At 38.6% G+C, this 72,089-nt stretch overlaps 1 protein-coding gene across 4 annotated transcripts; it reads left to right on the forward strand.

The window, feature by feature from the left end:
- The first annotated feature begins 7,856 nt into the window (after positions 1-7,856).
- PAPSS1 (3'-phosphoadenosine 5'-phosphosulfate synthase 1) lies at positions 7,857-59,806 on the forward strand. Of its 4 annotated transcripts, XR_014228684.1 has the most exons (13): positions 7,857-8,048; positions 14,926-15,040; positions 18,409-18,644; positions 19,995-20,133; positions 22,230-22,348; positions 30,090-30,203; positions 32,155-32,266; positions 35,348-35,553; positions 37,889-38,024; positions 39,472-39,740; positions 43,534-43,763; positions 55,590-58,305; positions 58,798-59,806. XR_014228684.1 is itself a non-coding variant. In XM_082316552.1 (12 exons), exons 1-12 carry the CDS (start codon positions 7,989-7,991, stop codon positions 55,726-55,728), a joined length of 1,875 nt encoding a protein of 624 aa, XP_082172678.1. In that variant the 5' UTR covers positions 7,857-7,988; the 3' UTR covers positions 55,729-59,806. The 4 variants fall into 4 exon arrangements, 2 of the variants coding, with proteins under 2 accessions (XP_082172678.1, XP_082172679.1); XR_014228685.1 differs by lacking the exons at positions 55,590-58,305; positions 58,798-59,806 and adding an exon at positions 39,845-40,005 and having other exon boundaries at positions 43,534-43,563; XM_082316552.1 differs by having other exon boundaries at positions 55,590-59,806.
- Positions 59,807-72,089: the final 12,283 nt, after the last annotated feature.

The raw sequence follows: 72,089 nt of genomic DNA on the forward strand, positions 1-72,089 counted from the left end.
TTTTTCCATCTTTTAAAGTTGTTGTGGGCAACATTCTATTTATGAATTATCTTGGAACTTGCTATTTCCATTTAGAAAAAAATAGAGCTTGAAATTCTGTGTATTTGCCAAAACTGCTAAAGACAACTAAAATAAGTTTTCTTAAAATTTCTTTAGAAGAAGTAATTCCTGGGGTAAATACCAGTTACATTCTCAAAACGTGCCATGGTTTCATTAGAATAGAATAGAGTAGAGTAGAGTATTTCAGTTGGAAGGGACCTACAACAACCATCTAGTCCAACTGCCTGACCACTTCAGAGCTGACCAAAAGTTAAAGCACGCTGTTGAGGGCATTGTCCAAATGCCTGTTAAACACTGACAGGCTTGGGGCATCGACCCTCTTTCTAGGAAGCCTGTTCCAGTGTTTGACCTCTCGGTAAAGAAATGCTTCCTAATGTCCAGTCTAAACCTCCCCTGGTGCAGCTTTGAACCATTCCCACACGTCCTATCACTGGGCACCAGGGAGAAGAGCTCAGCACCTCCCTCTCCACTTCCCCTCCTCAGGAAGCTGTAGAGAGCAATGAGGTCACCCCTCAGCCTCCTTTTCTCCTAACTAGACAAGCCCAAGGTCCTCAGCCACTCCTCACAGTACATGCCTTCCAGCCCTTTCACCAGCTTTGCTGTCTTCCTCTGGATGCATTAAACGGCCTTCACATCCTTGTTAAATTGTGGGGCCCAGAACCGCACACAGGACTCCAGGTGAGGCTGCAGCAATGCTGAACACAGCGCGATAATCACCTCTTTTGACCGGCTGGTTGCGTTGTGTGTGATGCACCCCAGGACGGGGTTTGCCCTCTTGGCTGCCAGGGCACGCTGCTGACTCACGTTGAGCCTGCTGCCAGCCAGCTCCCCCAGATCCCTTTCTGCAGGGCTGCTCTCCAGCCACTCCTCTCCCAGTTTCTACTTGTGCCTGGCGTTACTCTGTCCTAGGTGCAGAATCCGGCATTTGGTCTTGTTAAATTTCGTCCCATTAATCATAGCGAACAGATAGTCAGACTGCTACAGTTGTTTCCAACAGGTGGGTGTGCTTGTGATACAGCCCCCTACTTAGCTGTCCAAAAATCTTTTTGAGATGAGATAGATATTGTTCTCCTAAACGTGTTATTCTTAGGAGGTGGATTTGCATGTTGAGAGCAATAAATTATTGAGAAGCACTCTAATGGCTCACTTTCCATTTGCAACAAATCAAATGACTGAAGAAGAAATTGTATTACAAATATTTCTGAGAAAGGGCTTTCCTCATTAAAGAAAATTTGTTTGTGTTCTAATGACAAAAACTATTATTAAGCTAAATGATGTATGTAGTGAGTAGCAAACAAAGTGGTAGAATACTTGTAGCTGGTGAGAAAGCAACTCAATAGCACAGTGACATTAGAAATTGCTTTGGAAATCTTTATGTACAATATATTTACTTTAGTTGAAAACCATCTACTCTCTTGGAAGGAACTTCCCTTTCAACAGTTGTGATTTGGCAAAAACAGTCCTAGGGCCGTTATGTCCTGGGATTGTTGACAGTTGTGAAAGTCCTCTGTATGTCCTCATCCCTAAGAAAAGAAAGTGTTAGTTCACATTCACTTTCTTTCTCAGCTTGTCTCTCCTACTAGGATCATAGCTAAGAAGAGCTGGTCCTTCTTTGGCTTTAGGGTAAGAACTGTTGCATATCTCTTCTTCATCTTTTGCTTACCTGACAGGAGCTGTAACTGCTCATCCTTCTCCCAGTTTTCTTCTGTGTCTTCCCGCCTGATAACCTTCCTAATCCCAGAGACCCCACCAGGTTTAGCTTATTTACAAGATTGCCACAAGATTTCTTTTTCCACGTAGTGTCACATCCAGAGATGTAGAAAAAGAGGAAAAAAAGTAGCTTTCTTCAAATGTTGAACAAAGACTTGAATAGGAATAGAAAAATCACCTTTAGAGTTATCCTGTCTCTAGTTCTACTTCACTAGACATCCCTCTGTCTAGAGTTTCTCAGTCTTGCTCCTGATGTTTAAATAAACAATACACCTGTCCTTGTATCTATCAAAGACTGATACAACAAGGTGAAATTGTATAGTACCTGAATTTAAAATAAACAATGTTATATGGAAAATAGACATTTGTCATACAGATAAATATTTTTGAAGCTTTGAACATTGGAATTAGGACCAGATTTTTTAAGGGCGTTAATTACGTGAAGACACAGAGAAGCACGCAGCAAAGTATTCAGGTTTCTAGGTGTATATCTAGTTCGCAGTCATATTAACTAGCACTCCTGAAAATCTCAGCAGTCACCTAGGTCTACCTACATCACTGTGTACCTATAGAGCACACGGATAGTCAGTTATCTTCAGAAATCATTACTTAGCTCTCTTGTAAAGTCTTTATGTTGTTAATGACAAAGAACAAAATAAAACAAAGAAACCCTAAACCAGAGAATTACCAAACTGAAAGGCAATAGCATGAATTATTTCTTATTCATTGAATGACCTCTAGTGGTCATCACAGCTTTTACAGCAGTTGAAATGCCAGCACTCGGAACATTCTAGAGGAAATGTGCATTTTTTGCAAAATATGGAGCACAAAGGTTAACTTTTTCAAAACTGTGCACGATGCACTTTTGCTCTACACCTGGAAGGCTTCCTTGTTTCACTGTTAAAATCATATTTTATTTCACTTTACAAGGTGAGCACCCTGTGAACTCTGCAGGAGTTTTAAGCCAGAATTCTAGTATCTGCACTGCCCCTTGCTGTCTCTCTTTGCTAGCCAGTACCTCCCTCAGTCTACCTCTCTTGAACTTTGTCAGAGACAGCCTTCCATTGGACAACACAGTGTTGTTGTGTATCCTGTTACCTTGTATGACATCTGTTCAGCCTCTCATAGCACCATTGTGTTACCTGGGACTGGCCACCAACCATCATCTCTCACTGCTGGCCAAACCAGACCGCTTCATTCTGAACACCGATGGCACATGGAGTGAGTTTATCTGTCTAAAGAGCAAACTCAGCAGGTGGAATACTGGCAACATAACTGGGAAGAGAGCTCTAATCCTCAGTATTGTGGGACATGAAAAGAAATCTGAGTTGAAATTCAGCAGCATGTCGGAAAACAAATGTTATTCTCATCACCCAGGGTTTTCATTAGCATTTCTGCTAATCTTTCTGGGGCTTCTTTGAACGGCTGGGCCAGATTGTTCTTCTGCTGGACATACATATCATCAGTCCAAATATTAAAGAATTTATTAAAAGTTTTTGCTAAAGACAGAGAATGGGTTCCCAGAAATACCTCATCTATTCCCATCTTTCTCAAATATGGGAGTTAAACAGAACTTCCTGCATTTATGTATTTTGTATGTAGAGGAGCATATCTTGTCTGCAAACACAAGTTGTGTGACAGGTGAAATATTCACACGTTAATTGCGTTAATCAAGTAGCTTTTGGCAGTCATCTTTTCCACTACATGAAACTGGTGACAGAAGAAAAACAGCACCTCCAATAGGTGGAATTGAATAAGGAATTTATGGTTAAGAGCCTTTAGAGATTGCTTCATGGTCTTACTTCCAGTGTCGAAAAACACTTGAGAAGAGCTTGAACAAAATGTTTAATCTGCTTATAAGGCATTCTGAAGTTCTCACTTACCAGAATGGTCTCAAAAGAAGAATGATTTATGTGAGAAATAAAGTTTGGAAACAATCCTGACAGAACAGTGATGAGCCTTTTCTATGTAGGCAGCATCATCTACATGGAAGATGATATCTTAATGCAGACAGCCTGCATGACTACCTGAGTTACACTGCTGTGGATATTTTTCAAGAAAAAAAAAAAAATAGATGCATCTGTACATGGCCATGACAAGAATGCTTACCAGAGGAGCAATTCCAGTATTAAAGGAATTTCTACCCTAACTTCTCATTTTATTGAAAGTGACTACAGTAGGTGGATTCTAGAGAATGCTTCATTAATACTGTTTTTCTTCCTAGAAATAAGAGAACGTGCATCTTAAAGATAATATTTATAGGTAAGGCATTTCTGGGTTTGTATATCAGTCATATACAAGTAGATGGTCAGTCTTTAACAGCAGAATACTTTGACTGTAGTCTGTAGTCAAGTCTAATTCAGACATTCTTTTTATGTTATAATTGATGTCTGGAAGCTACTCAAAATAATCTTGTCTATTTTTGAACACCCTAAGCTTGATTTCGCTCTGTTGTTTCAGTTGACATCTTGGGACAGATTGCCCGATGAAACACTATATTAAAAAGGAAATATCAGACGTCATAACTTTTCAATATTATGATTAAATAAATAATATTCCTTTAAAAAGTTGGGTTTTTTCCCCTGCAAATTTGTACATTTTTTTGGAATATAACCTAAGATAAATCTTCTCATCTTTTTCCCAATGTGGTAGGTAGCTTAGATTTTACTGGAGACTGAAACTGTATGGTACCATGTATCTCTCTGTTTGATAATGTTAAATAATGGACATTGGGACTCTTCATATGTCTGGGATTGACTGGTATTAGATAGTATAACAACTGGCTATGCAGAAGCTAGCTCAGTAGAGAATTATTTTCTATGGCATTATCCCTTTGCAGAACTGAAAGCATTTCCCTGTGAGTTGCACTGGTCAGCATTTCCATATGTAGCATTTGCTCTGGGCTGTCAGTCCTTCTTCAGTGGTATTATGTGGGTGTAGGCTGTTTTGCCTAAAACTGTGCTCAAAGTCTGTTTTTCTTAACCTTCAAATCAGAATCCAACACAGTGACTTTAACTGCAAGAACGTTAAATCCAAATTTATTATGGTCATTTAACAGAGTAGCTCTTTGACAGAAGTATTCAGCATCACAATCAACTCAAGGATACTAAATTCTGGTGGTTCTTCCAGAAGTAGAGTAGGTCTTCTTTTTGGGGGCTCAGACTAGCCAAAGATTTAGCTCATCATATAATTTCTGCCATCATTCTCTTACCAGACGTTAACATTTAGTAAGGGCACAGGCAACCAGCACATTAGCTCCATAGAGAAGGGTTCCAAGAGCACCTGCTGTCATGAGGACAGTTTTTGATCTCAGGTTGGAAGCAGATTAAGAAATAACAGCAATTCATCAGAGATTGCTTATTGATTTGAATTTCAGTAAGGGCTCCCACAGAAATTTGCTTTTCAAGTTCAGAAAACACCTGGCTGGGATATCTAAATCCATCATGAAAGATGTCAGGAAAGTGGAATTGGAACTTACCCCTTAATAGCCATGCAGAACTCACACATAACCTTACAAAGAATTCATAGCCTGTTCATTTTCCCCAAATCTTTGTATAAATTAACGTATCTTTGCTTCCTATGTTTAAGGAATGCTCTTCTCATCTCCCTTTTTAATAGCTTAATGAGGTTAAGATGCTAGAGGGGGAAAAATGCATGGGCAGTTCTGGGTGGACTTGTATGTCAAACTTATGTACACCAAAAATATATTTACATTTTCACTGAAACAGCATTGACAAGAGCTGATGAAATATGACTTACGTGTGTGACGTTATCCTCTGTAAAATATGTAAATGTTGGTTATTGCCTGATATACCTCATCTACACATATGGCTTTATGATATAGTTAATATTTTACTATACTATATACACATACGTACGTATACATTATTTTAGAATGTTAGTGTAGTTATAAAAGGTGATCTGTTTTAGGAATTGCTGTTGAAAAATGTCTCTTTATTACCTCTAAGATTATGTCATCTGTCTGGCCACCAGTGTCTATACTTGCAGTTACACTTCAGATTTCACTATTACATGGTCCATTCATCAGTTTTTTTTCAATATTTTGTGGAAGGAATCAAGCAGCTCCCTGCCTTCAGTCTGTTTGAGCAGTATTGTGCATACATCTTGATTAATACGACTGCATTTTCTTCTCTTGTGATTTTCCAAACCGTAAATGCTGTTGCCTAAAACTTCACCTCTGCTCAAAGCCTCGTTTTCTCAACTTTCAAATCAGAATCCAACACAGTTTCTTTGGAAACTAGGTGGGAAAAAAATCCCATGATAAGATGGAACTCCTTGCTGGCAAACAGCTGACCAACACAAAACCCCTGTGCAGACCATTTAAAAAAAATCCACTGTGTCTTGCTGTGTGTGAGGATTACAGGTGGGCCAAATGTACCTGTAAGAAGTCACTTGCATGGTTAAGTGGGCTGCCTGTGTGTTTTGATTTAATTTACAACTCTTGCAAACTACCATCTTCCCACTGTTGTCTCAGACTGCAAAATGAACAGTACAAATCTATATCAATACAGTTAGAATACAGCAACAGTAGAATTTTAAAAAGAATGTGATTGCAAGTAACGTTTAGAATTACTCCTAAGCCACGTAAAACAATGTTGTGCACAGCGCAGTTAAGGAAGCGTGCCCTAGACATAGCTGAACAGTCAACAGGGGGAAGCCCTCGACTCACTGTTCCACGGCAGTATGCTGGCTCTCTTTCCATGCTTGGGAGAGCCCTGTGTGAGAGATTTTCCTAATTAAAATCCAGGCCCTGCCTCTGTCGCTGTTTGTCATGGCCAGAATGTCCATAGAACAGTTACTTGCAGGGCAGCATGCTGTACAACCTTGTCATTCAGATCAAGCCTAAAGAAATAACTGCAATTGTTGTACCTCTTAGTTACGTTGTATTAATTCTATCTGACTTTCAAACTGCCTGAGAGCATTTCTAATTATTTTTCCTGATTTCAGAGAGGTCATCTACCTTGCATAAGAATTTTAAGCTTTTAATCTGAATTTCAAAACGTGCTTTAAAGTCAACACCTGAGTATCTCTGGAAGGATGTCTTTCCGATATAGCAGGAGTAAACATTCATCCACAAAGAGGGCCTTTTTATTTCCTGATTAAACTGTCAGAGAGCAAACGATGTACAGACAGATTGTAAACGGGCTAATATTTTTACAGTAAATGCAACTCATGTTAGTATAGCACCATTTCTGTCTTAAGATTAGCACTTAAGTGCTACAGCAATTCCTTTCTTGAACTAATATAAATGGACTAATATTTATACAGCAAATGTAACTCCTGTTAGTATGGCATCATCTCCACCTTAAGATTAGCACCCGAGTGCTAAAGCAGTTCCTTTCTGAAGTAAGAATCCAAGAACTTCTGGTTCTAAATTCACGGCAAGAGGCATTTCCTAGAACACAGCACAGGATTAGCTTTGTTGGGGAAATCCTTGTAAGGTGGGAGATTTAATGGGAATTAAACAGTCCTTTGCCTTCCAAGTCACTCGTGCCTACATCCCCTCCGGTGCCCCCTCTGCTGCTTCTCGGCGCGTCGTCGCCTCCGAGCGCAAGCTCTGCAGCAAAGCCCCGTCGTTCTTCAAAGGCAGGGGAAGGAGTGCTCTGCTTTGGCTGTGTCTTTAGCGTGCCCCTCTCACAGACAGCTGAGACAACCCCTTTCCCCGACTTCTCCTGGTGGCCTCAGGGCCGCAACAGCCTCGCCTCCGCCTCCACCGGGGAGCTGGTGCCAGCCGAGCGATCCTGGCGGCAGGGGCAGCATCGCTGCAGTCCCCTTCGTCTCCAAAGGCGCGGGGCTGACTGCGCCATCCAGGGCGTCACACGCAAGAGAGAACAGCTCCGTAACGCCGCCCAAGGGTAACGTCACAGCGCGGAGCGGCCGAAGCCCCGACCCGCGACCCGGCGGGCGGGCCAGCCGCGGCAGGGCCGGAAGCGGCGGAAGCGGCCGCCTCCCGCTGCCACCGCCCACCCTGGCGCGCGTCGCGTCACGGCGCGGCGCAGGCGCGCGGCTGGGCTCCGACGCGCCCCCGCCCCCCTCCCGCCGGGCCGCGGCTCCTCCCTGCACCACCTTTGGCTGCGCCGCGGGCGGGGACGCGCGCACAGAACGGCTCCCCGGCGGCAGCGCCTTCATCCGCATCCAGCATCGGTGGGGAAGGCGCCTTCTCCTCCTCCCTTCCTCCTCCCGCTGCCCCCGCGGCCATGGAGCTGCCCGAGAGCCAGTGCAAGAAAGTCAAGCTGAGCAACAGGGTGCCGAGCTGGGTGAGCGGGCGGGGAGCGCCGCGCCTGCGGGCAGAGGGGCGTGCGGCGGGGAGAGGAGGGGGAAGGAAGAAGCGGCCGAGCTCCGTGGTGATGTGGCAGTGGGCGGCAGCGGGAGCCGGGGCGGGGGGGGCTCCCTGCACCGCGCCCTGCCGCCCGCCCGCGGCGGGAAGGGATGCGGGGCGGAGGGCGCGGGCGGGCGGCGGTTGCTGCGCGCGGGGTGCTGCGAGCCGCCGCGAGCCGGGACCGTTACCGGAACGGCCGCGCGGGCTCCCTGAGGGGAGCGTCGCCATGCAGCCCGGCGGGGGCGGCCCCGCGGGGGCGGCTGCGCCCTGTCCCCGGTGGGTGCTGGTTTTCCGTCGCTGCCCTCGGGAAGGCGGAGGCTGCCTGCGGGGAAGGGCAGGAGGCCCGTCCGGAGAGGAGCGGGGGTCTGGGGGTTTCACCCCTGCCTCTTCCGTCGTGAGCCCTCAGCTTCCAGCGTTTTGGAAGAAGGAAGACTGAAGAATGCGATGTACAATGTGGCTATTCATAAGCCTAGGTTGGCCAAAGACTGAGGTTCTTTGTATGGCGGGTGTTCTGTGGAAAACTGTCGAGACAGGGCTTAAAAAAATCTAACCAAAGCTTTCATTCTTGTTCATAAAGATGGGGGAAGATTGGTTTACAGCGAAGATCAAAATGCAGCTATTTAGAAGATACAGTGCAGTCCTTTACAGAGAACATTTGATAGTTTTGATGATGCAAGACAAGTGGGAAAAAAAAAATAGTATGATTTCTTTCAAACAATGCTGAGCTGAAGCAGATGAGAGATAAGATCCAGAAAACATTTGTTACGAAAGTAACACTGTAAAACAGTCTTTGAAGTCTTGCTGTGAGTAGTACAGGCCACAACTTTCTTATTAAAATGACAAATCTATTAAAGAAGAAGAAAAGAGTCTCACACTTGCCTGAAAAACAGGGAAGTTGATATTGTACTAAAAAGCATTCAGTAGTTGTTGTGCCCATCCAAGCCCCTTCTGCTGTGTACAAGTTCAAACTTGTTTACTTAAGAGAGTAATTGGTAAGTTACATTCTTCCAATTTCTATGAGGAAAAGGCAAAATCAGATGTTATGAAGATAGTGAAGTAGATCATGTCTGGGTGGGGGTAACGAAGTGTATTCAAAAGTTACTCTGCATCATGTAATTTGTCAGAAGCAAAGCCAAGATGGATTTGTTGAAACCAGGGAATCCTATGTTAAAAAAAAGTTAACGGACGTTAACTGTTTGCTGAGTTCAGTTGAGGTTAGCAGCCCCTATATGTTACGTGGCAAGCAGAGGAAGTCTTCCGCTTCTCCCTTTTTCTTCAGAAGACCTGAGCTGAAATGCTCTTTATAACCCAATAAGCTTTACCAGGAAAAAAAATGCTGCTGAATCACACGCTCCACAGACAAATGTTCTGGAGCTTCTGACTCTGCATCTGTTCAGCTGAGAGCAAAGTCAAAGCGACCTATTATACCCCAATGGAATCGACAGCCCCTAGGAAGAGTAGGCAGAGCCTTGGCTTCCAGACTTTCTCTGGGCATCCAGCACTGTTCCAAACACACCTCTGTCTGTGGCAATCCCCTCGCCAAGCCCACCTCGGAGCACAGCAGACTCCAAGTTACAGAGCAGCACGCAACATAGCCACAAATACTGCCATTACACTAGCTTGGTAGGAAGACTTGTGGAACACTTTCTTCTCTGATGCCAGCCAACAACTCCACTCCAGCACTGGTGAATAAGCTGTCTCTGCTTTTGGTCGTGCTGTTAGTGCAGCAGGTAACAATATACTCCTTGTAGTACAGTTATCACTGAGTTGCTTGTATCCACAGTACTGTAGAAGTTTCTGTCTGCTTTCTGCTGCTGTGATTTTTGAAACTGACCCAGCATTAGGACATCTGGCAAAGATTAGCTAGTCTGTGTATGTGGCAGGAGACCATGCATTTGGCAGATTGGGTGGTGCTACATGCAACGGTGTTTAGATGCCTTATTGTATCAGTATCACTGTGGCAAACTGTGTTCTGGAGGGCAGTTGTGAGGATAAAAGTAAGAATTTTTGTTGTAAGCAGGAGACAATGTAATGCTGTAGGCTACAGCAGAATATGGATTGGTGAATTGTTAGGTTTTTAATAACCGTAAAACATCTTATTGTTCAGATATCATTTCTGGGCTTACCCTTCTTTCTCAAGCACAATTGTCCAAATCGAAGTACAAATTTTCAAACCAGAATTTGAGAAAGTAACTATTGGAAGGCATTCCTGGCAGATCTTTTGGTGAACAGCCCCTGAAACTTCATCTAAATATGCGAACAAACAGACTCTCAGGTGAAGTGCCATTGTTTTAGCATCTGTGGTAGTCGAATTTTTATGTTGGCACTATGTCTGTTCTCCTTGCTTGTGTTTGTATACAGACAAAGAAAACGGGCAACGTTCAGTCTGCTGGAGTTGCTGTTTGGCTATTGAGGAGAGCAGTTTGGAGGGAAAAAGAAACCTATCATTTGGTTATCAGTGCTGAAGAATAAATGTCATAAAAATGTGTTGTTATCGGGGTATTCCTGGCTTATAAGAAGCATATGGTGAGCAAGTTAGCAAATGGCCTAGAAAATATCTGAGGTGATTGGGAAATGGGAAAGGCATTAAAGATAAGACCACGTTTCAGAGGTGATGCTGGATGTGTTGCTGTTGTTAGCTTATGGGAGTTGTTAGCTTGGGGAATCAAGGCTGTCATCTTAGAGCAGAAGAATATGGAATTAGTCATAGCTTCTTGAGTATATATGGTTTGTATAAAACCGTGCCTGTTCTTTACACAGTTCTTTCCTGATGCTTCCACCCTCAAAGCTGTCTCAAGTTGGTGCTGTAGCTTGGGGAGTTTTGCCATTGACAGCTTTACTTCTTACCCCAGAGGCCTTGCTTTGTGAAAAGTTAAAATTCGATGTAAAGTGACTGTAGAAGCACAATGTTTCATTGTTGCTTGAAGTAATGAAGAATAAATTCAGTTTATGCCAGTGTAGTGATCTGTCTGTTAATTATGAAACAATTAAGCAATAATCTTTCCTTTCTGCTGTCTTTTGATCTTGGTGTTGCAAGCTGGGTTTGCTCTTCTTCATCTGGATGTCTGATCTGAGTTCTTACATCAAAGGTGTTTGGCACTGATAGCCAGCTTTGGCTTTGGCAGAAAAAATTATAGTTGCAACTGGGCAAAACATCAAGAATGAGATAAGAAAAAAAAAAAATGGGTCAAGTCTATCTCGGCAAGTCTTTACACAGACAAATTGATAGAGTTAGTATTTCCTTTTGGTCCCCATCTTCTTTCTTTCTTCTGTTCCCATGGTTCTTGGACGTCTGCATTCATTTCCCCGGTCAACTACCTGCAAAGCTAAAAGGTTACCTTTATGCCAAAAAAAAAAGGTAAGCTGCGGAGTCGTCCTTCCTTGCTCATCTTATTACGCACATCTGTGAAAGGCTTGTTACTTTATTACTCCGATTTTTTTATCTTCAGTACAAAGATATTAGCCTGTTATGGCACTTCAGTTTTCATGTGAGAAAAAAACTAGCATAGTGGGGGGAAGAAAGGAAGGATATGTCAGCCTTCTCAGCTGACATTACTGTTATAATGAAACAGTGGACTGAAGCATTATATCTATTTAACATGGTGAGTAGGAGGGAAAATATTAAAATGCAGTGTTTGTATAAGTAGCGCAGAAGCACTTAATGTATAACATGGGGTGGAAGAAATATTTTTGTGGGCAAGTCAGAGAGGAAATTTCTGATGGTTATAAAAAAAGCAGATAAATAAACCTTTGAGATTAATGCCCTTTTTTTCATTAGCCCCTTTACAAAAACCCAGTGTGTCCTTTCAGTAGCAACTATTATAGTGAATGTAATTAGGCTAAGAAGTTTAAAATAGCTTTTCTAAAGAGTACTTGCTCATCACATTGAGTTTTTCTGTTACTCATTTTCTTATGTTTCATTTCTTTTAACATCGATAATGTGGATCTCCAAGGTGAGCGAGGCTTTGATATAGCGTAAAAGAAAATGACTGTTCTTTATTTCTGCTATCATTTTGGATGGCCATTTAATTTCATCAGTTGATACTCATCAAATTTTATGTATAGGAATTTGAAGACTGGCTAAATTATTTAAGAGCACAACCAACGTGAGCCACTGATTTCTGCTCCTGAGTATTTTTCTGTGCCACATCAATATTTGCAGTAAGTGTATACATCAGGGATAGTAGTTAAAAACTTACGTTGTTGAGGATCCGATGTTCAGCTTTTGTTGCTCAGTGGTGGTAGTGAATCATCTAGTAGCAAAGTGGACATGATTAGGAAACATTACTAGGTTTTTTTTGCAGCAAGAGAGAATGACTTGCTTAATTATTAACTCTTTAGAGCACCTCTATAAAAAGCTGTTTTCTCTTGGAAGATAAGAAAGATCTTGCTACTACTTTGCCCAGGAGTAGTACTGAGCTGTCTTGTTTGTGTGCATGCGCGCATAAACAAAAGGTGGGGCTGGGTGTGTTTTTGAATGCATGCGGACTGTTTGGGCACTTTAACCTTTAGTCTTAGATGCCTGCTTCTAAAGCACAGGTGAATTATCGTCCCACCGCTGAGCTTGCTGGCTGTTCTGTTGCACTTGTGTGCCTTCTACCCTAGCAATCTGTTGGCCTTCTCGTTGCTGTGATTTGTCATCTCTGCTAATTTGTTACTTGATGCTTTTTTGTTTTTTCTTTTTTAAAGTGGTGTTTTTTTCATCATTTTAAGAATCCCTCTTGCCTGCTTCCTCAGGGTTTCATGTGTTTTGTAAGCCTAGTGCAATACCCTGATCAGTTTCATTGCTGCTTTGCTAGTTCTGGAAAACAAAGAAAACTAGTGCAACTTACTGAATACAGACTGGAAGAAGTCTCCTTGGATGAGACATTTGACCTCTAAAGTATTTGAGTCTGATAACAGACTCGTTGCCAGGAGCCAGAAGCAAAGCATGTGTGTTTTTATGTTTTAATGTAAAAGAGGCAGTGGCATGGGAGCTGTGCTTTGAGACTGTCTTCTGTTTATGCGGTGCCTGGTACAATACAGTACAACTGGAATTAATGAGAAAGGTTGTTGCTGTTTGAATTGCTATGTACGTTCATTATGCACAGTATGTCTTTCTTTTAACTGAAGGCTACGTACTAAAATTTTTTTGTCATTTTTAATTCCACAATTTATGCATTTGCTTGCTGAGATCTCCAATTTTATGTAGTGCATAATTGTTTCTACTATGAGAAGAGAGACTTTTTGATTTTTTTGACTCTCTGACTTCTGGTTTTAGTTAGCCGTATTGCACTGACTTTGTGTACAAAACAGCTTTGTTTTAGGAGATAAATTATTTGAAGATAACACGATCAGGACATATAACTTCATTTTGTATGCTTATAACCCATTTGCAGGTGGTGGTTTCTTATGGGTTGGTATTCAGTCTTCATCTAATTTTAGATGCTGGACTGTCACACTGAATTACTGAGTTGTTGTATTTGAAAACCTGAACATCTGTTCCTACCTTGAGTTTCTGTTTGTATTAACTATGAGCCCAGCTGTGTATAGAAGTGGGGACATACAATCACACATATTCGTAACTTCCAATTAAGTTACAGATAAACTTTTGAAGTGTTTTTCTACAGAAGCATGGTGTAGCAGCAGTTCTTGAAGCCATAAGTAGATACCATTTTTCTGTTAACCCTGCTTTGGGGTGTCTCTCTCTAAAACTATGAACAGCTCTCTGCTAGTACTCCATAGATGAATATCCTCTTTTCTTTCTTTTTTATTAAATGTCGTAAGTGCTTTCCTTTCCAGCTACCACTGATACAGTGATGAAAGAGAAGATAGTGCAAATATCTTGCAATGTGTTTGTAAGCAAGAGAATTCAAAGCAGCATTACATATACTACTACTCCCTCCTACCCCACTTTTTCTTTTTTTTTTTTTTTTTTTTTAAGCCTTCTCTTCTGTTTGATTGTTCATGGTCTGTCTGGTTCTCTAAGGTCTTGATCTTTTATGAACAAAGTTTATATAATTAGATGCCATCAAAGCTTAAGGGAATGCTGAGGCTCATCTTCCTGTGGGTTCCCTCACCTTAGATTGTGAGATGTGTTAGACAGTAGTGTTATCTTACTTAAGATATTTGTACAGCAGCTTATTATGATGAAAAAATCGTTTTAAGAAAGTCTGTAACCATCTTTGTTTTAATTAAAATTATATTACAAAAATCCTATCTTTTAAAGTAAATTCTTTCATAAGTTGCTTAGAAATAGTACTTTCCTTAAACACTCAGAATATATGATAACTGTCTCAATTCTGGAGACTGACGATATCCTAGGTAAAGGCAGAGTGGTTTGGAGGTGTGTCTGCTGAACTGAAAGCTGGACCAGGCATGCATAGTTTGCAAGGAAAAGGCCTCTTAAGAGTTAAAAATAAGCCAATGTTTGGCTGTTTTATGACAGAAACCTTTAGCTCAGAGAGAGAGTGAATCTATTTGATCTTCTTAGATTTAAATGACTTGAATAGAAGTCAAGTCTAGCAGCTCTAGCAGTTCATCTCTATTTTTATGATTGATTTTTCTTAAACAAGTTGTATTTGAAAGTAGTAGCTGACTAACCTGCCAGTCCCAAGTTTCACAGAAGAAGCACAAGGGATGTGGTTTGCTATGGGTGGCTTTTCTAATTTCCTTTGCGTTCTTTGATCTGTGCTGCAGCTAATGAATTGGGTATTGTTTTTACTGCCATTGGCCTGTCTCCAAGTCTTTCTTTATGCCTGTGAATTAAGTCTCAGTATGCTTTGCCAGCTCACCTTTTCAGAAGTTAAAGACCTAATCAACTTCTTCTTTTACAGGGAATGCAGAGGGCGACCAATGTTACCTACCAAGCTCATCATGTCAGCAGGAATAAGAGAGGCCAAGTGGTAGGAACAAGAAGTGGTTTTCGTGGATGCACAGTCTGGTTAACAGGTACAGTAACAGATTTCTGAGGATCCTTTTGGTTTTGTTACTCTCCTGGAAAGCTACTTAGCTGCAGCTCCTTTTTTTAATGCAAAGTTGAATGTTTGCAGAATCTAAGACCTTGATGCAATTTTATTACTATTTTTGGGTAGACTAGCAAGAAATTGCTCTGGGACAGATAGTAACTTGAGAATGTATTTTGTTCAGTGCTCTAGGAGTGTTGTTTATTTGGCACTGTCTTCTACTTAATTCTGGTTGAGTTTTGGAGTGTATGTTTTTTTGTGGTTGGTTTGTTTGTTTGGTTTGGTTTTGGGTTGTTTTTTTTTTTTTGCGTTATAACCAACTCTGGCTCTTCTTACTGTCCATTTTACCTATTAACAAATGAAACCTAAATATTTTTTTGAGAGTCCATGTTTCTGAATCTTTTCTGTGAAGGTGTCTTCTCTTTGGAATGGTCTTGTCTCCTTGGGTTGAAATAACATTTCAACATAAACTTATGCCTTTGGACAGCAATTGCGTGTTGAGGCAATGCATACCGGGAGTTACCTTTGAAATCAGCACCACATATTTTTCACTGAATTGTTTTGATTGTAAAAAGAGGGGGTAAGTAAATTCTGGAAGACAGCTTTGTTTCACAACTGTGAGGGGATTTTTTTGTTCTGTCTTTCAAAGTTCCTGGAAACTTCAACATATTTCCTTTGGAGTTTTTTTCAGTTGAAACTAAATTAAAAAATAAATATAACAAAATGTGTTATTTAATTAATTTGTAAACAATTTAGAGCACTGTTGTATTTCAATACAAAAGATCTTCACAGAGTATTAGAGAAACTTACTACACTAGGTAAAATTTGTTTCCCCTGATGTTAATGAACGTGTGTGAAAGGTAAAGCGGTAGTTGATAACAAATTGCTGGGAGCCATTCCAAACAGATTTGATAGAGTAGCTTGCTGTCATGTATTTCTTTGGTAAAAGAATGGAGCCCTTTCTCTCTCTATTCCTGTCATGTAGCTGCAGCCTGTCTCTCAATGCTTGAATGATCTGGTAGGCTGCCTTTCTGTTTCTCCTGGTAATTCATTAATATCCTTTTGAAAAAGGTCACGATAAAAATGTTTTCTCAGCTATCTACATGGCAACATTTTCCAGTCATCATTCTTTTTAAACAAATATAATCTTAATGCCCAATTTCACTTTTTTTCAGGAGGAAGAAGGGTGGTGGTAGAATACAGAAAAGTAGGAAGGCTGTAAGGGATTAAGAAGAGTGTGTTGGGGAAGCTAGGTTATTGAAGATATTTGAGCACTAATGTTAGGGAGTGAAATGGACTGTAGGTACTGAAGTAAGCAAAGTATTACTTTCATGTGTAAAATAAAATGCAATTTTGAGAGTGTAAGTTATTTTAAAGACTTGTCAGCCTAAAAGCTGTTTTTAATTATTATATAACCTTAATTTCTGCATTTCATTACACGTTGGAGACCAAATGATGTGTGAAAAGCTAGAGCATTTGAGTGTATAGCAAGCTAGGCGTGGGGACAAAAATTGCAAGTCAAAGACTGCATCAGTGAGAAGTAAATGATGAAGTTGCCGAGATCTTAATTTGGACTGCCATGCTTATTTTCTAGGGGGTGTACTTAATTGCTGCCAAAAGAAGACTGCTCTGTTTCCAGCCTTGCTTTCCTTCTCTTGCCTTGCACAAGCTGTAGTGCTTGCCGAGCCCGACCCTGAGCTGATTCAGCTTGCTAAAACATCAGTGAACTTAACACAGCCTCCACACACACACAAAAAAAAAAGGGGGGGGGGGAGGGAGGAGAGAAGAAAAAGGAAAAAAAAAATAGGGAGGGAGGGAAGATTAGCAAACTGAGTTGGCTAACGGGCACCAGAGGTGGTGGAATAATAGAGGTAGGTTGGTGTGAGTGGAGAAAGGGGAGGACAGCAGAGCAGGACCTCCACTTTTGGAAGCTGGTTCTGGCCTAAGTCATAACATTCAGCTTCATCATGTATAGCTGTTGTTCTTTTCAAAGTAGACAGGTACGCATTGACACAAGAAACTTGAGTTGTCCAAGAAAATACAGATAATTTTTATAGATGATGATAGATCATTATTCACAACTCTGCAATTTTTTGGGAGTTTTGAGTATGAGCCAAACCGTACTGAAATCTGTGAGATGGATGTGCGGGCTTTTCTGGAGAGAGAAGTGTTGGCTTAAGTTCTTACGTAGGACTTGTCCTGGAATGCATGTATTCTTATGTTTTCAGTAGACTGCTCTGCATCTTCTGGATATTAAATTGAGTTAAGGAGGAACCAATGCAATAACTCCTCTTCTTTAAATTACCCTAAACTATTGTAGGTGTCAGGGTTTCCTTTGCACTTTGTGTTTTCTTAGAACATGTTTGTTAGCGTGATTCTCATCCTTTGCTGTAAAGGTCTTAGAAGTAATACCAAACTGCTGTTTTGTGTGATTTTTTTGCTTCTTTCTCTGAAAAACCTTAGTCACCACTAATAAAGATTAAAACATTTTTCTTCACTAGTGCTATTTTTATTTTTTTTTAGACTACCATTACCCTTAATTTTTTTTCTTACTCAAAGGATTAATGTCGTCTTATGAAGATCAGAGTTTGTGTCCCATTTAGGAGTCAGTTGCTCTGTATAAGCTGAAGCATGTGCTCCAGATAAACTCCTGAAATCCGGTCTGGAAAATTATTTAAATACACTTCCAACTTAAAGCAAACAGACTTTTTAGTGCCAGCAAGACTTGTCAATTGTTTAAAGGTTTGTTGCCGAAGATTCTGAACTGGACCAAAGTTTGATATTAAAATTGTCTTTGCTTATTGCTAACACACTCCGGTTAGTGGAGCATGACTGCTGTGTGTGAGTCTTAAGTGAGTGAGTTTTGTTCTGTATGTGGTGTCTAATTCAATGTTGTTACTCTGCAAGGAGTAAGAACAGAGTGTGGTTTGGTCTGATCCCATTTCTTTTGTTGACTGAAATTCACTTCAGTGTGAGATCTTCCTCTTCTGATGTAAATGTAACATCTTAACTCTGTGTTGGGTTTCTGAATTTAGTTTGCTCAGGTAGTAGCAACTGCCAGCAGCAGCACCGGGGAATGTGCACCACCTGTATAAGCAGCAGCAGCAGCTCTCAAGGCCAAAGTCTTTTATCTGCTTCTAATTGCACACTTAACTTTGTGCCTTACTCTCCCTATACCTATTGTCTGTGTAAAAGGCACTTGGCTTATATTGCAGGTAAGCATCTCCAAAAGGCATTGCTACTGATGCCTGTCACTTTGGGTTTTTCATGCTAGCAGTGGTACATGTACTACAGTTTGTCCTAACTTGTTTCTATGCTTATGATATGTATTTATATTATTATTGAATATTCTAGGTCTATCTGGTGCTGGGAAGACTACAGTGAGCATGGCACTGGAGGAGTATTTAGTATGCCATGGCATTCCATGCTACACATTGGATGGTGACAATATTCGCCAAGGCCTTAATAAGAATCTGGGTTTCACACCAGAAGATAGAGAAGAAAACGTCCGTCGTATTGCTGAGGTTGCTAAACTGTTTGCAGATGCTGGTTTGGTGTGCATTACTAGTTTCATCTCTCCTTATACTCAGGTAAATGTGAAAACCCTCTAGATAAAGTATAGGGAAAATACAAAAAGCAAAATGTCACTCAGAATTTTAGTTATAGGAGTTCCTTGCTGAACTTAGCCAGAATCAAATGCTTGCTTGTTTTTTTATGACATTTGTGCTTTCTAGAGATGATTACTCAAATTTCAGAAACATTAATCTTATATAAAAAAGTTTACATTCCTCCTATAACTGGAACTGTCCTTCAGTCTATTAGGCAGAATTATTAATCTAATATTAGGAACAAACCCAAATGGACTCCAAGAAAGAGTCTTAAAATTAAAGATCTTGTTTGATCCGTGTAGATTCCAGTACTTTATAAATATGAAGACTAGGTATACACTTAAGTTAAATCGTTTTTAAAAGCAACTTTTCCTTCAGTGAATGAATGGTGTGAGCCATATTTTACCAAGTGGCTTAAGAGAAAAATGTTTAATTGCCCATGGTTCTTTTTACTTTATTTCATTCTGTGTATGCAACGTGACATTGGATAATACTGAAAATTAACCTAAATCCATGTTCACATTGTTTTGTGAAGACTTCTTTTGTCTGTGTATGAGAACATGGATGGGAGAGACAAAAAGGATGTATGAACACCAAGTATGTTGAAGAATGACACAGGGGCTGTAGCTCAGATGTTTCACAGCATGAGAAGGTGTTATTTCTTCAGTTATAGTGGTACAAACAGTTCTTCTGATAATAATTTGGGGAACTCAAGATCCTGCAGTAAAACAGAAGTCTTTAGATATGAGGGAAAATAACCATATTTAGTAAGAGATGGTTTTAGCGGATTTTTTGAAAGTTTTTTGTTCTCTAAATGAAATTCACCAATTGTTTCAATGCTTGGCAAGCCATACAAATAAAATAATATTTGGAGTCTACAAGTCTTGGAAGATTAATGAATGTAGAGAAATCTGGTGCTCTGGAGAGAAGGGTGGTCGTATCAGGAGCAGCAGGTAATATCTCGTCTGACTTCAGTGAGCTAGGCAAACGTAACTGTTGGGTATGTAACTCCTAAGATAGGGGCAGGTATAGAAAATTCTGCACTCTGTGCCTGGGTGTGGTTTTTTGGGTTTTTTGTTTGTTTGTTTTTTTAATAAATCAGGTTAATGTAAAATATCTCAGATCTTCATGTCAGCTTTTACCATGTGATGAACCTTAGCCAAACTGATGCAGCTTGCAGGGCATCAGTTGGTCAAATCATGTTTCTTTTTTCAAACTTTGAAAACTTGTTTACAATTTACTATCAGCTTCTTTAAAATGAACTTTGAAAGCAGAAAGACAATAAAAATATGTGGGTGCAATCTTCTAGGTTTTTTTTCTGTTTTGTTTCAGGATCGTAATAATGCCAGACGAATTCATGAAGGGGCAAGTTTGCCTTTTTTTGAAGTATTCGTGGATGCTCCATTGCATGTTTGTGAGCAGCGAGATGTTAAAGGACTCTATAAGAAAGCCAGGGCTGGAGAAATTAAAGGTGAACCTAGATGTAGTCACATTCTTTCTACATAAGTGAAGCATTGGTGTAATTTGACTCCACATAAGTGGATGTGCTCAAGTCTGTGAGTGTACCACCCTTAAAAGCAGCACGGACTGGGGACAGGATGGAGCAGAAAATTGGAATCGACTTCCAGCTCGTGCAACTCACTAGTTAAATGCATAGGGCAGTAAAAGGGCAAAACTGGCTATCCTCATGTCAAAAAACCTTGAGCAGATTACATGGTTTCTGTTGCAAGCTCTTATGGTTGAGGATTAGTCTCTCTCCTTTGTCTGTCCATCGACTAGTTAAAAAAGAGCCTGATTCTCTCTAAAGTCTATAAAGAATTGCATTAATAAGAGTTACTAAATTCTTCCAAAAAGTAAAGCATGATCACCATCTTTCTGTAAAGACCATTAAGAACACTTCTGAAGAGACTAACTTTTCTTTTGAAATTGGGGTTCTATGCTAGTGCCCATGAAAATGATTTCCTATCCCCAGCCTCAGATCAACATTTAAGTACAGCCTGCAATAAAAAGCTTAAATATGTGATCACTTATCGCAAGTATTGTTTCAAGTGCTGCTTTGCTCTGTGTTATCTTATAGTTTGCAGAGGCTGAAGATAGCACTTTTTATCTGTATTAAGAAGCAAAGCAGTTTTTAAAGTAATCACTTTCAGGGGTTGAGGTTGCAGATGCTGTAACGATGAACTCACCAGTAATCAAAAGTGATAGAAAATTCAAGAAATCTAAGACATTCCACATGACTGGTTGCTTGGTACTTCTAGTACTACCAAATACATCATGGGAAGATCAGGATTAAATAAGGCTGAAGGTTTGCTTAGAATCAAAGCAAGATGGCTTGAGATGGCACGATACAAAGATATAGTTCTGTACAGAATGCTTATTTGTGCTGTGGAGCTTCCTTAAAATTTTGTTAATTTTACAAACCCCATAATGGAATTGTGTTACTCTAGAAGCGGTAGTGAGGTACACAGTGTAAGCTACAAGTGGGTGTAGCCGTGGCTGTATCTTATAACCTGTCTGATATACGAAGGATGAAAATTAAATGAACTTGCCTGTTCACAAGGAATGTCAGCAACTGTTATCTTTTTCTCTGGCAATGGTAATGGGACACCTTCTTTGCCCCCTGTTCCCACTCTTCCAGTAATCAGATAATTATAAAGTATACAGGTTTTGGAACAGATACCAGCCTTTCTTTATCACATGGGGTATTGCAGCAATTGATCTTTTTCTTAGATGGGGAATTAAGCTACTAATTTTGAGAGTATTTAAGTCTGAAGTGATAAACTCGACTTTTAATGTTTGTATTTGCAATTGTAGAGGATGCAGATGTTCAGTTTCTGTAGCCCAGCTGATATTTCTGCTGCAGATTTGACTTGTACTGCTTACATGCTTTGCTTTTGGGCTTGATTTTTTCCTTCTTGTTTATGCATGGTTAGTCAGAATCTCCTCTGTTTCAAAGCAGACTGCTAGCTAAGTAGGCCAGAACAAGTGTCACTGGTAGGTTGTACAGTCTGTGACAGTAGTTACAACTATAATAAACACACACATCTTTATTACACTAACAGCTATCTTAAGATGGGTATATTAGCTAAACTAATTTAATAGGTGTTGGAATTCCTTACTCTTCAGAGTACTGCTTGGTGGCATGAGTGCAAATTTACATATATACTGGTCGTTCAACATCAGGCTTTGTATTCAAAAAAACCTCAACAATCATAGCTAATAATGAAAGGACAGCTGATGGATGACTATGGGTTGATGTGCGCCGTTCTTCTGCCAGCGCTCCTTTCTTTATTCATGGTATAAATCAGGTAACTTCACCAACAAAAATGTGCTATGTGTGTACTGCAGAATGCTGAAGTTTGATGCAGTCATGTAGTAGAATTAGCAGATGGTCTGATAAAGAAAAAAGCTGTTGCTTTCCCTAAGAAATCCTGTATTAAAGAAGCTAAAACTCTGTGCTCTTGCCTGTTGTGTTGGTTTATATGTAGCAAACTGTCTGTGAACAACATTAAAATGAAGTGATCTTTTGGAAAATGTTGCTTAAGATTTTTGTCTTATGTTCTGTAGGTTTTACTGGGATTGACTCTGAGTATGAAAAACCAGAAGCCCCAGAGCTTGTGCTGAAAACTGATTCCTGTGATGTGAATGATTGTATACAACAAGTTGTGGAACTTCTTCAAGAGAGGGTGAGCAGAAATGCAGATATATCTTACTAACTTTTTTCAAAGCATTTGTGTCTGCAATCTGAACGTATGTGCTGGGAAAAGCAGAGACAGTTTTTAAAAGTTAAAGGCTTATACATCTTTAAATTCTAGCTTTTAAGCTTGTCCTATTGTGTGTTTCCTTTTTAAACCTAAACATTGCGACAACATTGATCTCTAAGTGAAATAAGATTTGGACAAGTGGAAAATTAATTTATATTAATTAGCATAACTGATAACTGGAAGGGAGATAAGGCTGTCTCAGTTGTTACAGAAGCAATGATGAATGCTGACTTTAAAACTGATTGCTAGCATTTGTAAGAGTCTGAATTTTTTTACTCTGTCTCTATAGCTTACAAATTAATATATGCTGCAGATGTGAAGAGACAGGGATGCACTTACACAGTAATTTGAGCTGCCTTAAAGAAGGGCTGCTGTGGTGGTGTCTGGTTTCCCTTGGTTCCACTGTTTTTCTTGCACTAGTAAGAGTGGTCCTGCAATTTTATAACGACTGGTTCAGGAAGCTGATCTTCTTGATATGACTCAGTTGAGTTAATGTTTTATAACTTCTGAAAAGGTAGGTCTCTTTCCTCATTCATGCCTGCAATCTACACCATTCCTTTTGAAGCCTCCAGGCTTCCTCCTGATCTCTGATAAGTGAGTTCAGCTCATTACCTGACCTAAAAAAACCCCCAACCAACCAACCAGCACCCAAAACACCTCACAAATAAACAAACAAAAAACCCCCAACAAACCACCCAGAGAAAACAAAACAAACAGACAAAAAAAACCCAAACCCAAAACTCACCAAAAGTGAAAGCAGCCATGAGATGGCTTTATCCTCTTGAAACCATACCCCCAGAATTTGCTAATCTCCATGCAGAAGAAATGTGTCTCCTTACATTCTTATCTATAGTCACTGGGTAGTGGGATGACATTTCAGACAATTATTTTAATTTAGATACTCTAGCAGACAATTATTCATGTTTTTTTGTGAGGTGGAAATTCTGGAAATTTAGAGTGTAGACAGTAGCTTGAGTAAAGCTCCCCCAAGTGTTGAAGTTGGTACAAGCAAAAGCCCTCATCCTTTAGCCAGCATGGAGTTAATTTTAACCCTCTGTGCCAGTACAGGTCTGGAGAGATTTAGTCTCTTGTATCTAAATTTTCAAGAAAACTCTGTTACTAGATCACTGCTTGCTCAAGGTTTCTCAGGACATAAGACAGGGCAGAAAACCGCAGTAGATTTCTAGATTTTTACCCTAATGCTCATCTGAATATTTTTTTTTTGGAAGAAAAAGGGAGAGCTGTGTAGGAGTCCTACCTAGGTGGTGGAGGTGGCAGTTCCTGATTGTGGGAGGCCCTGTGCCTCCTGCTCAGAAGAACAATCCAGTACATTTCATAATTGTAGAAACCAGTGCCACGTGTGCCAAGATAGTGATCCCCAAAGTCTTGCGTTAGTACGCTTAGTACACAGTGCTGAATGCTGGCTCCTGGCCCAGTCAGCTTTGCTCTGTCCTTTGCTTAAGGCACATTTTACCACTGGTGTGTTTTTTTTTTTTTTTTTTTTTTTTTTTTAAATTTGTAGACAACAGCATCATGAATGCCAAGATATCTTAGTGATTAATTAACTTTAATGAGAGACAATGAAACCAAGGCATGGCTGAACAGGCATGTCTTGTTCTCAGGCCATATTAATACAGTGATATCTTGAGAATATAATTTCTGTAGGTTTCCTTTAGTTGGAACAAGCTGTGTCTGTGTTCTTCTTTATTTACTAATCACAATATATTATTAAAAAGGCCATAGACCAGCAGCATTAAAAATAATTTGGGATGTTTGTTTTATTTCAATAGCTGTGAAAAACTTTGGGAAAAAGTCTGCTCAAAACACTGGTAATCCTTGGATTTCAAGGACTATTTTTATACTAGTTCAGACAATAATGGCAGTAAAAAAGACAGCTGGAATGGTATAAATGTGTGTTGAGATAGAGGACAGATATACACACATATTTATGTATTAAGCAAGAATTTGAAATATTGTTCTTTTATAGGTAGTGGAATTATTTGGTTCTTAGGATTTTTCGTAATATTTGAAAAGAACTCTGAAACGAATGTACCACGTCTTTTCCAAAAACATATTCAATCTTTTATGGAAGAAAAAGGGAGGTAACCACACAGAAGTAGGAGTAATAAGCAGTTTTTGAATCTGGGAAGTTCTTGTGTGGTATAACTTTGTTTTGTGGGTCACCTGGTTTGCTTTCTTTGCATGTAAATGCAATAGATACTTCAAAGTTCTTTTTAGGGATCTAGAATGCAAGGTGCTCATGAGTATCTCCTAAAGCTACCAAGTCTGAGTCGTATGAAAACTTCCTCCCTCCCTCCATCCCCCAACTGCTCTCAGTACTATACAAATTAGTGCTTGCACACTTTTTTTTTTTTTTCAGTCAGAAAGGCTTGTGTATCTTTTGAGCTTGATAAATTTGTCTTTCAATCTGCTGATATTTTCCAGTGGAGTCAGACAAGCCTCGTGTAGGTGTTTGGCTGTAAAGATTTTGTTGTTTTAGTTCTTGTTTTTACTGTCAACCAATATAGCTGATCTAGCCCATTGCACAAAGTTCATATTTCCTTACTATGGAATAAGTTCAATATTTAGCCTAGAAAATATTTTCTGAAGAAGTCATAGCTCTGGAATGCCACCTTTATTGTTAAGGAAGTACAAAAGTGTACAAGGAAAGAGTTGCATTTCCAATAGGTAACATTTAATCTTTAAACTTTTAACTACCTTTGTATAAAAGTCCCATTCTTAGGGACATGAACTTATGGCGGCTCTGCGAATACCACCTCCAAACTGGAACCTGATTATGCACTTCTACTACTATTTAGATCAATCCGCTGTGAGTGTACATGTAAACTTTATTGTTGTTTTTGGTGGTTGGTTTTTGTTTGTTTGTTTTTTACCTCAAATTATACTGCAGCTATCACTGTAACAACACAGTGATTTTCTCTGGAGCAAAGTTCTCAATCTTGTCTAGTTCCTCATTCACTTCTCAAAAAACCGATTATGAAGAATATTCTGTGTGATCACCGTGGTCATCAACATGAATTACAGCAGCGTCCATAACATCTTTCAGTGGATTTTTTTTTTTAATCAAGAAACTTAAAACATGTGAGCTTAGTATTTTTAATATCTGTAACATTCTTGTAGAGCAGGCATTACATCTTCAGCCCACTTTTTCATTATTTGACTGTAAATTAGGCATTCAGAGTATGACACAATTAATGATACCCAGCTGCTAGCTGGGTATCAAATCATTATTTTACTTGAAACTTTGTTTCCTGTTTCCTCCTGCTTTCAAAATAATTTCAGCAGAAAATTTGTACAAATGCCAAACCAAATACCTACAGCAAAAGGTGATTGAATGGGACAAACTGGGATTCATAAGACAAAGTGCAGACCACAGGGATCTTAGAAATGGTTTATAATGCTGGAAATAAGCATTGGTATGAAATACAGTACAATGACATTAACTTGCAGCATACCTATCTTTTAACTTTGATATATGCTGACATTGTGTGGAATAACTCACCTCTTTGATAACTAAACAAAGTAACTCTCTTCCTAAGACATGAGGAGGACACAAGAGAACTGAAGTAAATTGTTCAGCATTATAAAAACATTTGTCAGCATTATGAAAACATGTGCCCATGCAGCAAAGAGGGCCAACTGCATACTGCGCTGTAATAGCAAGAACATGTCCAGCAGGTGGAGAGAAGCAATTCTGCTGCTTTACGTGGCACTTGTGAGACCTTATCGGGATACCATGTCCAGGTTTGTGCCCTTCTCCCTCACCCAGTAGAAGACAGACACTGATGTACTGGAGTGAGTTGAGCTGAAGGCCACCGAGATGGTCAGGGCCTGGAGCACGTCACTGTACAAGGAGAGGCTGAGGGGAACTGGACTTGTTCAGCCTGGAGAAGAGAAGGCTAAAGGAGGTCTTGTCGCTGTTTCTAGCACCCCAATGGGAAGGTTTAGAGAAGACCGATGAAGACTGTTCTCAGCAGTGCACAAGGGTAGGATGAGGGGCGACAGACGAGATGAAACATGGGAAATTCAAACTAGACATAGGGGAAACAAACCTTTCACTATGAAGATGATCAAATATTAGAACAAGTTGCCCTGAGAGTCTGTGGATGCTCCATCCTTGGAGATATTCAAAACTTGATTGGCCAAGTTCCTCAGCAGCCTGCTGTACTGGGACCAGTTTTGAACAGGAGGCTGGACTAGATGGTCTCCAGAGGCTCCTCTGTGATTCTGTGATAAGGCTAATAGTTATTTTGTGTGAGAAGCTGGGGGAAAAAAACCCACGCTCTGTGTAAAGGATATGCAAGATTATACTATTAGTTTTATACTGTTACAGTGAAGATTTAAACACACAACAGTAAAGATGTAAGCCAGAGTGAGCAGAAACCAGTATAAGCTTTTAAGCGTAATTTAAAAGAACACCTCAGTATTCAACTTCTGTAATTCCCACATCAATAAAACACTGATTTCTTCTCATGCTTAGGAAAGTAAGCAGAACTTCCTGTATTTTAAGTTACGGATTTCCTATTTTTGAGGTATGTGTGCTTTGGTTGTGGTTGTTTTCTTTTGAAAATGTACTACTGAATGTTATAGAAATAGATTTCAGTAGCTCATGTTGGTAAAAAAGCATGTATAATTTTGGAGTTTTCAGTCACATTGAATTGTGTAATCATTAAATACTGTGAAGTTTTTGTTACTTATTTCTTCTGCTTGCTTCTCTTGTTTTTAACTTCCATTTTCTGGGAAAAGGCACAGACAAGGTTTTGGTTCAGAGCCATTCTATGTTAATTACAGAGACTCTGGTTAGGCGACAATCATCCAGTTAGATCTGCTGACTGATAGATTTGTATGAGTATTTCCTAAATGTTTTCAGTCAAAATTATTTAGTTTGATATAGATGTACTACATAAGCTAAACATGACGTATTTTGACCAAAACAACTGTGTAAAGGGCATCTTTACAGATTTGAGAGAAACAGCAGTAAACGGCTGGGGTCAGAAATGCCTCTTGTTGGCATAAGAGGAGGAGTGTTTCTATGGCTCAAGTGAATTTAAAACATAATAGAACACAACTGATGGACAGAGAAAAGGCCCTCAGTCCAGAAAATCATACCTCTCTCTCTCTTAAGATCATGGCTGTCGTTGCACTTTTCAGTTTTCCCTGTACTTAATGTACTGACAAACTTCCCTGCAAGCTGTAGCTACCAAAATTTCAGTGATTATTGTAGTCAAGCAAATACTTCTATTTGTTTTTTCCATATATAAATAATTCAGTGGCCTCACATCTCAATTAATATGAACTTAGAAGACTAGTCATTCAGTATTGTAAATTGAATGTCACTTGTGAATGCCCATCTACCAGAGACTTGCCTGAAGGCCCTTTCTTTACAGGCTGTTGAGGATGTTAGACAGCATCAGCAAAGTACCTACCACTGCAGTCTGAGGAGGCACATTCCCATAAAGCGTCTAGTTTTTTCTATTATTATTCTGCTGTTATTTATATATGCATTATGAAATAATGTTGAGGAATATTGTGTAACTTGTCCTTCGGTAGAATGAACCTTTGAGTAAAGTTACTACCTTAAAGTGGTCACTAGATGGCTTGCTAACCTAACATTTTCCTATAATACATACAGTTTAAAGACCTATGGATTCCTCTTGCTGCTGTTTGGGTTGGTTTTTTTGTTTGTTTGTTTGGTTTTGTTTTGTTTTTTTGTTTTTTTTGTTTTTTTTTTTTTAATTTAAGATGTTGTTTTAAATACCATTTTTATGCCTGCAAGGGAATCTAGGTTTACTAATCCTACAAATTCTCTAAATGTCTGACTCAGTGTTGCTAGAAGTGTCTTCAAGCTGTTTACATCCTTATAATGAGGTAGGTTGTTGACAGAAACTGCATTGTGAAACCTTTGTTTTCTCCATTGTTTTGCCTATTAGTGGGACACTAAAAACAGGATCATATTTGAAGAGACCTTTTTAATAGGCACATTTATTTTAAGCTTTTGATGGTTTGTAAAATTAGGACATTCTAACATGGTAATGAACTAGGGTCCAGAGGGGAATCTTCTGTGAAGCAGCATAATGTGTACTCAGTCATTATACTTTGCTTGTAAGGTCTGCTGTTCTTTACAGCAGGCAATACCTTTGTTTGATTCTGGGCTTAGTGCTGTGGCAGGAGTCTGCTGCTGCTCTTCTGGGCTGTAATGCTGCTGCTCAGGCAGAGAAAATGGAAGACAGGTTTTGCCTAACTTACTGTCTAATAAAATCAGCTTCCCAAATGATGTCTGATATGTAATGGGCTGAGCTTTTCCTAATAAAACACAATTTCTAAGTGCTAGTTTAATTTGTTTTCCTTTTATTTGTCTTTGGAGATATGAATTAAGTAACAGCCAGTGAGACTCACCACATCTTTTTCTCCTGCAGTAATTTTATTTCCCACTTGCTTCCATCATCCCACTCCCTTTGTTTTACTTTCCATGGAGGTAGTGTGTAATGTCTGATAAATGCTTGGACGAATGCTTTAAAATGCTTGGGCAAACTTTGTGTTTCCTACAGGCTTACCTGTTTACTCTGGGCTGCATATACTGGAAAAATAAAGATAATGTCTTTATTCTTGTTATGGTTCTGTATATACTTTGCAATAAGGGTGAGGTTTTTTCCTCAAAAAGTAAAGCATTACTTTACAAAAGTTTCCAAAACTCTGAAAAACCTGTTTTAAAAAGAACTGTCAGCTGCTTTTCACAGATTTTTTTGCTGCTGAATCTCTCTGGAACGATTGACTAGGTTTTGACATTTTAAACCATCCTTTGTCAGAGGAGACTCTTTAAAGTTCTATGATGATGGCCTTCTCCCTTCTCCCTTTTTTTTTTTTTTAAATTATGTTTTTATACTTATATTCATATCTTACGAGAAGTTTAAGGTCTTGAGCCTTGAGCATTGTGGAGTGAGAATGTCTTGCTTAAAACACATGGAGGAAAACTGAGTTTTTTTCAAATAAAAAATATTTGTGGTATTCCGGTTATAAAACTAGATTTCAGTTCATTGCACATATGTATGCACAGATGGCCTCATATTTAAATGTTCTAAGTGTTAGTATATAGATTAAGTCACTGGAGTTATGTCATTAGCTGTAGGTAATACATTTAATTTGTACTTCTGTATTAATCACTTTCAGTTGAGAAAAAGATTTTTTTTTTAACCTCCATGTTACTGCCTCTAATGTATGTTGTATAGTGAATGACTTAAATTTATAAATGCTCAGTCCCTAAAACTTTTTTTACTTCTTTAGCAAGTATAAAAGCACAGAGTCTTCCTTTCTGCTGTAGATAATGTAGGCATTAATAAGTCATAAAAACTGCACTTAATTAAACAGTTAAGAATTTACTAGGTAAATGTTATATGGGGTACTTCAAGTTTAGAAAAAAATCTCTTGTCGGAATGTCTCACTTTAGTTACTCAAGCCAGCAGCTTGGCTAGCAACATATCATAATCTTGGAACAGTGCCGGTTTTTAAAGGAGTAAAAATCGCTTAATGAATAAACTCTTGCTACAGAGTAGTGCAACACTAGAATTTTACTTCTTGACCATGTGTTCAGTGTCCAAGAAGCATTTTGAGCAAACATTAAGTTCTATTTATTCCTTTTATACAGGACATTGTACCAGTGGATGCCTCTTATGAGGTGAAAGAGCTTTATGTGCCAGAAAACAAGCTACAGTTGGCCAAAACTGATGCTGAGTCTCTGTTAACCTTGGAAATAAATAAGGTATTGTGTGTTCAGTTGTCTCATTGCTGAAGTTGAAAGACAGTTTAATCTCTTGCTCAGAGAAAGTAGATATAGTCGAAATATCTGTACTGGTTACAGAATGTATCTTGGTATACTTTTTCACTCTTTTCTTGAGAGAAATCACAGCATCTGTGTTTTCTTTGATCACTTACTAGAGATAACATTTGAATCTTTGTAATTTCATAAATAATGTCTAGTATAGTGTTACTTAGTTTATCCCAAGCCTGGAGATTCAGCAGCTTCCTCCCATGCTGCCTCCTCCCTTTGCCATCCATGGCCTCAACCGTACCTGGCATATCTTTGTATGAGTAGTTGTTTCTAGAAGAATTACTAACTTTTTTTTTTTTTAGTTTACTTACACAAACCATTTTATTTTGAATTGTAATAACCTAGAAATATGAAGGAAATCAGTTACTGCTTCCTGATTCTCCTTATTGGTAACCTTCAGCTGAACGATAGTAACCTTACATACCAGGCTCAAACAGTTGCAAACTTAAGTCTACAGAGATGATCAGATCTACTTTATTGTTTGTTTGTTTTTTCTAGTTAGAACGTATTCATGCTACTTTTCTGGCTTCCAGCAGAGAAAATGTGGAAAAGCATGGATCAACTTGATCAACTCTGTTCTTATTTTGGTTAAATGTATTATTTTCCAACTCAGATTAATTAGACAAAGCTGATTCTGTCTGTGTTTCTGTTGTACCTCATCTTCTTTTTCTTAAGAACTAGACCTAAACACAGATACAATGCATGAGTGTTTTCACTGGCTTTTTGACAGTATTACTAGAACTTAAAGCTAAGCATTTGATTTAGCTCAGAGTTGAGCATCTGCCGTGAGTTACTTGACTTGGAAGGAATGAGACGACATACTAAGCACTGAATTAAATAGTTTTAAAATTTGCCTAGCCTTCTACTACTAATAAATTTTAATACTTCCTTTCACTGCATCTTACTAGATCCTTTCACATATGTAAAACTATTTATTGCTTCGATAAGGAATAAATATTTAAGGTCACCATTATTAAATTTATGTAGTGTCCCGTTCTAAATTGCTCCCTATCTAGAAAAACAAATCCTTTCCTTCTCCACCCCCAACCAGTGGTTTGTTAAATATCAAGCATGTATATAACATTAGCTTGGGAAGAAAATGTGTGTTGTACTTGCCGCAGTATAAATTAAACAGTGTAATAAAATTAGTCATGCTCTTTTTTGCAAAGGAGACTTGCACAAGCAAAGCCTGTCCTTGTCAAAGACTTGACCAAGTCTTAGTAATGGACATGCAGAAATAATAGAGGCCACACACTAAGTCATAGTGTGACTGTTTAAGTGCTAAGGAAGGAAATTCCCTGTAAGCTGATACCTCTTAAACTAAACTAAGTACTAGTCCCAAGAGAACTTTACTTGTGGGTTGTCTCACTAGTTTCTGCAATAAAATTTTTCTTTCTAATCTGTTTTAAGATTAGACCTCTTAATGTTCACCCCCATAATTCTGATTTTTGTGGTAATTGTTGTGGTGTTTTTCTTTTTTTTCTTTTTTCACCTCTTGGTTATCTTGCTTTGTTAAAAAATAAATGCAAGTGGGACTCTCTAATTCTGTTGAGGTGAACTTTATCAAACATTTACAAATAAAGTTTGTTGTTGTGCCTTTTTTTTTGTTGTTGTTGGTTTGTTTTTTAACACATGGAAATTTGATCTAGTGTAAGGACTGGAAAATAACCAAAAATATGAACAGTGAGAAACAAGTTGTTCTTTTTTTTACTTGTAGAAACTTTCAGTTCTTTGTGATTAAAAACTGTAATACTGAAATCTTCCATTTACACTGTCCTGCATTTTATGGGTAAATCATGATCTATTATGATTAATACGTGATGCCAATCATTAAGCATCAACTTTTGTCTGCTCTAAGTCTATTTCTCCATTTCTTTACAAGGTGGATATGCAATGGGTGCAAGTGCTAGCAGAAGGTTGGGCAACACCCCTGAATGGCTTTATGAGAGAGAGAGAATACCTACAGTGCCTTCACTTTGACTGTCTCCTTGACGGTAGGGTAAAACTTACCATTTGTAAAACTGAGCAAACTAATCCTACTTCTAAAATATTGTTGATGCTTTGCTTCTTAGTGGTGGTGTGGTCATACGTTATCAGCCTTGTGCACAACCTGGGGTAAGAGGCTCGATTATGATGATCATCAGTTTTAAACTTGATGGTTTTATTGTTTTTATACCTACCATTGTGTTTGAATGTCTTGCCTTTTTGCCTTTATAAATTATACTTTTCAAATGTTTTCATTTTTGAAAAACATTTAAACCTAAAATCTATGTTTCTAATTTGTTTTGAAGACATTTATTTTAGAATTCAGAACTGCAATTTAGTTGCTGTTTAGCTCTGTGTGCCAAAAGATTTGTTCCGTAATGGTAATGAAAGAAAGGACAACAAACTGACTTGAGTGCTGGAGCCATTGCAAGTATGAAATCAGAATTTGAGGAGGTTGCTTGAGTATGGACAATTGTCACATGTAATTAAATTACTATAACTTAGTAATTATCTTGTGATGATTTAAACAAATATCTTTTATTTTGCATTACCAACTGGCTAAGAGCAAGCATTAGTTAAGGTAGTCCAACAAGTGATAATAACGTCAGGTTTTGGAATTTGATTGTGGTCCTCTGTCATTTTTCATTTATTCCTCTTGAAGGCTCTGTTTTACTCCAGCCTTTTAGGTTTTTTTGCGCTCTCTATATCAAAGAGGGATAGTAAAAATTCCTGTCTCCCCACTTTCTTCTGCATTACTCTTCTCTTGCTGGAGACCAAATAGCAGAAAAAAAATTGTCACTTGTCTTTCAATTCTATGATCCAGACATCTGTTGTCCCTCTTTCATTTTCTAGTTCCCTTTTCTAAGTGTCTCGGATACTATCCTAGGCAACATAATGTCATCCTGTTATTTTGGAGTATCTAAAGTTTGCAGTATCGTTTTTGAACTGCTAGTTTTATTTTTATTCCATTTGCCTTCTGTGTGTCCATTCAGGTGAAACATGCTCTGCAGATGGCATGCTATGCATTCAGCTGCTAAAATAGCTTGTAGCTTCTTATTCTGCCCTGTAGTCTTCTGTAAATCAGAATTTTTATAAGGCTTTTAAGACCTTGTATAGGTGTCAGATATGGCAATATTATGAGTTTTTAAACTTCTCTTGCAATTGTTTTTAGTACCTCATGTATGCTGCAAAAAATAAAAGTAATGAAAAATAACTAATAACTTATTGATGGAAACAATTTTCAGTTCTAAGCTTGAATAGAAAAGTCATGTTCCTCTAGATGCTAACATATTTCCTCTTCTTAGATATCTACTGCAACATTTATGTATGAGAACCTTTTTAGAGAAATGTGATTGCCTCAAAGCTGCTTTGCTGCTTGAAGCAGTGGGAATGGTTAAGTCAAAAAAGCATCCTGAAAGTTTCCTCCCTGCTTGGTATGTTAGTTCTGGAGTCTCAAGGCAGCAGTCATTTTCCAGGATTTTGATTTTTTCAAGAGAGGGAAATTGTTTAATACCTGCAATGCATCTCATCCTTTGGGCTCTAAATGCAATGTTCGTACTGACTGACTTCTACATTGTGGAGATTGGTGCAGGTGTGTTAATATTCTCACTTAGAAGCTTAAGTTATCTGAAATAGTCTCAAGCTGACACTGTCCTCACCTGCGACTTAAGAAACTCACTCCACTACGTTGCCTCAGTTTCTCATTTGTACAGCGGCTGAAGACAGATGTCAAAGATACTATATATTTATTATTGGTCACTGACAAAATTTTAATAATTAACAGGTTTGAGATCTCTTCCCAGTTTGAAATATTTAATTCCTTGTTCACAAAAGCAAAAGGATTTTTTTAATTATCAAATTAGGAGTGGCATATCACCTTCTCTGTGACTGTTGCCAAGCTCAATTTTATGACCTAGTTGCTTTGAAAATAAGTCTGAGCACTAAGACTGAACTTAGGAGAAGATGTGCAGCATGCTTTTCATTTTGCGTTATGAAGGAAGGGGGGGATCTATTTTCCTCTTAACTTTTTCATCCAGCTTCATAAAGTTTAACTTCCTACCACACTTAAGGTAAAATTGAGAGAAGGTTATGAAAAAATGTATTGCTCAAATAACGGGGAAATCAGCCTTATTTAGAGTCTTGGCCCCACTCAAGTCAATAGCAAAACCCCCATTAACTTTAAGGGGGCCATGCCTTTTCTCCTGGAGACCACCCAAAAGTTTTGCACTCTTTCGGCAATTGTATGCTCGTTAGAATTCAAGCCTTTGTATGAGACTTACAGTATCTACTCCACTGGGTTTCTCAAATCTCACTCCTGTAGTCAAGAAAAACAAGACTTCCAGCATCTAGCAGTGAAGTAAATGCTTAAAAGTGAGGACCACACATAACCTTAAAATTCAGATGCATTGGTTTAGTTTTAGAAGTAAAGTAGCCGGTAAGCTTTCAGCTGAACAAACTATGCAAAATGTCTGCCTGACTTAACAGTTTTTTCTGAAATACATATGCTTGAATCTGAATACAGTTTTAAGTAAACAGCAAAAGTCGCCTTTTGAAACAGTTGAATTATATATGCTAACTACTTGGGTACATTTGGCTGCTTCTATCGCATTGAACTTTTCTTACGGACTGAAAGTATGGCTGCTGAGAATGCTATTTCTTTTTTTACTCTTTATCCACTCCATTAGCGATCTTGCCTAATATTTTAGATGATCTGTTTAAAAGGGACAATTGTGTATTTCTGCTTACTAGATAGGTTCTTTAACAAGTTATTCCTTTGAGATCCCAAAAAAGTAGTATCCCCACAGTCTAAATACTTGTGTGCAGCTATAAATACTTGCTATTTTCAGTACTGTCTTTGCTCTTTCTCAAACCTCAGTGCTTGCACATTTTTATAGCATGTGTATCTTATGCAAGAGTTCATTCTAAAAGTTGCTTTCAAGCCCTGTTAAAATTTAACTACTTGAGCTACCTGTTGTGTGGTACACATACAGCCTGGACTGTGGCTTGTTAGGAGGGTAGATTTTCATCATATCACTGATGACCGTTGCTAAGGATAAGGGCCCATTTTTTTTTTTCCCTTCACTCTGCAGGGGGAGTTATTAATCTGTCAGTGCCTATAGTGCTAACAGCTACTCAAGAAGACAAAGAAAGACTGGATGGGTGTACAGCAATTGCACTGGTGTATGAAGGTCGTCGTGTGGCCATTCTTCGTAATCCCGAATTCTACGAGCACAGGAAAGAGGAACGCTGTGCTAGGCAATGGGGCACAACATGCAAGGAACATCCGTATATCAAGGTGTGTGTTTAAAAGTTGAAAATCTAATCCTATTAGCTGTACCGTTTGTGGCGCTGCAAATTAAGTGAAGCTGATGTCTGTGACTGGTGTATTTCGACAGCAAAACTACTTTGAGAACTAATTAAAACATTTGAGCAGAAACAAGGGTGGTTGTTTTTTTTTTTTGTTCTGTGCAGCTGTTGAATAGGCTGCGCTTAGTGTGAAAATCTAATGTCAATATGTACACATGAAATGAATTTAGAACATACTGTAGAATCTGTGCTACAGAAGAGGGAACTTTGCCCTCTAGTGTGCCTAGGAAACACATCCCTCTGTGTAGCCAGATGGGTCATCAAAGCGCCTTAATCAGCAGATACATGCATTGTGAAGGCAAGAAAACTTCTATTCTTCCTGCATGCGGAGCACGTGAGAACTGCCTGGTTTAGATGCTTTTGAAATAGGCCCCACTCCTGGAGAGTTCATCATTTAACTCTCTGGGGAGTTATTTCCCATCCATTGTGTTCAGTATGTTTTATTATCTTGACCTTATGTGTATGTCATACTGAAATATTCTAACTGCAACATCGCAATGTTTTGTGTTTGGATTTGCAAGCTGATGTAAATGTTGCATCTGAGCTCTGCAGAGACAAAATATGTTTCTTCCCCCATTTGTCTCTATAGTATCTTTTTGTTTACAACTATGACTTAAAATCAGACAAAAAGAAATCAAACAAACCTCAAATTATGAGCTTGCTTTTAAAAAGGGAAAGCCTTTGATTTGCTGTAAAAGTATCTGTAAGATTAATAGTTATACATATGTGAAAACTATGGATTTTTTGACTTCTTTATTAATGTGTAATCAATTTTTTTATTAATGTGTAATGACATCTGTTTACTGACTGAAGTTGTATTCAGGAGTATATCTGAAAAAGGACATCTCCTGCTAGATACAAGTAAGAGTATTCTGGAAAATTTTCAAAGCCCTTGATGTGTTCTGTGCTGATGAACATAAGAATACCCCTTTGTTGAAAACTTCACACAAATTTAAGAAATTCTAAGAAAATCTGATGCAGACAAGATTTGAATGACTTGTTATAATGCATTAGCAATTACAGAATGACATGGCTGAAACTAATGTAGAAGATGAGGAGCTATGTTACTATGTCTGTACTGGAGTGTATAGTAGTAGTATCACGACAGCATATGAATGTGTGCATAGTACTGTCATGACAGCACATGAATCTGGTGGCCTTTCTAAATTAATCAGAAAACTTTGCGTGCCTGAGAGTTACTGTAGTGCAGTTTTCTCATCTTCATATCTTTATCACACCTTCCCCCACCTTGGTAAGATGTCAAAGTCTGGCATTTTCCTTGGCAAGGGGATGGTGACTGTAGCATCACTTAATTCCAGCAGGTCCTCTATCTCAAAGTAAAAATAAATTGAAAAATCCACAGTTAATTTTGGCTTGTGGGTTTAGTATGTAATGTCTTATGTTATGTCAACATTTGTTGTCATCTTTAAATTACTTAAGGCTAAAAAATTATCAGAAATGTGTATGAAACCTGGAAGTTTTTTTGTGGTTCCATCTTCAAAAGCAAATGCATTCCCAGAAATTAATAATTTCTGAGTGATTTCTATGGCCATTGCTAGAGCATGTTAAGCAGCTTGCCATAATTATTTTTTCTTAAGGCGTGAGGTGATATTTGAGGATACCAAACGAATTCTAGTGAGTGTACAATATATGTTGCCTTGGTAAAGTGCTACTGTGAAACAAATCCAAAGGCTATCCTACTTCAAAGATTCTGATTTTATTCATAAATTAAAGGTAATCAGAACTGGTTTATTTGTTACTTTATTGCTGACCAGAATCTTGTAAACTGCAAGGTGATACTGGAACTGCATTTGCTTTGACCAACAACTATAAAGTGTGCAACTTTGTTGTACTTAATATGTTAGGCTTTCTGGCTGCTATCTCTTTTTGTCATGTAATAATGTTGGTTAAGAATGCTGGGTACTTGCATTTCTACCTATTAAAAAAATCCTTTATTTTGAGAGAAAGGCATATGCCTACTGAAGATTTGGGCATCTCTCCTGCACCATCGTATAACATGTCTGGACTATGTTCCAGTGATTATTTTTATTTTTATTTTATTTTATTTTGTTTTATTTTATTTTGTTTTATTTTACTTTATTTTGTTTTATTTTTTAAAAAACGTTGATGCTTGACTTGAGACTGTCGAATAAAATTAACGCAGAACTCTTCCCTTGGTAAAGATGTGCCCCCATTGCAATGTTCTAGATGCTCAGGAGAAGCTGACAAGCAATACTAACAAGGGTTTTGCTTTCTTTTCTTAGATGGTTATGGAGCAAGGGAACTGGCTTGTAGGTGGAGATCTACAGGTGCTTGATCGTATTTATTGGAATGATGGACTTGATCAATACCGTCTCACTCCAGCTGAACTAAGGCAGAAATTCAAGGAAATGGATGCTGGTGAGTAAACTTTTCTTGTTCTGTTTCTTCCTGCAAAGATTTATCCAAATGCCTGCTGCCTCAATACCACAGGGGCTAGCATTGTTTCAAAGATGAAGGTTTTTGAATGCTCTCCTAGGTGGCATTCTTTGCCTTTTACTGGTATTAATTTATATGACCTCAAGCATTGCACTGCCTAAATACACAAGAGAAGCTGGTAATGCCTGAGGTTCTGAATTTTATCTTTCTATGCACACTAGACATGTTACTAATGCAAGAAAAGATAATGTTAAAATGTGGTAGAACATGATTTAAAAATTATCAGGTTCGGCTAAAACTGTAGAGGTATGGTTGAGTGCTGCTTTCATGCTGTTCTATGTTTATTTCTGTTTATGCTGCTTCTGGGGAGCAAAGCTTATGACAGTAATGCAAGTACAGTGGTGCAAAGTGGAATGTATCACAGTTAAAAATTGTGAGCTAACTGCTAGCTTTATGTTGCACAAGAAACAAAACAGTTTTTCTCACTAAAGCAGTTGTGTTAAGTAGATAAATAAGAGGCTGAGTAATGTCTTAAAGCAGAGAACAAACGTACTGCCTTCATTGTGCCAGTGGCTGGCAGGCAGCTGCTAAGCACTTCTAAGTGTGAGGGAAGAGATTAACATCAAGAATGCAAACTGAGATTGGTCCTGAGCTCCTGTCTTTTTTCAGTGTGGTCAGTATTTCCAGGATCTGCAGGTTTGAGATACCAATCTTTGTTTTAGCTAGCTCCTAAATAAATATAGTTGATACCTGAAAAAGCCCTGTTCTCTAGATTTCATTGGTTCCTTAATGAGAAACCTCTTGGTGATGGTGATTTTGCTGTCTTGCAGGGTACGTTAGTTCATCTTAATTTGCAGAAGGGAGAAATCCTGGTTGAGGCAGTGTTTTTCATCGAAGAGTTTGTAATGCTTTGGAATACCAGTTAGCCTTGCTTTGTTCTTACTGTCCGTAGACTCTACAAAGCTGTTTAGGTGAAGGAACTGTTAAGGCGCATTAAATCCGCTTTCATTTGTTTTGTCACAAACGTCCATTTGTTCTCCTGATGATACATTGAGCCTTTAAGACAGTTAGCATAGTTTGATTTCCTCTTAGAATTTAACTTTATGTTATATGCTCATGCAAGTGAAAAATCCAAAGAGAAGATTATAGCTATTGGAGAAACTAGAGTAATTCTGTGGAAATCTCAAAAATGAATGAAGCTGATTTATTTTTTTTTTTTAGTATGGTTGTTTTTTATTAGCTTTGCTTATTGAGTATAATGATTTTATAATAACTCATAGTTCTTTAATGACCTGTGACTACTGCTATTATACTTGTTTAATAGAGTTCAGAGGAAAGATTGTACTGTTTGAAAATTTTTCTACGATTGTACAACTCCTGATAAAGTAACTTGCTTTTCTTGTATCTTTTGTCTGTTTTTTCTCCATAGATGCTGTCTTTGCGTTCCAGTTACGCAACCCGGTGCACAATGGGCATGCTCTTTTAATGCAGGATACTCATAAGCAGCTTTTGGAACGTGGCTACCGGCGCCCAGTTTTACTCTTGCATCCACTTGGAGGCTGGACAAAGGAGGATGACGTTCCTCTCATGTGGCGCATGAAGCAACATGCTGCAGTACTGGAGGAGGGAATCTTGAATCCAGAAACAACAGTGGTGGCTATATTCCCTTCCCCCATGATGTATGCTGGACCAACTGAGGTAAATACATCAAGAATTTAAAACAAAGCAAAGCCCCTTTGATAGTGCACTAAAGTATTTTGTGCTATGCCTGATGTTTGTGCATTGTGTTTTTTTTAATGGAGAGAGGAGACTAATTTTTCCTTGGGAAAACCAGACTGTAAAGGCTCCATCTGTCATCAACCAAAGCATTCTTCTATGAAGAAACGTCTATATTGGAGGATTTTGCTGGAAATGGTGGGAGACAATACTGGGTTTATGTGCTCCTTTCTTTATAGTTATAACGGTATGATAATGAATTAATCCTTCCTCCTTTTTTACAGTCTTTTTCAGAAGGAATTATAAGATCTGTTAACATACCAAATAGTTGTCCTGAATGTTAAGATACTTAAGTTTTATGACTGTTAAGCAAAAAGTTTGTATGTTGGAGGGCTATACACAAATTAGGGGGGGGGAACCAAAACAAACAAAAAGGACTTGTTTATATTTTGGCAACTTAATTCAGAGAGAATTGTTTCAAGGCTTTCGTATGAAATAATTCTTTGGCAGCACTTTATTTAGAAGCCAGGTCTTGGGTTGGAATCCCTAGAGGTTTGTGGGAAGCAGCAGAGAGAGTAAATGCTCTCATTTGAGGGCAATTCCTTTAGGGGATATTGATTCTCCATCTCATTACTTTCCCCCGCCCCCCAAAGTCACAGGAAGTTGAAATTCTGACCAGGCTCAAGAGGTTAACTCTGTGGTAGTTTTTTGATAGATAGGATATCTCACCAGTGGAATTAAATCAGGCTGGTGTCGCTTATTTTCTGCTGGCCAGTTGACTGATCAAACAGAGCTTGCAGTGCCTTTCAGTCCTAGAGAAAAAACTGCAGTCCAGATCTAGTTGAGGCATGTAAGTAAGTTACTGTAGGGACTATTGTACTGTTCCCGTAGACCTTTTATGAGAATTAACAGAAATCTTCTACTTCAGACTTGTATTCATGAGCATATGAGGAGGAACAAAACCTACAATCCTTACTCTAAGAGTTTTCTCTTAACCTATATGACATTTCCAGTGACGTCAGAGTACAGCCTGACAGTAATGTTTGTAGCCAAGTAATAAAAGAGACTCTTCCTTTAATCATTTTCCATAGGTCATTTAAAAGACACTGGTACCAGATTCATTTCTGTAGCGCAAGTGCTTTACAGAACAACAAGCAGCTGTTAGTATGGTTATCTACAGGATGGATGTGGCCTTCCAGTCTGTGAAGACTTTAATGGACATGTTTTTAAAGCATCAGTTTAGCATTTTTGCATTTTTAACATTCTTGATAATTACCTTGAAAGAAAAGAAACAGTTCTGTAAGAGAAAATTTTGTATCAAAATGCAATAAATTCACCTGCTTAGGAAAGTAAATATGTTCTGAAGTAGTATGGATGTATAGAAATATGGGACAAGAGCTGCTAGTTTTATGTCTTAAACATGTGGTTTACAGTGTTCTAAATTGTCTTAGTCAAATAGCTTCACTTATTCAAAATGGAGTTCTTACTTGCTGTTACCCAAATGACAACATGAAACTTAAATTTAACTAGGCTAGAGTAGTTTCAGAAAATATGCTGCTAGCTGCTGTGGTATTCTGGAATTCCATGTGTATGGCCCACTCTGTGCTTGTAACATAAATGTTAAAATTATGAGTATCATCATCCAGATGCTTCCATAGTACACTATATGCTTGAATAGCAGTGGAATTGGTCGTGTGTAACGTCTGGCTGTGGTCAAATGAAAACTGATACCAATGGTACCCTCATAACTCATGACTGGTTCCTAATTTCATTATCTGACTACTGATTTACAGAACTCTGTCCATATTGACTGCAAAGCTTCCTCCTTGAATGGTTTCTGTAAGGATTATAGAACTAATGTAGAACTAACAGTTAGTTACTACTTTGAGAAATCACTTTTGAGCTTCTTGCCTAAAGCTTATTACCATAGAACAGCATGCACAGTGAATAAAATAAGGAACGCTGTGATTTTGTTTTATGTAAAGATTTGCAGTAAGCAGATGCAAATTTTTTTTTGTAATGGAAGGAAAATTTATCCATCACATCGTCCGTTTACTACAAGGTAGTGGCAGCAATGTTTGTCCTATGATTTGTGGGTTTTTTCCCCTCTTGCCTCCCCTTCTTTTATTTCCTTTAGTGTTTGACAGGTGTTTTGACAGATGTTTATTACTGTTCAACTTGTGAAGCTATTTTAGTAGTTACTGGGTAGGCCCTTTAGTTTTGTGTGAAGGTAAGGCTACACATATAAGAAACTACTGTTATATACTTGCTGTTTTTTTAAACTCTTCTCTGAGTATCCTTTGGCAGGTACTAAGCTTTATAGGTGGTATGACAATTCTTTTAAGAGAATACTTCCCAGTATGAGCACTTATTCACATTTCCTGAAGAGGTGTGTCTTTGTTACCTACAGTAATGTAATAGTTATTTTACTTTTCCTGTACCATACAGTTAAATTTTCTGTTGAAAACATTACATATAAAAACAAATTAAGAAAATTCACCAACAGTCCTTATAGCATAATAAGTCTAAAAAGTGTCATAAGTGTAACATCTAACAGTCTAGGATCTAGTAAGTACTGCAAACAGTCTTTGGGAGAAAAAAAAAAATCCTCTCACCGTATTTAGTGAGAGATGCATTTCTAAATAATTTGAAAGCATTTCTTTGGTTGTAGGATGCGGGTGATTGAATAGTCTGTGTGCAGAATTTCCTTTGAAGTATCTTTTTTTTTTTTTTTTACCTTCAGTAGTAACTGAGCTATAAGGAAAAAAAGTAAAAATCAAGTTGTTAGTTATGAAACCACTCATTCTGAAATGTGCAGCAAAGTAATGTGGGAAAGCTGTTTGTCAATATTTACAACACTTCAAATATTAGGTGGAAGGGAGTTGGTGCATCCAAACGAAAGTTCGGTAAAGCTAAAGTTTCTGATTTTGACATTGTTTCGTCCTCAGTTCATATGGATATGTTACAATCAAATTATTTCGAAACGATTGGGGAAAAGTGACTAAATATTTACCAAAGCTAGACTTGCTTTATCAGTTTTCATCTTGGAAGCTTGTGGTATAAATAGGCAGTCTTAGTGCTCTGAAAGCCTATTCCAAGCATTCATGTGCAGTATGTACCTAGTTTATATGTCCTTTGGGTCTTAATATCGATGCAGACTAAGTGTTAAAGTCCTGCCTCGGACAACATCCTTGCCACATGCACTAGGTGAAAATGCTGAGCATTGGTAATTTTTCTTTTTTAATGTGTAGATAGGTTGATTAGAACTCTCGTGAACACTGTTTAAGTAGCCTATCTTGTCTTTCTTCGATGAGATGTTTCACGGCTATCTATTGGTCAGGGTGTCTTTTTAGAAAAATTCCTGTGATTAAAATAGAGCGATATATGGCTAGATCCCACTAAGCTTCCCAAAGCAGTTGCTTTTGCATTCATCCTTTTGTATAAAAGGAAAGGGATGGAGGAAGACATCATCAGGAAGAACTGAGTTAAGAAATGGATGAGCTCCATCTTTCTTGCCCTGATTATACTTTTCTAAACAGTGTGCTAAAGTAACTTTTCAAGTATCCTAATGTGCAAATGAAACAGAGGAATAGTATGTCTTAGCTGTAAGTTTGGTGGTGATTCACATAATTGATACTTTGTTTTGTTGTGGCTCCATAGTAAAAATCATGTCTGATTAGGGAAAAAGTGGTAATTATACAATGCATGCACATTTTAAGGGTCAGGTTTTGACCGTTTTCTTCTGTTAACTGTTTTCCCCCCGTCTCTGTTCTAGGTTCAGTGGCACTGTAGATCACGGATGGTTGCAGGAGCTAACTTCTACATTGTAGGGCGAGATCCAGCAGGGATGCCACACCCTGACACCGGGAAAGATCTGTATGAACCAACCCATGGTGCCAAAGTGTTGACAATGGCTCCAGGCCTCCGAGCACTGGAAATTGTACCGTTCAGAGTTGCAGCTTATAATAAGAAAATGAAGTGCATGGATTATTATGACTCTGATCAGTAAGTTGTATTTTTGTTTTAAGACTTTTTGAGCAATAGCTGCCTTTTACCCCCCACCCACATAAAAAATTTGTTTTTAATTAAATTCGTATTGCTCAAAGATGGCAGTGTTTAGAAGTGGGTTTAGATCATGAATGCAACTTGACTTCAGCATGATTTGGGTGTGGTTTCACAGCACAGCTAACCTTATCCAACTTTAGCTGCTACTGGAAGCTCCCCTTTTCCTCCCAGGTGCTGGTGTTTCTTTAGTTCTGGAACGTGTTGGCACAGATTGCTAAATCCACAGGAAAATATTACTATTTATTATAACGGTAAGATTAGCTTTCTGCTGATACATCTTTCTAAATATGCTTCTCAGATGTCAAGTATGTATCAGATATGATGGAAGAGAAACAATGAGAGAGTGCAGCAGGGAGAAGACAGTGGACAGGAGAGGGTGACAAATAGTTATTTGCTCTGTTTAACAATAATGCAAAATGATGCCCTAAGTCCATTGCATGTCCCAGGGTTTTCAGCTTTTTTTTTGATCCAGTTACAAGACAGGTAATTTCACCTTCTGCATGTTCCAATATTATTTTTCACTCGTGTGGCATAGCAGAGTCCAAACCTCACTGTATGTGTTGCTGTGGTGCCAATGAGTGGGACTGGGAAGATGACTTGTCATTTTAGTTTAAACTTCTTTATTCAGATTATTGAACTGTACTTTTGTTTTACATCAAACTGCAGTTGAAGTTAGTACTGAAATACAAACTGTCAAGCAAGATGTTTTTCTAAAAAACACTTGTATTTTTTTTATATTCTGACTATTTCCTACTGCTTCTAACTGAAGAAGTATGTCTGTACAACACAGTTCATCCTTGAAAGTATGAAATCAGTATGGGATGGATTGATCTGTAAAAATGAACCTATCTCTTATCTCTTGTTCTTCATCTGTTTATGCTGCAGTTACACCGAGTATAAAAGTCTCCAAAGATGTCACTGTGGCTTGTGACAGTTGTCGTGGTTTAACCCCATTTGGCAACTAAGCACCACACAGCCGCTTGCTCACCCTCCCCCCCCGCCCCCAGTGGGATGGGGGAGAGAACTGGGAGAAAAAAAAAAAAAAGTAAAACCCATGGGTTCAGACAGTTTAATAGGACAGCAGAAGAAGAGGAAATAATACTAGTAATAATAATAATGATAAAAGAATACACAAAAGAAGTGATGCACACTGCAATTGCTTACCACCTGCTGACCGATGCCCAGCCTGACCCTGAGCAGCAATCGCCACCCCCCTGGCCAACTCCCCCCAGTTTGTATGCTGAGCATGATGTCATGTGGTATGGAACAGCCCTTTGGCCAGTCGGGGTCAGCTGTCCTGGCTGTGCTCCCTCCCAGCTTCTTGTGCACCTGGCAGAGCATGGGAAGCTGAAAAGTCCTTGACTGGTGTAAACTCTACTCAGCAACAGCGAAAACATCATTGTGTTTTTCACATTATTCTCATACTAAATCTGAAACACAGCACTATACCAGCTACTATGAGGAAAATTAACTCTATCCAAGCTGAAACCAGGACAGTATCCACCCTTTATTCTATACCATCTACATCATGTCCAGGTCCTACACTTTCCAATACGTTCCAATAAATCACAACCACTTTTCCTGTCTTTTGATATATACACACGGATATCATGCGCTTAGTCTATGGGCCATCCCTCTAAAATGTCCGTTGAGTTCCTTTAGTCCATGACTTTGGGCTCCATCTGTCATAACAGTCCTTCAGGGCAGGAGAGGTGGTGCGTGGTGTTGGATTGTTGCATGCTGAAGCCAGTTCTGGTTCCATCACTGCTGCATTTTGCTCGGTTTCATCAAAGTTCATTCTTCGTTAATCTGGGTGATTCTTACTATAATACCATTGATATGGCATATAGCAACCACAGAAGTGATGATATACAGTATTATATAGCAATTAACATCATACAATTCAAATCATTGGCTATTCTCACCCAAAATCAAATCCCTGTGAGGTACACATTGGGCTCCCCCATCCTCCTGCATCACCCACCAAGTGCACCCAGGTCCTTGAGCAAAAGCAATCCCACAAATGCGTTTGCCTTTGCCCGAAGCAGGAATAACCCAGACTGTCTTCCCCAGCATGTTTTTTATGTGCACTACAGGGACTTTGTCCCCCTCTACAGTACATAAAAGTTTTGATTGGGCAGGGCCAGCTTGATTGGCAGATCCCCTAGTGTTGACTAACCAGGTGGCTTTTGCTAAATGTGTATCCCAATGTTTGGATGTCCCAGCACCCATTGCTCTCAGTGTAGTCTTTAACAGTCCATTGTGTCATTCGATTTTCCCAGAGGCTGGTGCGTGATAGGGGATGTGATATACCCACTCAATTCCATGCTCTTTTGCCCAGGTGTCTATCAGGCTGTTTCGGAAATGAGTTCCGTTATCTGACTCAATTCTTTCTGGGGTGCCATGTCGCCATAGGACTTGCTTTTCAAGACCCAGGATAGTGTTCCGGGCAGTGGCATGGGGCACAGGATATGTTTCCAGCCATCCAGTGGTTGCTTCCACCATTGTAAGCACATGGCGCTTGCCTTTGCGGGTTTGTGGGAGTGTGATATAATCAATCTGCCAGGCCTCCCCATATTTATATTTCAGCCATTGTCCTCCATACCAGAGAGGCTTGAACCGCTTGGCTCGCTTGATTGCAGCGCATGTTTTACATTCATGGATAACCTGTGTAATAGTGTCCATGGTCAAGTCCACCCCTCGATCATGAGCCCACCTATATGTTGCATCTCTTCCTTGATGGCCTGAGGTGTCATGGGCCCACCGATCTATAAATAATTCACCCTTCTGTTGGCCAACAAGTCTTATTTAGCAGCTTGTGCCTTTCTTACTATGAATTATGTTTATTAGTAGATAGTGTGCTGGCTTAACCTTGACTGTAAGTTATGTAACTGCTTTATATTTCAGCAGTAAATTCTAAGCACCTGAATTAGTCTGCTTTTATTTTTAAAAGCCACAAAGTCTCGTTGCCTCTTACATAACTAAATATAACTTTATGGTATGTTCTTCTGTTGTTTGGAAATCATAAGCAGCATGAAAAGGGCGAATCTGTTGAAACCTGACAAGAATTAAAGTAGGTTTACTGTGTATTACTCTACAACGTCCATATATGTTTAGAAATTTGATAATTTACTGCATTGCAGATATTTTATAATTGAAGTTAGTCAAGGATGCTTATTTAGCAGTTGTAGTTTGCTGATATTCTTCTTCCTTCCTCCTCCCTCCCATATAGGCAGCATTCCAGCGTAAGGTTCCCCTTAGTGCTGTGAAGCTTGTCTTTGGATGGCATTGCAGCAGGTTTTTTGTTCTTTTTTTTTTTTTTTTCTCAAGTGAAGCTATGGACAGTAGCATCAGATCAGACCTATGCCCTGATATATATGCTATTTTCATTAGGAGGAATAAAATCAGAGGGAAAGGTACTCCAAGCGTATGACATGAAAGTCTTTTCCTAAACTTATTGCCTCTTAGCTAGCTGTTGAACACTTCACTACCTTTGCCCTTTCATTATTTGAGATGCATCTAGAAGTCCTCATTGCTGTGCATTGTAACTAGATTGTGATGTAAATATTGCTAGTTTTATGCAAACCTGTAAAGATTATAACATAAGGTTCAAAAGGCTGTTGTAGTAGATACTACGGGTATTTGTCCTGTTTGTTGTCCAAGTAATTCAGCAAGTTTTAGAAATTAAATACACAAAGATTAAAATGAAATAGTTATACTGGTGTTACTTCTTAATAATTTGGAATAGAAGGGGAGTAGCAGTGTGAGAGGCCAGAATTCCCATTGCGTGGAACAGAAAATCTTTGTAGAAGAATATTGATTCTGTGATCATTGATACTATACTCTTAGCAGGATAGATTTGATTTAGATCAAGGGAAGTAAAATTGTACCTCTGTCATTAGCCAGAGCAAATGGTAAAAAAAAAAAAAAAAATCTCTGTGGTAACAGATTTTGTCTTTTGTAACAGACTGCATTATGCGCACCCTATTATCCTTTCATCATGCCTGTGGGGACCCTTTGGTTTGAGGCATTTTTTTTCTGTTTCTGTCACTGTCTTGGGAAAAAGACCATGCTGCTATTAGAGTGCAGTTCTGCCGTCCTGCTGTCAGAATGTAAGACCATTTGTCCTGTCCTTCCCTAGATACTGTTTGTAAACTACAGGGTGGTCTGGAGTGTGCAGCAATCCTCTAGATGGCAATGCGGACACATGCAGACTCCCTGAAGAGAGAGCCATTATTGCTCCTGCTTGCCATAGACAGAACACTGTGGTAGGCTCCAGACAGAGTTAGAGCTTGGGTGGGTGCAGCTGGCTGCATTTCAAGATAGTCTGTGTAATGCTGAAAATGTGGCAGACTCCTGGACCATGTGGTGTTTGACTCTGTAAGGAGGATGGCAGGGAATAGAGGATTGTCTGGAAATATGCGAGGATCAGTACTGGTGGAAGACCCTTGGGTGTGAAATAGTGATGTTTGTGGAAATCTTTCCTGACCTCACCACTTACCTGGTGAAAAACACAGCATGAAAATGTGGGGAAGAGGGCTGTATGCATAGAAGCATCGCTCAGACTTGTTTTGGAAATGGGTAACTTGATTTCTATTGCACCTTTCTCAGTTCTTTGAGGCTTGGAGACTTGACAGCCAACTAGACAATTCAAGAATTTACATCACTAATGGATACATGGAAGGCAAGTGGGTTTCCCTTCGGCTGAGCTATAGCTGAGCTGTGCATCTTACCTGCTGCAAGTAGTTATTCTCTCCCCGAGTGGTCATCTCTTCTATTCTTTCAGGCCTCCTAGGCTCCTGTATCTGGGAAGGTGCTTGTGAGAAGCCATAATGGACACCATCTGCTATCTTGGGTGTCTCTCTAATTTGGCAGAGTTGGACCCACACCTGGCTTGGAAGCAAAGACATGCAGAGGTTATTGCAGTTGGGCTCTTTGCTGATGTTACTGAATTATCTTTCTGCTTCTGAAGGCAATCCCAAGCCATGGGGACGATAGGGGATGAATCTTTGGCTAGTGGTGAGAGGTTACCAAAAGCTTGATCCAGTTGCCAGAAGGATGTCTGACAAGTTGGGGCTGCAGCATTAGCAGTGGCAGAGAGTTGCTTTTCTTGTGACATCTCTAAACATTCATGCTCAGCTTTTATGAGAAAGATGTAACACCTGCTGATAGCATTCCATGTGTGCCTGTGGGGGCAGGTTTTCACATGCTGGGTTGGTACTGGTCAGCTATGTACCATGAGATACTGGGCAACTATGTGATATGTTGCTGTGGCTAAGCTGCTCATGACACGGTGGCAAACCTGGGAAGCATCAAAAAGCCTGCCACTGGCCCTTTCTCCAAATTAGTAACAAAGGCCCTTACTTCTCAGGTGTGCTGCCTGTGGTTCTAAGAGGTCATTGTTCTTAAGGTCTTCAGCTCCAAAAGGCATCCACTCAAGTGCAGTTTTGTGGAGTTGATATAGAAGTTAAGTTTGTTTGCTACTTTCGTTAGTATCTGCCAGAATGCGAGCTGCCCTTGGAGTTTCAGTAGACCCGGTATCTCTGCTTGGGAACAGTCTGGAGAACGTGACTGTTGACTTTGAGCGTCAGGGCCTCGTGCTGCTGGTTAACAATGTTGAGCTGCTGTGGTTCTGTGTTGGAGCTGAAGTCACTTGGCAGCAGGTGCATCTACATGTAGCCCTATTTATACGGAAAGGCAGAGATATCCTGGTTGCATTCAGGGATAATCATGGAGCATTGTGTGTGAGGAAAGGGGGTAAGAAAAGACTGATGTAAAAGCCTTTATACTAGCTGCATAGCAATTGTAGTTGCAGAGTGGTGCACAAAGTTTAACTCGGATAAATTGTTTGACTAAAGTTACCCTTTAAAATATTAAGACCTGTGAACAACCAATGGCTTGAAACTGTATCTGTATTTTACCTCATGAAGCCACCACAGTTTTTAATTTGTTACTTGGACATCTTAGACCTAGGTTTAGCACCTCATGGAACCGCAGTCTTAAAACATATTTTTGAAGATGATGTGTCTGAAACTCAGGTTTAGGAAAGGGATTTGAGGAATGCATTTGAAGTGATGTATAGCAGCACAGGTAGAGCTAACTTAATTTCATTTTTCCTGTGGTCAAAATGAGGATAATAATAAAAAAAAAAATTCCCTTTTTGTTGTTGCTGAAGTTAGATAGCAAGCCTAATCTAAGTTTCAGTGGGAAGCTTGAGCATTTCCATTTGCATATAATTCTGAAGAAATAATACATACTGAAACTAGTATGAATAATGGTACAGTCCTTTGCTTATAGTTTTTACCCTTTTTGATTTCATAGAATTTGGATCAATAATTGAATATGCCCAAACATGTTTTGGAAAAGTTTATAGGAAGAATTCTAGTTACAATGGAGAAATTCCAAATGAATGTTTGATCTGTGAACCACTATTAGACTGAAGTGTAAAGAAAAAACAATCAAAGAACAAAGCAACCAACAAAAAACACCACCACCACTCAAAAAATCCCTGCCCAATGCTGAAATCCCTTCAGAAAAATAGTTAGTGCGTTTCTTCAGCCAAAAAGTCCTGTCAAACAGTTACCACAGACAAGTGTAATTTGGGATTGGTGGCTTAATAATAGTAGTTGTTTGGGTGAGCAGAGATTCCCAATTCTTTACAGAAGATCAGTCCTATAAAATGCAGCCACAGACTGCTGCTGAGAAAAAACTCAATTAAGAAAGGAAATTAGTCTGGCAATTAAAAAAGCCACAGCAGTGTCTGGAAAAATGGATTTTTTTTTTCTTTGTCCTGAAAGAAAACTGATGAGATCATTTTGGCTAAAAGAAACTCTTAAGTAAGGTTACTGGAGCAGACTGTTCATGCTTTCTGTAAAATGTGAATTAAGCATGGCTATCTGTGAAGAGGAGAGATTTTAACTTTATATAGTTTATTCCTGGGACCTTTAATATGGTTGTCATGACTGCTTTAGTGCTGTCAAGTCATACTTACAGGACAGCTGTTCCAACAAAGTAAATACTGTTCTCAAATTTGTTTGGTGTAATACCTGATTTTTAAAATGATAGTAAGAGGCTGAGATAAACACACTTGACTGTCCTCCTTAATTTAGCTGTGTGAAATATGGTTTCTCAGTTAACATTAGTACCTACTTTAGGATATGTTGAAACACTACACCAGCGCAGAAGACTTAAACCCTCTTGCCAGTCAGAAAGGAATTTCATTCACAGCAGGTAAAGGATTTGCTTTGCATGTGTTGATATTAATCACATTATTATGTTCTGCTTTCAGAACAAACAAAGAGTTTGTTCATGCCCAGTTAGGTTTTGAACCTAGCTGATACTAGCTGGTTCATTGAACATCATGGGGCATTCCCAAGGCATAACATAGACTGACATAACAAAGACTTGGCACTGCAAGCAACAATGTTCTGCCTCCTGTAGGAGTTACAGCGTAAGTCATGACTTGATGCTGCAATGGCAAATTTAAATTCAGTGAAAATCCTTCTGAAAAGGGTTGTAAAGTTAGATTTCACCTCATGACAGATCCTGTTCAGGAAGTGTGAAGTTGGAGGAGAATAGTTAAAGGACTGAATCCTAAATAAGGAGGCTGTGAATTGTTCTAGGAATTAATAGGATCTGAAGTTTACCAGCTGAGTAGAACATGGCAGTCATTTTGAAGCCAGATGAAGGTGAATAAGCCATGTTATTGAGGTTTTTTCCATGTATTTGTTACCAAAAAACATATTTTTATGAATAGGCAAAACTATGAATGAATGGTCTGTGCTTTTATCATGAGTCTTGTATTTAAGAGTAATTTCTTAAGACCTTGTTAGCACCAGACATTGCCCTCCACAGAGAATGGGAATTCCAAGAAGGTCATTTGCACAGTGCCAGATGCCCTAACAGAAGGTCGGGCTTCCTAAGATTGTGACTGATCTTTAGTGCTCCCAGGTGAAAAATCAATTACATAATATATTTTATACTTAGATTAAACCTGTAGGGAATAATTGTTGAAGTGGAAAAAATATTTTCCTCAGTCACTGTATTAAGGTACTGTATTGACACCTCAGAGATTACAGAAACAAAGGTTTCCTGTAGGACTGCAGGCATCTTCATGCAGTTGTTTCACACTTGCAGGCTGGTGATAACTTCTTTTATTTTCTCTCAAGAACTGTAAGGTCTTTGAAATCTTAGCCTCACACACTGCTTTTAGAGTGTTTGAGCTCATAACAAAGTATAAAGAGCTGTCATCGTTGCTGGGGTCACTTATGGTATTATAGTAAAAAAAACCAAACTACTGAATGCACAAAAAAAAGGGAAATCTATTTAAACATTAGTCTTCATAAATGAAAGAAAGGAAAGAACTGGTGTATCAATTCTTAATCTTCTGTGCATGGTTTGTAGTGTCATTTGAGTCTGATGCTCGGTTACTGTGAATAGTTTGAAGATTAATTAACAGCACAAATTTGTTCCTGTGTTATTCTGAATAAATCACTTACTGCTTTCCAAATATAAAATATTATCTTATGCACCTCTGGGTGTCTGTATATACACATAGCTCTGTGTGTGGAAGTAGAGCACAATCTGAAGTGTAAGAAAAAGTTCCTTTTTTCCTTTTGCTAGATGTGTGAGAGCACAGCAAAGTTATGTATTTTCTGTCTGCCTAGCCCTGTCCTCCATAAGTAAGGAGATTTCACAGCATGTGTATGTAGGGGTTTTTCCACACTGTGAACGCAATAGGGTTCTAGGATGCTATGCCATGGAGCAAATGCCAGTCTCAATGTACTATGTTTCAAGACTGGTTTTCTGTTGACAAGTTTTTGTTGTGGATTTATTTCTGCCTTTTTTCTTCTTTCTTTTAGAGAATGCTCTTGATTGCATTGGCACCAAATATTACGTCAATAGTAGTCAAATTCAATTGGTAGTAAAAGGTCAAATCAATGTTATGAGCATTTACTAGCATACACTGTGGCCCAAAGAAAGCTAATTCCAGCAGCCACTAAATAAAAATTTCAAAGGCACTTAAATCCCATGCTCAGAAAAGGCTTGGGTTAAGTTTCATTGAGTCATTCCAAATCTCACTTGAGAATGGAATTTGGATGGCTTTGGCATTTATATTTCATAGCAGCTTTAATAGTCAAATGTTTCCCCCTCGTGTTCCGCTCAAATCCATTTTATGCAGAGTAACTCCCAATATCCTCAAAATTCACCATTAACAGTATTACTTGACTCTTCTTTCCTGTTTTTTTGTTTGGTTGGTTTTGGTGTTTTTTTTTTTTTCTCCACAAAAGCAAATTACTCATACTGATATGTTTTATTTCAAAATGCTTGTGGTTCACATCACATCACAGTGCCAGTACTGATAAGGTATTTCTGCTTAGTGGAAATCTGTTTCTGATATTCAAGAGATTTGATTTTTACCATTAGTAAAGACAATGAGTATTGAGTATTATTCAAATACTCTGTTTTAGGTATGAAAGCAGAGATTAAACTGGAAACAATAAAATTGGAAATGCAGTAATTTTTAAAAGAGCAAGAATTACTGTGTTGTTTCAGCATACAGTATACATTGCCAAAGCTCCATTTGAGTCACTTTAGTGATTACTAATTAAGGTGGTTTTTGTTTTGTGGGCGGGGGTTTATTATTTATTTATTTAGAAAAACCCATTCAAAAGAGAAGTTTGGGATAATGAGAGGACATCATTAGTACTTTTGTACTTTTTAATAGTATTTTTAAACATTTCTGGAAATGTTATGAGATGCTGAACATAGTATGTTTCTTAAATGATCCTCGCTCATGTTTTTCTTTCCTTTTCTTATAGTTTCTACAGATCTCCTTAGCTTCTTCTCATGTTTCTCTCTTTCTTGATATCTCCAAATCCTGGAGCTGCTTTTTATGCAACTAAGGATAAGAAGAAGCTAAGGGGACTGGGGGTCTTATTGAAGCAAACTTATATGGCATATCTAAATTTATCATCTTAGTACCTTTATTTCACTTGTAGGGCACAGGAGGAAGTTGAGTGTTTTTCTGAAAACGTAATAGGCAAGGCGGGGATAAAGCGGCTAACATTTTTTTTTAATGCTCGAACTTTGGTATTGCTACCACACTGTGGAGAAAACCACATGTGGAGAAACTTTATAGCACTTGCTTTACTCTTCTTTTCCTGATCATCTGAAGACTTAGTATTTTTCTGCTAGAATTAACCAGGCTTATCACTTCCCCGCATATATTTTATAGAAATAGTTCTTTGCAAAGAACGCAAGTTACCTTCAAGCAGTGTTAGTGAACAGTAGGCATCTCTCTGCCAAGGAACAAAATTTTCAGGCACTATAAATAGCAGTGACAGAGCTTTTTTTTTCCCATGGACTTACATTAACTTCAAGTTTTCATTTTTATGTAATTTATATTTTGCAGAATTGAAGCACAGTAGGTTTTTTTGCCTTGTTGTGACACCCCAGGAACCCACAGTCCCGAACTGAGAGCAATAAGAAAAGAGCATGTATGGCAGTGCTGCTGTGTAAATGTGTACAATTCAACTAAAAAAGTTATGGGGCTAGTGATTTTGTGAAAGGGAACTGTGGAATGCTTTCTGCATCTTGCTTACTTCCATACCCTACTGAGCATAGCTCAGCACTTAAATCCAAGTTCTGCCCTCTGATGCGCACACTTGGCTCTTGTTTCTATCTAAGGCATGTGCATCTGAGATCAATACTTGGCTTTTATTTCAAACAGACAAGTGAAGAATGAGTAATGCATAGATGTTGCAAATTGAGCAAATGGCATAAGTAAAATTGCGTATTTAATTGAAGAATAAATAATTTTTCCTTTGGAGCATTTGGTAGAACTCTAGCATTCTTGTCTTGCTTTTCCTGTTTCAGTCCTGTAACAGTTTAACTTGTGGAGCTTTTGCTGCTTATGACCACATACCTGGGAAGTTAATATTAATTTAGATTGTTATGTTAACAATAATAAACAATCCGGATCTGGGTTCATTTGTGCATTTGTCCAACTGAATTCTATTTTTTTAGGGAAAACAATCTTTAGGGGAAGGTATTTTTATTATTCCCCTGCTTTTTTCTCTATTTTGAACTGTATGTGCCACATTACTGATATGCATATATATGTATATGCATGCTCAGTGGCTTGCAATGGTCCAGCTGCAGAAGCTGTGGAGCTTGCCTCTCGACTCTGAGGCTTTTACTTTCTCTGTTCTGCAAACTGTCCTTCACTAAGATTTCATGCAATGTTGTTTCTTCACATTCTCTAGTGGCACTTAAATGACCTTCTTCAACCAGCACTGGAACCTTCAACCAGCACATAGCGCTGGTCTGCTGCCATGGCAGGGTGAGGTGCAAAATAGGATGGCTGCTGTTGCTTCACAGAGGGCTGAGATAGGAGGTGGGGTAGATGGTTCTCTCTCAACAGCAGTTCCCTGTTTCCTCATAGAGAGTGAGCCAGGCTAGATGGCAGCACAGACTCAATTCAGTCCACTGGAGATCAGTTGGATCATGCTGCTAAACCTCAGGAGTTACCTAAGCTGAATATTGTAGAAGGTGTATATTCTAGAGATTTACTGGCATTGCTGGCCAAATGCTGTCTGGAAATGACAGTTGCTATACAGCATTATACTCCCAAGAAGAAATTTATAAAGTATCAAGAAAGTAGAATAAAGACGAGCAACTTTGCCTGATTTTAAAATATGTGCTTTTTTTCCCCCCCCTTGCTCCTCTCCCTCTCCCCCCTTGCCCTCACTCCTATTCTCTCAGCCATGAAGACTTTGAATTTATATCGGGGACCCGCATGCGCAAGCTGGCTCGAGAAGGACAAAACCCGCCAGAAGGCTTCATGGCTCCTAAGGCTTGGACTGTGCTGACAGAATACTACAAATCCTTGGAGAAGGCTTAGGCCTCTTATTAACTACAGATCAACCTTTGACGCCTGAATTATTTACGAGAAGGGGACCACACAGTCACCGTTCATGTTGCTTTGTTGTGGTGTCTGTCAGGAAGTTCTCTGAAAACAGACTCTTTCTCCCTAACTTAGCATCATTCTTTGCCTGTCCTTATGGGTTCTATTATGTCCTGGCACCTAACTAGCTGCTGGTTTTAATGTCTTCTCTTTTATTACAGTTAACATTCTTGCAGTAGGATTTTTAACTCTTGTCTTTTTTTATATTTTACTGCCTCTGTCCTATGAGTTCTGCAGCTGTTAAATAGATGCAGCTTTTTTCATGTTATTTAAACTGCTGGGTAGTGTCTGGTTTTAGTAGTTTGTAGGAGAAAATATAATGGTTAAACCCTTAACTATGGATAGATTATCTATAAATCAAAAAAGTAAATAAGTTTTAAAACATCCGTAAAAGAGTCCTCATCTTTATCTCATCATCATCATCTCTAGAAGCACTTAACATTAGTTTCTCACTATATGTAATCAAAAAGCAGAGGTTTTTTTATGTAGCATAATTAAACTTTTTTGCTTTCTTTGTTTAGTTTTGGAGTTCATTGAATTGTCCGGTGATTCTCTTCTGCAGTGGACCTGTAAAGATGGCCAAGTAATGAATGAAAGAAAATATCTAGTTTTCACTTTGGATTGATAACTAATCCAGATTTTTTTAATATGTGCTTGTTGCCATAGGTGTCAGTAGGGAATGTGTTATTTCATTTGATATAACTTGCCGGTTTTTGGTTCCAGAAATACTTGTTCAGGGTACTACATCTTTAAAAAAGGTATGGCAGACCAACCTTGAATTCATGTTTAATTATTGCAAGAAAAACTTAAAAAATCCTTAGATCTTGGCATTTCCTGTGGTACAAACGCTTAGTCTGAGGTTAATTTTCGGGCTGTTTTTCAAGGTCTCCAAAGAGTAATCTTCTCTTGGTTCAGCTTTAATTGCTTGAAAGACAAAGCATATGTCCTTCTTCTAGGATTCTTCAGTAATCCTGAAGTTGGTTAATTCAGTATGTGAAACATTAACTGCTAAAGGAAAACATAAAAAATGAAAAGTAAAACACTTCTTCAAGTATGAAGTAACACTTACCTATTGGGACCTTTTCAAGCATTTGCAGGTAATCAGTGGAACAGTCATAAGCCCTCTTAGCCTGTTAGCTAGAAACTATCTCATATCCTTCTCACAGAAACTTACTTTTCTGTTGTTAAACAGTGTATCTAGGAGGAACCAGCTCAAAATTGTTTTTAGAATGTTGATACTGGCCTGCTGCTGAGCCTGGATCAAGCATATGTTCGTCTAGATTTTTTTGGACAGGGAGAAGGTTGTGATGAGGGGACCTGTGTAATGAACAGGGTGAATGCTACTTGCCCTCTTTGCTTAGTTGTTCGCAGTAGTATTTAAGACATATGCTTTGAGAATTACTGCCTTCTTTTTTCTTCCTCTGTCTCTTTGAAGAGATGTAGAAAGTATCTTTTAATGGGATTCTTACCTCTGATAGAAACTAAGGCAGAATTGGGAAAAGACAAGAAGCATATTTATTAGCGAACCACAACAATTACTTGCGACTGTGTTTTGGTAGCGTAAAGCTTATTTCTTCAGAATTGCTGAACAGATTTTCTTCAAACTTGGCTTTCTTTTTAGATTGTATCAATATGTAGGATGTGTGAAATGCAGAAGAGAGAGTCAGTTCATCTGCGTGCAGCTGTTCATGCAAAACTTCAAGTTTAACTATGAAGGTGAACAAGAGTTATCTGCTGCTAAAATGAGATTTGCTGTTGGGAGTTGGAGTTTGGACTCCTTACTGTCAGGTTTGATTCTTCTGCTAGCTATGATGAAAGATAATAAAAATATTCTGGCAGAATAGCAAACACAGGTGAAAGTCTACAGAAATTAATGTTTTAAAAATGCTGTGCGTGCTATATGAAGTCTGGAAAATAAGTGGGAGTGGTGAGCATGAACGTGAATCATCCTGTAAAGTTAATTTAGAAGCAGGAATGCCTCCAAGCAAATTAATACAGTGATAACAAGCAGATCTAGTTTTCATACTTAGCTGGTTTGATGCTGAGGCCCTGTTGTTAGAGTGCTTCTGGAAAGCATTCCTTGCAAGGCTCTGTATTAAAGAAGCTTTCAGGTTTATTCTAAGTTTAAGCCAACAGCCATGGCATTCCCAGCATAATGCTAATTAAGAACAGGAGCATCTGGTTGATTTGTGGGCAGGACTTGCTCTATACAACAAAATTTTCCTGTATCATATGAATTTTCACTGTAGAGTTCAAATTTTTCCTCTTGTCTGCAGCTGCCTTATTTAAGGAAGCCATACTTACAGGAAAGGGCTACCCCAGAAATTATTCTTTTGCCAGTGTCTCTGTCTTTAGCTTTTCTCTGCCTTATCTCAGTGGGTAGCGTTGTCAGTTGGCCAGTCCTAACATTGTTTTTAACAGTAGGTTCAACTTCATTACGGGTGCTATGGCATTTGAGGCTCTTCTGAGACAACAGTTGGGTGTCTTCCAGGAGGCAGCAACAGGACTAATGAGGTAATGGTTGTTACACCCAACACCTGTCTTCCCATGCCTGCTCTGTCACCAAAGAGCAATGACCTCAGGAACATGCCATACAAAAGTGATAATACTCTTGAACCATGTGATGGATATGAGGACAAGCAGGACCTAACTTTCCAGTTGGGAAAATAAAAAGCTCCATTGTCTCATTTCTTCTGTTTCTAAAGCAACCCTTTTTTACTGGAAAAATACTGATATGTATATGAATCACGAATCTAAGCAGTTATATAGGTGTGTTCTTTTCTTATGAAGAACAGCAAAATCGAACTTCCAAGTATGTCCTTTTTCTAAAGGTCATTTTTCTTTAACAATCAAGAGGTGTTTTACTCTGTTCGTTAAAATGAAAAATGTCAAAGTGTTCCCCCTGCCTCCCACCGTCTGCCTCTACATTGATCTATCTTATAAATGGTTCTTTACCTGCTCTTGTGCAGGATAATTTATGGCTGTTATCCTGTGCTTTTTGTACAGTCTAAGGATGATTATTCACCTTTAGCTGATCATTCTGATGTATTGGGCATGTGATGTGTGAAAGTAGCAACACCCTCAATCCGTATGGCTGATACAAGGACAATCTGGACCCAGCTTTCCAAAATACAAGGATTAATGAGGTAGGTGGAGATTACCAAACCCTAATCCTTGGGGTTAAATAAATGGCACAAAATTACTACCTCTGCTAGGTGAAATGATTAATTCCAGGTGACTTTGGTTCCTGCAGTACCTATGAGCAACTTAAGAAAAAGGCAAGTCTTTTGTAAAGAACCTCATGGCTAAGAATTCCGTTTTCCTATGTGAGCTCCCGTATGCCTGTTTTTGACTAACATGAATATTCAGGGTAACTTTTCAAGTAAGGATCTACAGGCTGTGATGGAAAAATAGTAGATGAATGCTGAAGATGCTGAATTCTGTTGGATTTTTTTCTTTCAGTAGGGGATCTGAGCAGTAACGACTCAGTAATACATCGGAGGTGCGAAATGGAAAATGTAGACTAGGTCACAGGAGTTTTTAGATGCAGTTTGGAGCTAACCAAGCTTCTGTATCTGGAATAATTCAGGAGTCAGGAAGGCGACGAAATGAATGCATGTCTTGGTGTGGTGGTGGTGGAAATAGAACAGGGCTACCATGAGCTGTGTAGCCAATACTGTAATTGGCTTGAGTTTGGACCTCCCTTGCATTTTATATTTCCTTAATTTCAAAAAGTTCCATAGGTGGGTCACACAGAGGGTTAAACTTACTGCCTTTCCATGCTACAAAAAGAATAAAAGTTACTTTGAGCATCCTGACCAAATACTAACAGAGTAGTCCAGATCCTTTTCCCTTCCTGATGGATTAAAGGTGCTAATCAATGTATTACTCCCTTTCCCTATAAACACTGTCGGCTTAAAAAACAAGTGTGTCTGTGTGTCACTTTCAGTATTTACACACATGGCATCCCTTGTACCTCTGGTCATGAACCTTTAAGCTTTTGTGATAGGCACTGTAGGAACACAGAAAAAAGCTCTCATCTCTGCTTCCCTGCGAGTCAGAAGATAAGTTTACTGCACCATCTCCAAAGACAGGGAAAGGGAAAACTATTCCTTCACTTAATTTAGGAGAATCCTCAGGAAAAAATAAGATGGAAACTGAGTCTTCCTTTAAGTTTGCATGCATGTCTGTTTATCCATCTATAGGAGTGAGATTTACTGGGATGCTTGAACACTAGTAAGCAATGTGTAGGAATGGTATTCTGCTCCTCAAACCTGACACGGAATCCTTCAGCACCACCCATAAAATAATAGGGACTTCAGCCTGGAGTGAGTTGGCCGAATCAAATGCTAGAATGAAAGCAACTGGTAGTTCAGAGTTAGTATTTTGTTGTTCTTTATGAATTGGTCTCGGAAACTTGCTTACCAAAACTCCTGATTTAGATGCTGTTGAAGAGGAGAGTTACACTAGTTCCATTTTTTTCATGTTAGAGTTTTTTACAAGATGGAGCTGAGGAGCTAGATTGCCAAGGGTAAATTTAAAGCCTTCAATGGCCAATTCATTGGATATGAGAGTTCCTTGCCAGCAGCCAAACAGGTGTTGGGTAAACATGTGATTTAAAGGAAGACTGTGCTGAGGTTTCTGCTCACTTGTGTTGTTTTACCTTGAAGAAAGCCTGAGGGCTGGAATAGCAGGGCCTCTTTTAAGTTTGCTTTCTCATTTCACAAAAACCTTTTTAATTATGAATATAACTGGATTTTTACTAGGCTTTTGAAGTGGGTTTTCTTCATTGAAGGGTTTTCTTTGTGTCTCCTGCAAGCTCTGTGTCTGCTCTTGTGGTATTAGGATTGTTTTTACCTGTATCCCTTTTCATTATTTAGTCTTTATTAAAATCACTTTTTTCTTCTTTATGGGAGGGTATATATGTGCATGAGCCAGAATCATGCCTTCAACATTTCCAGAGCTGTTTGCCCTAGAAACCTCATCTTGATATCATTTTGAAGTTGAGGGGGGAAGGCAACGACACTGAAAGCTAGAAAACACTGCTTTAAAGCCACATCTGGAATTCTTAGACAGTAAATGGCTCCAACTTAAAACAGAGAATACAGAGATTTTATATGCCATAAAACTCAAGGGGCCTTGGATTCAGTATAAGGACTGTCACCTGACCTTCAGGTTAAAATACATCTACACAATGCTTTGAAGTATGATTGTAGTCAGAATGCTACCTGTCTATGTATAAAAAGAGAAAAAAACCCACCAGTTTCAGTGTAAACTTCAGTGGGGTGGAAATAGTACCCAAATAGTACGCAAATCTTGCTTCCTCTGCAAACAAAGCTGTTTTGTCTGTGGAGTCCTACAGTCATTACTCTAAATTGCATTGTATGAGAAGAATACTAACATTTTGGCCATATCCACTTATTTTCATTTCATAACAGCAGTTATGATTGCAAGTAAAAGACTAGCGGTCTAAGCTGTGAGTTTTCAGTTTTTGCTGAGCACCTGCAGATCTCCAGGCTTTCCACCCAGATGACCTGTGTCTGAATTTTTATAGTCTAAATCAATTATTTCTGTAATGATTGATATTAAGTTTGTTGCAATAATTGTGATGAGACAGATGAGAGACACCAGTATCCATATGTTAATATTCCCTAGACATCATTGATGCATTTTATTTATTACAAAACATGATATTTTGTTTAGGAGGACAAACCCACTCCTCTAACATGGAAACATTTATCTGATTTCAGGAGTGGTCCTCAGAGAAAGAGAAAATGTTTAGGCTTTCATACTATTAATTTGATTTCATCAACAGCTTTCTCAAAGGCTTAAGCGGAAGCAGAAGAGACTTCCTGGCCCATAAACATTGGGTTCAAATGGGTTGTGCGTTGTAGAATGGAAAACTGCAGCTGAATAATCCACAGAAGGTTGTTTGCAGAATTGCTCATCAGTCATTGAGTTCTGCCTTGTTTATAGTTCATCTACCACCTGTGAAAAACAATATTTTGATCATTTGATTCAATTGTTTCCAGACAATGAAGGCAATCATGAGACAAGATCATGTTTAAGCATAACTTTCCACTAGGAAAAAGTTAAGCGCTATTATAGTTTATATTTAAACAGTCTGAAAGATCAGTGTTATAATTATATGAGCAAAAGTTTCCTATCATACTATGTGACAGCAGAGCAATAAACATGCCATCAGAGTCAACATTAGAAGTGCAGTGCAAAATGCTAAATATTATTGACGCTTCTTCATTAGAAACAGTTATTTATAACTCCTTTGTTCATTATTTCTTCAAGGAAAAATACTGCCTCTTTCTGAAAACTGAAAATCTGTTTGCCTTACTTGGTAGAGACACTCAGAATGGCAGTAATTCTTCATAGTTTTTCCTGTTTTGCTGTGAGTATTTTTAAATACATGCACAATTCTGAGCTCCACAATGAAATGGCTTTGCAAAGAACATTAAAGTTTTGAAGTTTTTCTTTGTAAACATTCTTGGCTATTTTACTTACAGGAGTTTGGTCATTTTTCCCTCTGTACAAAGAAAAAAAGTCTCATAAAGGTCAATTTTATGTAGAGCTTGGGTACAGAATTTTCATCAGCTATTAAACCCACTATAGCTGGTTTCCTTTGTATACAAGCTTTTGGTTCCAGGGATGTCCTTCAATCATGTTGTTAGGATTTCTTGTCAAATACTTTGTGCTGGAGAAAAGTGTATTTAAAGATGGTGAGTTGATGGTGAAGAATTCCAGGATAGCCTCATTCAAGCACTAACAATAGAAGACCACATCTTGTAATAATGTAATTCTTTCAAAAGAATATTGTGCCTTTTCTATAATCATAGAATCATAGAATGGTTTGGGATGGAAGGGACCTTTAAAGGTCATGTGGTCCAACCCCCTTGCAATTGGCAGGGACATCTTCAACTAGATCAGGTTGCTCAGGGCCCCACCCAGCCTGGCCTTGAATGTTTCCAAGGATGGGGCATCTACCACCTCTCCAGGCAACCTGTTCCAGTGTTTCACCACCCTCATTGTGAAAAATTTTTTCCTTATATCTCGTCTAAATCTACCCTCCTTTAGTTTAAAACCATTACCCCTTGTTCTGTTGCAGTAAGTCTTGCTAAAAAGACTATCCCCATCTTTCTTGTAGGCCCCCTCTAAGTACTGAGAGGCTGCAATAAGGTCTCCCCACAGCCTTGCCTTCTCCAGGCTGAACAACCCCAGCTCTTTCAGCCTTTCCTCATAGGAGAGGTGTTCCATCCCTCTGATCATTTTTGTGGCCCTAAATCATAGTTGGGATATAACTGCAAATTCAAAGCAGCATGTTCTGTCTAAAAGATGTGCAGAAAGAAATGAACATTATTCAGTCAGTGGTTTTCTGGAAAAGAAAGAACCAACAAACTTCTTTTTCACATTTTTGATGTACTTGAAAATGAAACAGAAATGTCCTGATCTTTCCATTTCCATACTTAAAGATGTGTCTTCATGGGGGACCAGTGTGTTTTCTCTCTTATTCAAACAGTTGCCTTGTCTTCAGTTTGAGGATTTGCTGAATATTGGCAATGAACTGAAAATCGTAGTCTATCTAGACCAATCCTACACTAGCGAGTTTCAAACAAGCAAACTTATCTTTTCATTTAGACATACTTAATTAACTTTTTTCACCTCTATGTAACTTGCAGCATCTCCTCATTTCAGTTTTCTATGTAACTGTGTAACTAGTGAAAGAAAATTCAGCCTCTTTGCCCATTCTTGGTTTGATTATTACCCTACACGTGTCTGTAGAGCTTGAAACTAACGCTAAGGAAGCAGGTGCCTTTCCACACTGATTTTGTGATGTTAACTCTGGAAGACATCACTGATGTTCATCAATGTGAACTTCAAGAAAGATCTGGCTGACTGTGGAGAAATGAATTGGGTTGTATTGAGAGCCTGCAGAGTGTGTGCTAACCCTCCTCTCTTTAAGTCTGTGACTGAATGTTGGAATACACAGGGCCTTCTATTTTGACAGAAAAGGGGTAAGTTGCTGTTTTCTTAAACGTGACACAATAGGGGTTTCTGAAGAAACAGACTTATCTTAACTGGCCAAATAGACAAAAACGTAAACTAGGAGCTTTTTAGCCAGTTGCTTACAGTACAAGTTAAAGAAGTCCTGCCCACTAAAACTGAGAGATTTGTGCCTGTGTATATCCCCAGAGAGACTACCGCTAATGTGAAGAATTTCAACATCGAAGAGGATTCTATGCAGTATGAATTTGTTATGCATTTCATGGTTCCTGTGGAATTTTCAATGTTGCTCAATCTCCATGTGCAATTTTAATAAAAGATGTGCTCATAGTATATTCTGCTCTTGTATCTTTTTCTTCATTTTCTCATAAATACTCTGTTATTGTTTCAGACTGAAAATTTTCTCAACTTTTATGTGCTGAGGGAAGCATCGCAGTTTACAGCGGGGCACATGCAGTTTACAATTTCATCAGTCAGCGTGAAAACTATGAGAGAAGGAGCTGGAGAGTGTTCTGTGATAATGGAGTTTCTGATTTTGGTCAGGGCCAGTATAACAGGGGCCTACAATCTTTTTTTGGTTTGCAGACTACTACAGGTGTGTAGGATTTTTTTGTTTGGTTGTTTTTTTGTTTCAGTAAGCATTAGTCAGCCTGTAATCTTGTTATTTAGTTATCTTCTGAGGTTCCTTTAATGGTAGTCTGTGAGCCTTTCTGGGAAGTGCGGCTCACAAGTGTAAAACCATTGCTCTAGAATAACAGTTGATAAGTTTTCATGAATTTTGTCTATATAAAATTACAATGTACAGAAGCATTCAAAGAAACAAGAATAAAAATAAAAGGAAAGAATAAAAGAAGATTGTAAATGGAGTAGGCAGTATTTGAGGGGTTAGCGTGTTCCCATTTAGGCCAAACTCCATTTTGCATCCACCACATACAAGAAAGTTGCTGGTATATATTGGCTCTGTAGCTTTGCACATTACTGCAAATGCAAGTAAGAACCCAGTGAAGGCTAAGACAACAGCTCGAAACCAACCAAGGCTCAGAAGGCAAGCATCTGAAGGAACGATGACTCTTGCCCTCCAGTTAAAGAAGCGGAGCAAAAGAGGAACTGAGACCCTGAACTTTGGGACAGGATCTCTTGTACCTTAGATATGGAGTTGGAGCCAAAGCAAATACCACCACTTTATCTGGTGGAATGTTCATCTAGAATAGTCTTGCATACACAAAATGTTGAACTTTATTGGTGTAAGAAGAGATCATGTAGAGTACTAATGTTCTTCCACTTGCTTTTCTCATTAGAAGAGCAAGCATCGTCTGCCATGTGCTTGCTGCCTTAACCTTGGCTGCTTTGGGATTATTTGTTTTGGACCTGATGGCCTTGACCTTTTGTACTTAGGGTTTACCTGGACTCTAGCTATCTTTGCAGGGCTCCAGGAGTTGGTTCTCTTTGGACTCTCAGCTGCTTTCTCGCTGTGGCAGATGCTGGATCTCTTTCACAGCCAGATTTTGGGGTTTCCTGAGCATGCTTTTCAGTGAGCATTGCTGTTTTTACTATCTCTGGAGCATGTTTTCATGGTCTGTGGTTTTAGGTGTGTGGTTTGGGGGTTTTTTTGCCCCCCCCCCCCCCCGCCCCGTGGAGCTGAAAGCAACAGTTACTGTAGTATGAACCAAAGTGTCCTAGTTCACCATCTCTCTATGCTTCTGCTGTAGCTTTTCATGTCACAGCTTCCAGTCAACAGCCTACTTGCTGAGAAACAGAGAAAGCCTTGATATTGTGCAAGCACTGTCCAGCAATAGCCAAAACATCAGGGTGTTACCAATACTGTTTTGGTCACAAATCCAAAACACAGCGCCATATGGGCTGCTGTAAAGAAAGTTAACTCCATCCCAACCAAACCCAGTAAACCTTTGCTTCTTAACTAGAGCTGTGAAGGATGGAGCAGCTGCAGCTCCAGAAATCCTGAGATTTTTCCATATTGGGCAGAAACAGCTCTTCTGATGTAGCCCGAGAGATGGTAAAGATAGTTACAATTGCTTGTGACTGCTCTACTTCCATACGCTTCTGTCTCTACATCTGTGTACTTGGATCTATGGAACACCAAGTGGCAATGTAAGTGTGAAGCCTGCTGAAAGATTTGCCAGATCTGGAAGTAGAGCACTGCAATTATTTGTAGGAGGTTTTTTGTTCTTGCCGTGATATATCACTTTGTTGGTACAGCAATCAGAATGGTTTCTCCTCAAAAATGAGGAAAAACAGCGTGAGCTTAAGCGACATGGAAGCAACTGAAATCAAGAAAGTGAGGAGTTCTGAATTACCTTTTTCTCTTCATGTTTCTTAATAATACATACATCATCTTTTGACCTCATCTCTCCATTGTTCTATATTTTGTTCTCTCTAATGCTTCCATGATAAGCAATATGAATCAGAGAGATTAAACCTTGTTTGCTACTAATCTGACATAAAAGCTGTGATTCTTCAGTATTTCAAGGTAAAATGATAAATAATCTTGGTAGCGAGGAAAGCCTCGTTGTTTGCAATACGACACAATTAAGCTGCATCTGGTAGCACTTCATTTGCAAAATGTTCATAGAACTGTTCTAACACCATCCATGGTACTGATGCACAAACTGGGAGTTAATCAAAAAGGCATATTTGTTGCAGGCTTCTTTGGAAACAAAGAGCAAAGCCCGCTGTTCTCCAAGTAGGAACATACCAGTCCTGCAATGAGTGGGCGGATGGGGGAACATTAAAACTTCAAATCAGCACAGACAAAATACTAAAGGAATTTAGTGCTTTCATTAATATTGGTCTTAAGCAGGGTTGTTTACTAAAGAGCTGATTGCATAAAAGCTGCAAGATTAAGCCTGTTCAAAGAACTGAGTATCACCATTTCTTGTTTTTAAAATGATTTTCAATTATCTAAGAGCTGCTAAATATATTTTAATCAATAGCACTTTTAAATTGTAGGAGGACAGAAAAGTGCACTTGGAAAGTGTTACGTTTCTTTATGTTTTAGATTTTTCTCTGGTACCATGAGTGTTTTCAGCCCAGCCTGAAAACATGAAGGTGAATCTGCAGATTGATGGTTATTACACATAATCATGTCTATGAGCTCTGTCACAGCCCCTCTGTGGGCCTGTTGACCTTGCACTAATTAGAAGATGTCATTCCTAAGGGGATAGCAGCAGATCTGCCCTTACTGCTCATGCTCTGGGATTAATTTAATGGGTGCAGTGCAAAATGTTACGTCGACTTCTGTGAAAACAGGCTGCTATGGGAACAGCTGACTTAGCATGTTCTTGCCTTGGTAGACTTTCAAGCCACTTGGACCTTCTTTCTGCAGCAGTCAGTGCTGGCAGATACCCTCTTATGTTCAGAGGTGAATCTTGTCCCTGGGAAAGTCATTTTGCAAGTGCAAAAAAAGGGCATTGCGGTTTCACTGCAGGAGTCAGTACTTGATCTTTTCCTGACACTGCTACTCAGGCCTTGCTGTCTTGTCTATTAGAATGACTTAATTGGAAGATTGGAATATTGTTGAAAACTTCAGCGGTTGCTGAGGGATTTCTTTCTCCCCTTCTGTCCTATTTGGTAAAATTGAACAATCTCTGTAAATACGTGTAGAAGAATAAAAGTCTTCCCTTTGCAGAGTTATGCTGAACAAGCAGGACTGTATTGGTCTTCCTCAGAATTAAATACCAGCCAGACCTGCTGTTCATATGTGACACGCTTATTTGCATTTGCTCTGATCTTTTGCCCAAATAAAAAAGCAGGAACTGAATAGGATTTAATTATGGGCTTATTTAAGCTTTCTTTTATGCAGACAGTTGTGGAGTGTATATTTATCCGAGTAGAACTTTTGAAACATGGTCCTTTCTGCTCTTCATTTTCTCTTTTTAAGAAAGAGATATCTAGCTACTGATGTTTGATTTGTTGTTTTTTTTTTCGTTTCCTTCTGATAGAAGCCTCCATTTAGTGTAATGACATCAGGCTACTTCTGTCATAAAGAAAATAATGAAGTAAATTATTAATTTTTCTCTCACTGTAAGTCCTGAGCAAAAATATTTGGATTTTTGTTTCTGGGGTATGTAGTTTTATAGGCTTCCGTTTCATCTTAAGAAATTCTTTTTCATCAGAGCGTGAGGGGCATAAAATGAGACTAGATTCATCTTTTTACTCTTTGATAGGGCTTTTCTTTGCTTCTCAGAAGAACTTGTCAAATCTAACTTCTATCACTTTTGGTTTTTTGGTTTCTCTGGATTTATACTAAATAATACTTATCACCCATAAACCAAACTGTTTTACTTGTGGCTTAACCAGTTCAGTTAAGATTAAAACCAGACATAAATCTTCAGCCATCTTTAGAAGCAAAATTTTTTTATCAAACTAAATTTGCATTCATTTTTCATGTGATGACTTTCTCATTTACTGGGAATGTGCACTAGAAATGCTAGCCTGTTGCCACAGGACAAGTTGCCTGATGGGTGAGCAAGGTGCACTCAGTATGGTGAAATGGTGTTATTAGATGAGTTTTATTCTAAGTTATGATCAAGAGGTGAGATCGTCACTGATCCTTTCTGGCTTGCAGAATTAGTTCTGTAGAGCTCTAGTGCTAAGTGTGATTTAGTAGGAGTCACGTAATGAGAAATACAAGAGAGCTTTTTTTAAAAAAACTTTGCCTGTAATATAAAGATTTTTTTGATAATGAAGTGATAATTGGGAGGCATATTTTTTTTCTTCAATGTTGTTCACATTCAAGAGATACTAAGGTATTTGTATATGTTTGTATATACATGGAGAGAGAGGTGAAAAGAGCGAAAGTATCTTAACCACAACATATGTTTCTGTTGAGTTTCATCTGTTTTCTTCAGTGACAAAGCCACATGATTTTCCCTGTTGGGGCTGCAGGCTAATACAGATATGGAAGAATGAGCTGGATGCCATATTGCTTAATCAGCTAAGTGGTTGGTTAGCCTGGTTATTTTGTACAGAGGACAGATGCATAGCCTCTGGCAGAAATAATACAACATGATTTTTCAGATCCTGTCATTCTTTCTCTGCTGGCAATTGGGAAAAAGATACGTGCTATACAACCAAGCTTTGCGTATTGAAAGTCAGTAGTATGAAAATCTGTGAGGAAGAGCAAACAGTATCTTTTTCAGTGTTGGAGTGTTTCTTGGAGATTAAGGGAGTATACAAAACATTATTTTAAGCACTTTCAGTTGTCAAAGTTACCTAGACAAACCTCCTAGGTCTCTTAATATTGCCATTAGAGAACAAAGTCAACATATAACACATAAGGGAAGCTTTTTAGAATTCAAGATGGTGTCCTCCCTACTCAGAGAAGCACACTCAGTGTGCTTTTGCAGTACTTTGTTTTAACTTAATGGTGCATGTACAATGGCAAAGAAAGAATAGTTAATATCACTGAACAAAGTTTTCCTGTTAAGCTAAAAGGTAGAGAGACTTTCACTGCTATTAGATTTTACTACTGTTCAGGATTTCATAAAGGCCATTTTTAGATTCAAGCAAAGCTCTTAAAATTTTTTTGTCTTGTAATACATAGAATAGAAAAATCATGGTTTGAATTAGGTTGATATTCACAGAGAGTGTAGTAAGGAAAAAGTCCACTGTTAACTTTCTTTTAATTGGTTGGTAAAATTCAGTTTGGTGTAATTTTAAGAGATTAATTCTACTCTATAACACTGAGGAGTTCTGTGAGAATTAACTTTCTAAGTAGGTATAACTTTGTCCCACACTTAGGAATTTTTTTCTGTTTAAGCCAATGGCAAATCTTGAAGACATTATGTCCCTGTTGATACACGGCTATTTTTCTCCATGTCCAGTTTTTTAATTAAGTTGCAGCACAAATGAATGCTCAAGATTTCATAGGACTTGATTGTCCTTTTCTCTTATGCCAGAGAATATGCTGGCTATATTAATGAGAAAATGTTTCATACCTGAAAGTAGTAGTAAAGGAGAAAACGTGAGACAGATAGGAAAGAAATTTCACAAATGTATGCATCTGTGCATACAAAAACAAGAGCCTGTTCTATTGCTATGTAACAGAAATGTCATGAATTAAAAATAATCCATTAACCGAATTGGCAGATCATCCTGGAAAGAAAAAGGTCACGTAGAATAGTCTGGAAAAAGAAATCAAGATAATTTCCTGGAATTAGTTTAGCTTGGGATCCTAATAGTACCCCTGGATAAATCCATCCATGGCTCTTTTCCACCTTCTTTTGTTGTTACTTTTCTGTCAACCGCATTTCCCTCCCTAGTTTGATCTTGTATTTTGTTCTGATGTGTCCTATGATTCTGTGTTCGGGACTATTGTGGTTAAGAGGTACGAAACTTGTTATTGTGCACAAACTTAGTATTTGCTGAAGTAAAGCCTTCTGCACTTGATTATGTGCTAGCACTTAATGTCCTTGATTTAATTTAATACTTTAGATGATTAGAACACGTCATTTGAATACATTATTTTTGCAGCTATCTCATCCCCATTTTAATTTTTGTCTGTATGTTAAATTTTGAAACTAGATAATCTCAGAGAAAACCTTATTTGTTTAGCAGTGAGGGCAACAGAACACTTTTGGAACCAAAGTGTAGCATGATTAACGGTTGTTAGAAGGGAACCTACGCTTTTCTAGCTTTAAGCGCAATGGTAAAATCTATCCCTGTGCAGAAGGCTAATAAAGACTTGCTTACCACTTGATCAGAAAATCCACTCTGATGGAAACGGGTGTTGTTCTGCTGACTTCATGGGAGCAATGCAAATGTACACACTTGGATTTGGCTCAGAAACTTTAAGTGATGTGAGTCCTTGAAGGTTCAAGTGGAGAGCAGGCCTTTTAGCCTGGTCTTTGCATAAGAGTGAATTTTACCCTGGGTATATGGATTATCCTACATAAAAGGCCTTCATCAGTTTTTACCATATGGTTAAAACACGTATACATATTTTTTCTGTTACCTCCAGGCACTGTGAAGCAGCTGGTACTAATGAATAAAAATAGCCAGCAAAATCATGGCATGTGGCTGCTAGAAGGAACAATTTATAGCCAGGAGTCTTGTAGATTACTAGAAAGAAGAAAAAAGGAACAACCCCAAAACACATGACCTCTGAAAGCATGTATGAACTCTAAGTTTCATCTGCATTTTGGGCACCTGTACTGCTTGAGGCAGCAGAATATGGAACTGATTAGAAGATATTAATTCTATTCCTATTGCTAAAAATTATAGGGAAGGGAATCGGAGACAGTGTGGTGGTTTGGGTTTCTTTTCTAAACACCATTGCTGTAGTTTGTCTTCTAGTTGATCATAGTATCCAGATATTTGTAGCTTCATGAAGAGCTTTGGAAGAGATAATGTGATCTTTGTGTCTCAGAATAAATGAAATATAACTTACAAGGTGAGCCGTGGAAGGTGGTCTTACTGTAATGCAAAAATATGAGCTCTCGTAATTTACTTCATAGCCCTGGTTTAGATTTTTACCTTCTAAAAAATAAAGCTGACCTTCCTTCTACACAAAGCAATGACAAAATGAAAGATCCTTATGTTTGAGAAAATGACTCTTTAATAGCTTTAGTGTTTCATAATTGATAGTTACCAAGCTCAGTGGAAGAGCAGCAAACTTTCATTAAACCTTCATTGAGGCTCGTCTTATGGGTTATTTCTGTTTGGTTTTGGTCTTGGTGTTTTGTTTTTTGTTTTTTTGTTTTTTGTTTTTTGTTTTTCATGTGAGCCAGTGAATTCATCATTTATTTCTCATAAGGGCTGTGATTCAAATAGTGGGAAGATCAATATATCATGCAAATTCTGTAGGGCGTGAACACTAAAAAGGGTTATGGCGTTGTAGTGAGAAAAATGTTGAAACTTTATTTGCAGTGAGACTATAATGGCTACTGCAGTTCTTAATTTTTTTAAACAGGGAACAGGAGCAACACTAGGAAGGGATGTGGGATTCTGTTGTTCTACAGAACCAGGAAGATTGGCATCAGATTCTATCTTAGGCTAGCACAGGAGAGAAGAATACCAAAAAACCAGAATAAGATCAAAATAAATTTAGAACTGGAAAACATTTTATGGAAAGACATTTGAAATGCTCTATCATTCATTCAATTTGTTCAAAAAGAAACTGAGAAGTGCCCGAGTTAGGTTAAAGTTGGGGAGGAGCAGAGATCCTTGATCTAGAGAGATACAGCAATGGTGTCTTGAAACCTGTCAAAGAAATTCCAATGAGAAATAAGGATGTATCTTGTTGTGAGCATGATTACCTGTTGGAA

Source organism: Platalea leucorodia (genome assembly GCF_965183815.1).
Source record: "Platalea leucorodia genome assembly, chromosome: 6".
NCBI lineage: Eukaryota > Metazoa > Chordata > Aves > Pelecaniformes > Threskiornithidae > Platalea > Platalea leucorodia.

Bases quoted from the DNA above. Each gene is read 5' to 3' on its own strand.
- PAPSS1 (XM_082316552.1), top strand. From the start codon at position 7,989: ATGGAGCTGCCCGAGAGCCAGTGCAAGAAAGTCAAGCTGAGCAACAGG. The intron at 15,041-18,408 runs GTACAGTAACAG...TGAATATTCTAG, and splicing joins ATGCACAGTCTGGTTAACAG to GTCTATCTGGTGCTGGGAAG. The intron at 30,204-32,154 runs GTATTGTGTGTT...TTTCTTTACAAG, and splicing joins TAACCTTGGAAATAAATAAG to GTGGATATGCAATGGGTGCA.